Raw genomic sequence first — 72,089 nt, 5'->3', positions numbered from 1 at the left:
TGGGTCCTACTTGGTAGACGAAGAAAAAGCGGGCTGCAGTGTGTGCTCTTTGGCTTGTCGATAGATAGGCCAACCATGCGTAAGACCCCTAAGATTCCTAGTTTGATCCCAGTAGAAACTCATGAGGATGGGTATTTAAAACAAATTATCCCCTCATTGATGGACTGGCGGCCTTGAATTTAGTACCCTAAAGTAGCCTTGTGTACCCCGTGAACTCTAGAGAGTTACTGCGGCCAACCCTGTCTGTAAAACCCACCAAGTTCACTGCCCTGGTAGCTTGACTAGGCCCCTCTGATGGATTGCGTTTTGTAAACTCCTCGGCCGTGATAAGTCCAACGAACTCATAAGAGTTATAGAGACCATTCGCATAAGACCCGACTCCAACATGAGTCTAAAAAATTGTGCCTGCTCCACTACTCATGAGCTTAAACTATGTGTGAAAGTGTCCAGTCCAATTAAGTCAAGTTTAGTCATGTCCAGTCATGTCAAGTCCAGTTAAGTCAAGTTTAGTCATGTATAGTCATGTCAAGTTCGGTTAAGTCAAGTAAAGTCCAGTCAAAGTATGTTTAGTTAAAAGTATACTAGCTTCACTACACAAGAGCTTAAACTATGTGTAGCATCAAAATGCTACAGATATATATATGTTTGCTTATTTTACTTAAGATATGCTCAAATATGCAATTGCTTGATATGATAAAATAAATCATAAAAATCTCAAACACTGATTAAACAACATATAGAAATGCATATATTCACCTATCTATTAGAATCAGGTTCAAATTACATCGATAACAAGTTTGTTCAAAATACTTGCTACTTTCTATTCAAAAGTTAATTCTTCGAGATCAACTATACGAATTATAGATTTTCAATTATAATCTGCTTATCCTTCCTGAAGAGAACTACGATGTCTTCTTGTCTCTTGCTTTTCTGATGATGAAGGTTATCTTGTAAAATTCGCAAGGGCGGAGGAAGATGAAATCACAAAGAATCATCATTTTCTTCTGGAAGATTTGAAAATTCATATGTATCTTTCAAATTCTTTAAAGGGGGACCAAATGTTATCCATCCTTCAAGGCTATCAACAGGCTTCATTTCATAAAATTATCTTCTGAAGAAATCTTTATGCAAAGTTGGCATAGAGAGGGGGCATGTTCTATTTCGTCAAAGCAATCTATGCCTTGGTCTTTCTGATAATTTCTTATGCATGGTGGAGGAATCGATATGGCACAATCATCTAGGCAATAATCGCACACTAAGTAATATTGATGAGCCCACCAACGCATCCAACTATAAGAAGCATGAACTGGATAATTATAGCCGGAAATTATGAAGTGTGATACAGTATGAACGTTCAAAAGTTACTTCCATATTAAGATCTAATTGTATGGTCCGATGCCATAACTTCTCATTATTTTAGAAATGATATCACAAGTCTCTGAGTACTAGACCTAAAAGAGATAAGTAATGAATGTTTGCCAAAAGAGATAGAACCATCATCATTCACTTTTATGACCTTTGGAAAGCTAGTAAATGGAAATTGAAAGAAGTCTTCTCTATTTTTCTGAATCAGCAAAAGTCCAAGGGAAATACACTCCTAGCCAACCTATGAAGAAATTCCAAGGAGCACAAACTAGAAATGACTCAGTAGTTGAACCTCTAGAGCCGAAAATGACATTTCCAAAAGCAAGATATAATGAGCAAAGAATGCAATAAATGTAGCAAAGCATGCTGAAAAGCATAAAGATGAAATGACTAAGTCATTATTATATTGCAAATGTCACAATCATTTTAAAAGTTTTTAATATATTTTAAAATTATTAATACTTCATGAAACTAAATTGGAAAATTATGATATATTGAGATACTAATTCCGATTAATTTGGTAGGAAAGATTACCATTCGAACTCCTGGATTAAGAAGGCCATGAATTAAGGAGACAATCGAAGAGAAAGAATGATCGATCCTCCATTTGATTTCATAAAACAATCAAAGAAGGATCGAGGGGGCATTTGTTGGGGCACAAAAAAATACATTAGGTTTAAGATCATTTATAAGTTTAGGTGGGTTCAGTGGGACCAAAGGTTATTAAAATTGAGCAATTTTTCCAATAACATGGGACCTTTAAAGCCAATCTAAGGATAGTTAATTTAGGATCTGCGGCTTAAGGGATGATCAATAACAGGTTTACCTATTAGGTTTAAGATCATCTATAAGTTTAGGTTGTTTTGGCTCAAGGGTTAGGGTCACCAAAGCACCTCATATTCCTATTCTTTGCTCCTTGATGCTCCACCTTCACTTGTGTCTTTAGTCTTCAATTTATTTAGTCTTCAGTTTACAAGGGCTAAATCGACTACATGACACAAGGACTCACATAATTGAAAAATAAGGGGCATAAATCAATACACTAACATACTTGTTGTAAATGTAACTACCTAAAAACATAAGCTTTCGATGGGTTCTCGATCCCATCAAGCGATCCTTGGTCGATCGAAGGTGCATAAAAATGTCTGGTAACAAATGCCTATTTTCTAGAATTTCTTGATGTCATCGAACCAGTCTTTTCTCCCATCGAAGGGGAGTTCGATCAATCAAAAGCATCGCTCGATCGATCAAGAGAGCCATTTTTTGCACATTTTTTTACCATTGGAACTCGATTCCTTCACATACGGCTTTCAGTTCCTAGGCATTTAGATGGTTTCTTTTGTGCAAATAGAGGATAGGTGCTTTCCTACTCATACCACATATCCTACACCTCCATCCAAAGAATTTCATATCAATCTTCTTGTGATTCTTCACTCTAATGAGTATTTCATACTCATGTTTGAAGATGTGGATGAACTCTCACTATTCTAGAGGTTAGACACTATACCTATAGTCAAATCTTTATCTAACATCTCTAGAAGACCCATTTAGATGAATCTCTTGGGAATTACAACATTCACATATGTGTAGGAGATTCACCCAACCTCCCTTGCTTTGGTAACCTCCTTGGCACATTATATGCAATGTGTTTGATCTTGAAGCCAAAGCATTGGAAAACATCGGTATCAATGATCGGGGGAGTACAAGGGGAGATGATTGAAGCATGAAAGAGCATTGATTCAGCAACCTAAGAAGATACTATAAAAAGAGCTCAATTCAACAAGTCATCAATTATAAGAGTCCACACACTCCTTTATTGAATTGAGTTTAGAGTTTGTAACCCAAACTCGGGTTAGTTCTAGGACCATATCACCACTGACATGAGTGAGTATTATTTGTGTAGGCCACTTACATAGGTGTGTACGTGGTAATTCCTGGCGTAGGCCACCAACACGGGTGAGTACGTGGAAAGTCCTTATGTAGACCTACAACGGGAGTGTGCACTTGTATAGGTAAGAGGTGAACTTGATTTAAAATCTCAAATAGTGAATATTGGTACACTCAAAGAGAGTGCATCCTTCGAGAGTAGAGTGAGGAAATCAGATTACTATATATGCTTGTATTTGTGATTGATTGAATTTTGAACATTCTTATTAATGCTTATGTGTTTGATTAGTTAAATTATATGGATGCTTGAATTGAATTGTATGTTATTCACTTAACTTGCAATACACACATGCTCACCATCAAATGTAGACTAGTTACTTCATTAGCATATCTTGTGTAGTTTATGTGATTGGGCCCATTATTGGCTTGAAAGCCTTAGTATTATTTGCTTTACTTAGTTTCAATTGGTAAATTGTTTTAAGTAGGATATTAGTTTAATTGGCAAAATTGTAAGTGGTCCTAATCACTCCCCTCTAAGACATAATCATTCATTCTATAGCTCCACCAAGTTTCCGTGTGTCCTAGTAAACGGTCTATACAATTTCAATTGGTATCAAAGCAGGTTCCTCCTAAAAAGCTTAACTGCCCAGAGTGAGATCCAAAGGGACTTTGGAATAATGTCTACTTATGAGGAGATATGAGGGATTAAATGGTAAATTAGAGGATTAAGCCTCATTTGTTGAGCTAATTGTTAAATATGAGGATTTCAACCTCATCTTAAGCTTAGGGATAAATTCAAGCATTATAGCCTCATTTTGAGCTTATAGTTAAATATGATGATTTTAACCTCATGTGTGTGTTCTATAGTTAAATCTGAAGATTTTAGCCTCATGAATGAGCATTATAAGAAAATCTGAGGATTTTAGCCTCATCTTGTGCTTAATTGGTATGTTCGAAGATTAAGCCTTATTTTTCATAATTTATCTTTAAAGTTTCTTAATTTTAGGTATTATATGTTTATTGTTAGACTATTATTGGTCATTCTTGTTTTCAATTGATATATCTCTTAAATGACTATAATGCTCCATATATTTAATGTTTATATGAACCCCATTACCATTTTAGTATGAGCTTATAGTAACATGTATGACTTACAGAGTTATTCTATATTATATTTTTATTGGTATATTTATAAAACTGACTCTTTGTTAAATACTGACAAAAAGGAAGACAAAGATCAAGTCCCACCAAAACAAGTGAATTATGTTTTACTGATTTTATTTATTTTAGAGATTAATGAAGATAGGGGAGCAATTATGGGAGAGCAATGCAAGTTTACATGTCTTTTTTGTATTGAGTTGTAAATCATTTATATTTAACATACAATATTTATAGTTTTTTTTGGTATGTTAATGGTATGGACCATAACATTGTCTAGGTCAGATTTTTATTATGTAATTGATAAAGGGGGAGATTGTTAGTGCATTGATTTGTGCATCTTATTTTTCAAACACATGCATTTGTATATCAGAGAGTCGGTTGAGCCCTTGGAAGCTGAAGACCGAAGACACATGAAGGTTTGGAGCATTAATGAGTAAAGAACAAGTATATGAGGTGCCTTAGTGACCCTAACCATGGACCCAAAACAACCTATATCTCTAGATGATCCTAAACTTAATAAGTAAACCCTTAGTGATCATCCCTTAGCCTTAAAAACCCAATTGGAACATGATAAGTTAGGCTATAAGAGGTGCATAACTACTGTAAATGTAACTGTCTAAAAATAATAGCTTTTAAAGGGTTCTTGATCTCATCGAGCGATCCTCAATCGATCGGGCTCGATTCATTGATGGTGCCTAGAAGTCTAACAACAAAATATATATTTTCTGAAATTTCAAAATGCCATTGAATCAGTCTTCGATCCCATTGAAGGGGAGTTCGATCGATCAAGAGACCCATTTTCTGTCCATTTTCTTTACCACTTTGTAAGTGTTGTTATGTTAAGCATACAGATTGTCAAATTTCGTAAGATAAAAGTACTTCAAGTTCAGATCACAAGTATGGAATCACAACTACTCTACTTGCGTGAAAATCAGCTCAAGATCAGCTTATGATTAACTTAAGATCGGCTTATGATCAACTCAAGATTGACACATCTTCTCAAGAAATTGATGGCCGAATTCAAGACAAGATCAAGTCAATGTTCAAGACTAGGTGTCTCATATATTTGTTAAAACACAGGTGGTATAACCTCAAAAAGACCTTAGGTTTATGTACTTTTAAAAATTCATTAACTTGGGTTTTAATAAGTGTTTTTGCTCTAGAATTCGCCCAATTTAAATTCTGGTTCGGCCAGCCTAACTTAAAGCCCAAGCAAAATAACAAATTATATTCAATATTCGGCTAGCTTAAGTTTTAGTTTGACTAGCCCAAGCTTGAAATTCGGCTAGCTTGAGAAAGTTCAGGTCAAATTCTAGTAATGCAAATCTTTGATTTTTACAAAAATTCGGCCAATTGAATTGTGATGTTCGGCTAGCCGAATTTGACCTTGGGCTAGCTGAATTTTGGATAAATCTTATCCCGTGCGATCCGATAGCCGTTGGAACAAATCTGGTGGAATCTGGCCAGTCGAAGCCAGTCTTAGGCTAGCTGAATTTTCAACCTCTTTGGCTATAAATAGAGGCTTTCTCTCATTCTAAATAATAACAAAAAATTATTATAATCCTTCGAAAAGAGAGAGAAGCTCAAGTCTTTGGCAAGCTATCTGTGTGGTATTTATAATTTTAATTTTTAGCTTATTCAATTCCCTTATCTCAAGATCTTTTTAATCTTATTCTAAGAGAGTAATCTATACTCTTCTTTGAGATCTGAGAAAATTGAATCAAGTAGCGTTTGAGTTTTCCATTTATAAAATCTATAGAACCTTAGACTCTTTCTGTCTGATTGAACAATGCACCATCTACATTCAAGAAAGAAGTTCTTTTGCTACAAGCTTCTGCCACATCTTCGAATCTCCATTTGAAGATAAGTGCATTTAATGTATTTCATTTTAGGTTTTTTTGAGATAGCTAGTGAAAATCTCAGTGGGGTTTTTATTTGTGATAGCCTGTGAAAATCACAAGGAACTGTACCAAGTTGTTAAGGTGAACCTGTGAAAACTTTATTATAGTGAAAGCTAAAATTATAAGGGTATTAATTTTGGGAGTGGAGTAGGTGTAGTTGTTTTAAGCATCGAACCACTATAACTCCTTGTGCCTTGTGGTGAATGCTTTAATCTTTTAGTGGTGGATGTTATTTACTATTTTATTCTTGTGCTAAATGTTATAATTCTTTTATCTTCTCTTGCTAGTTTGAAAGATTGATTTTAAAGATATTCGTGAAATAAGGTTGTCCTGCCTAATATTTTAGGTGAAGGTTGTCTAACGAATCACTTAAAATCAAGGTTTCAATACTCAGGTAATTGAGATTTTTGTATTATTTACATATTTCGCATTTATTTTGATTATTTGGCATTGTCCTATTCACCCCCCTCTGAGATATCGCTAGCTCTCCTTTTCACATTCGAACTCTATTCCTTTATATAGGGCTTTTGGTTTTTGGGATTTGGATAGATTTTAGTGTAAATAGAGGCTATGTGTTTTTTCACTCATACAACATATCGTAAACCTCCATCCAAATAAGGTTGTTCTTTGCCATTTTTCTTATGAAATTACAAAGAATCATCATTTTCTTCTAGAAGATTTGAAAATTCAGATGCATCCTTCAAATTCTTTAAAGGGGGACCAAATGCTATCCATCCTTCAAGGGTATCAGCAGGCTTCATTTCATAAATATTATCTTCTGAAGAAATCTTTATGCAAAGTTGGCCTAGAGAGGGGGCATGATATATTTCTTCAAAATAATCTATGCCTTGTCTTTCTGATAATTTCTTATGCGTGGCGGAGGAATCGATATGACACAATTAAATGCTTGTGCCTATAGTCAAATCCTTGTCTAACCTCTCTAAAAAAACCCATCTAGGTGAATCTCATAGGAATTACAATATTCACATGTGTTATAAGAGATTCACCCAATCTCCCTTACATTGGTCACCTTATTGGTACATCATATGCAATGTGTTTGATCTTGAAACTGAACCATTCGAAAGTATCAACATCAACGATCGGGGGAGCACAACGTGAGTTGATTGAAGTATGGGAAAGCATCGATTAAGCGACTTAAAAAAGCACTACAAAATGGGCTCAATCTGACAAATTGTCAATTGTAAGATATACAGACTTCTTCCTCGTGTAGGATTGAGTGTAAAGTTTGTAACCCAAACTCGCGTAGGTTCTTGTGTAAGACCGTATCACCACGACATGAGGCCGTCGACATAGATGTGTACGTGGCTAAGTCCTTGAGTAGGCCATCAACATGAGTGCATATGTGGTAAGTCCTTGCGTAGGCCACCGACATGGGTGAATACGTGGTAAGTCCTTGTAAAGGCCTCCGACAAGAGTGTATGCTTGTATAGGTTAGAGGTGAACCTTATGTAAAACCTCTAATAGTGAATATCGGTACACTCAAGAGTGTGTCCGATGGGAGTGACATAGGGAAACTGAACCACTATATATACTTATGTTTATGATTGATTGAATTGTATACATTCTTATTCATGTTTGTGTTTAATTAGTTAAATCATATGGATGCTTGAATTGAATTGTATGATAGGCACTTAACTTCCAATGCACACACAAGCTCACTACCAAATATAGACTAGTTGCTTCATTGGTATATCTTACATAGGCAATGTGATTAGACCCACTATTGGATCATAAGCCTTAGTGTTATTTGCTTAGTTTCAATTGGTAATTTGTTTAAGTAGACAATTGGTTTAATTAGTAAAATTTTAAGTAGTCCTAATCACCTCCTCTATGACAACCATTTGTTCTATAGCTCTGCCAAGCTTTTGCGTGATGTGGTAGACAATCCACACAATTTCAAAGTAAAGATAGATAGCCCCGAAGCAAGAGGGTTAAACCCAATGCCAAAAGGATTTGAATTCAAACTAAAGAGGGCTAGACCCAAACCATTTTTTCAATTACAAGTCATGATATGGATATAAGTTTACGGATGATCCCTTACATAAGATCTTAAAGTATATATTTAAAACTGAACTGGAAACAAAGGGATAAACCGAAGAAGTAAAGAAAAGTGGAGATTGAATTGAATTGAAGAAGCAAATCCAAACAAGTGGAGGATCACTCACTTGTAAATGACCTTGAATTAAATCCAAATTGGGCTCGACTTGGCCTAACTCTATATGATCAGTCACGACTTAGTTGCAACTCATTTACAACTCAAGGCGTAATTGGGTGAATTGGCTGGAATCCAACATGCCGATTCTTTCTCCAAGGCTCTATACACTGATGGACCAAACTTGACCCCAACTAAGCCATGACTCGGTAGTGACTCAACGAGTTAACTTAATTTCTTTCTTCTCTCTTCTTCTTCTTCTTCTTCTTTTCTTCTTTTCATTTTCTTTACCTCTCTTTCCTTCTTCTTTCTCTCTACCAATTCACATCCCGAACTCGATCAAACTTGACTCAACTTAGTGAATTGGTGTGTCGACTCGATTGTGCTTTCTCTTTTATATTTTTCTTTCTTTCTTGCTGTAAATCTTGCTCTCTGTCCTAACTGGGGTATTTATAGACTTTCCTTCTCTGGAGAGTTTCAAAAAATCAGAGTCACTAAGGGACTCTATGTTGAATGCATTAGCGGGGTAGTTGAGGATGTGTTAGTCCAAGTTGATAAGTTCTACTACCCGGTAGATTTTATCTTCTTTGATATACAATCAATTATAAATGCTAACACTCAAATTCTAGTAATCCTAGGATGCCCATTCATGGCCACTCCAAATGTAATAATCAATAAGTTTTACTACCTGGTAGATTTTATTGTCTTTGATACATAATTAATTATAAATGCTAGCACTTAAATTCTGGTCATCCTAGGACACCTATTCATGGCCACTCCAAATGTAATAATCAATTCCCAAAATAGAGTGATGAAGTTGTCCTTTGGGAACATGAGATTGGAGGTGAATATGTTTAATCTTTGTAAATAACTAGGGATTGTATATGAGATCCATGACGTAAATATGATCGGCAAACTTGTGGAGGAGCTTATATTGACTACAATCTCCAACCCCTTAGAAGCCTATTTTGCTCACTTTATGGATTCTAACAATCATATGATATTGGATATAGTGAGTGCTTTGTTAGATTCCGAGCCGCTACTTGAAACTAAACGATGGAGGTCATGTTTGAAAAAATATCCCTCATGGATTTAAAGCCTTAACCATCTAGCATAAAGGCATCGAAGCTTGACCTAAAACCATTGCCACGTGAGCTAAAATACATTTATTTAGGTCAAGGAGATGCAAATCCAATGATGATTTCTTCCCACTTAGATGATGAGTAAGAGAGCAAGTTGATTGCTACTCTTAAGAGCCATAAGAGTGCCATAGGATGGATTATTATGGATCTTACAGGAATTAACCTCCTGATTTGCACGCACCAAATACACCTAGAGGAGAATACCAAAACATCGAGGAAACCACAATGTCAATTAAATGCAAATATGAAGGATGTGAATAAAATGATTGTGTTGAAACTATTGGATGTGAGTTCATCTACTCTATATTCGATAGTCAGTGGGTGAGTCCAACTCAGGTGGTGCTCAAGAAGTTCGGAATTACCATCGTAGCCAATGGTAATAATGAACTCGTACCAACTAGAGTTATCACTGGTTGGAGAATGTGCATTCACTACAGAAAGTTGAACACCGTCACAAGGAAATACTACTTTTTCTTATCTTTTGTTGATCAAATTTTGAAAAGATTGGTAGGTTGTTTTTACTATTGCTTGCTAGACAGGTACTCGGGCTATAATCAAATTGAGATAACCCCCAAAGATCAGGAGAAGACCATATTTACATGCCCATTTGGCACCTTCACTGTCACGCCCCAAACTCAGAAATCGGGCTCACAAAATTCCTGATCGCCAAATCCGTTGTTGACAGCCTCCGTAGCACCCCATTCTCGGCTCTTAGTGCATATACGCCAGTTTCTGATCTTGGGATCTTACAAGGAGGATTTTCAATATGAATTTGTCTCGTAAGAAGCATAACCACAAGTATACCCAAATCACAAGAACAACATCACCACATATCTACTAATATAATCATTTGAGTACACTACTGAAAAGGAAAAAAATACACGCATATAATAAAATCTTCACAAGGCTCGGCGCATGCTCCTGCTCTTGCTCAGCTACGACTACGTCCCAGCGTCACTTGCATACATCTATCATGCATAAGCTTATAGAAAACTTAGAGGGTGGTGTAAGTGTGTGAGCAGTATATGTGTGCTCAGAATGTAATATTAGAGTAAACAAAAATACTGGTGAGTTCATAAATCATACAACATTAAAGTAAGCAGAAATACTAGCAAGTCCATAAAATATCATCAATTTCATCCAGCATATGCGATGAAAAGACATAGCAAGACAATGTTATATACTGAAAAAGTAATGTAGGTTGACTATGCAATGGGGAGACGTAATGAGTCAAATATCAGATACCGAGGATGCAATACAATATGCAATTCAGAAGAGCTATGAATATCGCCAGCCTCATATAGGTCATGTAAATGCAGAAACATAGCAACCCAAAATGTCATATGCCGCGGATGTAATGCAATATGTGGTACCAATAAAATGATCAAGCTAGAGCGTGAAGTCGGGATGATAGTACGTAGTATCGCAGGCTATGGAGTCCATCACAAGGGAATTCTATTCAAACTAGTCCCATACCTAAATTTGGATAGTCAAACTCAATGTGGTAGACCTCCTGATCTCAGGTTAGTCGCGCGCCCCAACCAAAATCCTAACCATTGCGAAAGTACACATAACAATAGTTGCGCACCACCGGCTCGAGTGGATAGTGAGTAAATGAATGAATGAATATAATGTCGAGTATGCAACTCCTGCTCTACAAATCAGTACTGTACATCTCTGGGATTATCACTGGGGTCTAGTACACTCCAAATTGGCTACCGCCCCTACAGGCCGCACAGCCCAGCGAGTGAAAAAGACCTCACTACCTACCTGTATAACAATGCCTACCCGGCTCGTCGATAGCGGACCCATTTAGGAGCTGGTTAAACTCAGCCTAGCTATGCCTACTCCCTTAGGCGGGTAAGGCCACACCCCCTCCCAACTAACCACGACATAGTGAGAGACATGGCCTACTGGTATACGGCTCTCATTCGCTCATATATATATATACTCGGTCTCAACATTGGGACGTCCTCTGGTACTAAGAGGGTTTAGGGATTTTCACCTAGGATCATCTATGGCTGCCCGATGCTAGTAACAGATTTTCAATGTCCCATCTGGCCATCCACGACATGTTTGTAGAGGCTACGACCCTGATGTCGCTAGGGCATATAGTAATCACAACACACAATGCAAGATGCATGAGTCATACAATCCAGTCATGCATCAATCCCGTGCATACCATGTGCTCATGTGAGATAACTTTCGCCTATTAGGGTGTCTCATAACAACCTACCTAATAACATATGCAATGGTCAACCACACCTCATAAAAACATGTAGATGATGCATATGTGCATGTATCATGATGTTATGCTCGCGCATACTCATAATCAGTATCAATAACCGGCATCAATAATTAGCCTCGACAATGTGGACATTTAACCAGCATTGCTCCCAAGGAATGACCCACATAGAGCATAACATATAGTGGACCCATGACCTCACATAAGGGCCTAATATACAACACTATAGGCCTCGTTCAAGAGCTTAATACACATCACGATGGGCCTCTCACAAGGGCCTAATACACATCACAATGGGCTCCATCGCCTGGTCCTCAAATGCATCACAATGGGCCTCATCACATAGACCTCATATAACATTATAATGGGCCTTCAACGCGGGTTGAATACACATCACAATGAGCCTCAAATATGGGTCGTATATACATCACATTGGGTCTCGTCAATCGGCCTCGGCAAACAGAATCGGCCTCGGTGGTCGGCCTCAACAATTAGAATCGACCTCGAGAATCGAAATCGGCCTCAATAATCGAAATCGGCTCGACAATCAGAATCGGCCTTAACAATCGGCCTCGACAAATCAGAATCGGCCTCGGCAATCGGAATCGGCCTCGACAATCGGCCTATACAATTGGCCTCGACAATCAGCCTTAATAATTGGCCTCGATAATCAGAATCGGCCTCAACAATCGGAATCGGCCTTAACAATCGGCCTCGACGATCGGAATCGGCCTTAATAATCGGCCTCGATAAATCAGAATCGGCCTTAGCAATCAGAATCGGCCTCAATAATCGGCCTCGACAATCAGCTTTAATAATCGGCCTTGACAATCGACCTCGACAATCGAAATCGGACTCAACAATCAGAATTGGCCTCAACAATCAGAATTGGCCTCAACAATCGACCTCGATAATTGGTACCAATGATCAGCATCGACAATCGGTACTGACAATTAGCATATGAACAAGGTGGGGTCCATAAATGAAGAGCCGATCAACCATAATATAAAGATTGGTCCTCGACCATGGTTATATCAAATCCAATAGCGTGAAACTATCTGTCTATGACGAATGGAGCCCACTTATTTGGGTTAACTCATAGGAGAATGATGAGAATGGGCCTAACAAGGCCTAAGGGAAGGTCACAATGTAGACATCCAACCATCATTGCTTATCAATGTGGACATCTAACCAACATTGCTCCCAAGGAGTGGCCTACATAGGGGCAAACATATAGTGGGCCATGGCCTCACACAAGGGCCTCATACACAACATAGTGGGCCTCACACAAAGGGCCGTATATACAACAAGTGAGCCACACTACTTGGGCCTCATATACAACAAACGGGCCACGTCCCATGGGCCTGAATACATTACAAAGGATCACAACCATGGGCCTTCAACACATCACAATGGGCCTCACGTACATCAAGTTGGCTATATCACATGGGCCACACCAGTGGGCTATACAACAAATGGGCCGCATCAATGGGTCGTGCCAATGGGCCTCATATATATCAAGTGGGCTACATCAATGGGCCACACTAATGTGCCTCATACACATCAATGGACCATATCACATGGGCCACACCAGAGTGCCTCATATATAACAAGTGGACCATATCACATGAGCCGCACCAGAGGGCCTTATATATAACAAGTGGAACATATCACATGGGCCGCACCAGAGAGCCTCAATATACATCATAATGGGCCTCAAATACAAAATAGGTGGGCCCCATCACATGGGCCAAGTATACATCTCATTGGGCCGCATGATGTGGGCCTCAAATGCCTGATGGGACAGCTCATACGGTCCAGAATAAATGGATAGCATGAATATGGAACATATACAACATGGTGGGTCTGCAAGATGGGCCCCACCAAATGGATAGTGTGTATGCAATACACACATCACGGCGGGCCTCATACATACACAATAGGCCTCAATCAATCAACAATTGGGCCTGATAAAACACATGCTTCTGGTGGGCCTGAAAATTGATGGACGGCAAGGATAAAACATATATCATGGTGGACCGTAGCCCAAGAATGGCGTGCACATAAAACATACCTCAGGTGGGTCCCATCCCAACTGGATGGTGCCGATAAAATACATACACCATGGTAGGGCCCACCGTCCTTTAGATGGTATAGATAAAACACATACATCATATTGTGGCCCAGCAGATGGGTGGCATGGACATACAATGTATACATCAACGTGGGCCCCACACCACCCTGGACAGATGGGTAGAGTGGATATAGAATAAACACATCAAGGTGGGGCCCGCGTCCCCAAAGGATGGACGTTGAGGATACGACACACCTCATATGTGGGGCCCTCAAAACTTGGGACGTCAATACAACAGCTATATAGCTGGTGTATTCATACACCAGCCAATCCTCTTGCAGGTGGGTCCCACGTGGGGCCCACCATAATGTTTATCTCCCATCCCATCTGTTGATAAGGTCACACAGACCTAAATAAAGAGGAAAAACAAATTTCATATTTATCCAAAACTTCTGGGACCCAAAAAAAAAAGGTTTTAATGGTAGACATTCAACCTCGTGCTGTTAGGTGGTGTGGACCACCTGAGTGCTGTGAACGGTTGATTTTTGGGGGCACCCCATATATAAAGGGGACCCATCAAATGCACGGTGTTGATGTTCAACACGCATTAGGGTGGGGCCTGTAGTGGGGCCCACGTTCCTTGCCCGTTTTACAAGCAGCAGGAGCTGCAGCGTCCTGAACGCTGGACGTTAGCAGCCAGGGGCGTCAGCCCCTTAGCTATATAAATTTTATTTTTTTTATTTTTTTATTTTCTTGTAGTTTTTCATAGGTGGGGCCCATATCATGACAAACCACTTCATGTACTAGATTCTATGGCTCATGGTACACCCAACCAGCCTAACATTGGATATTTTTCGACGCACAGAAATATCACAGCAGGTTCTAATAAGTTTTAACTATTAAAATAATGTTCTAGATGGTGTGGCCTACCAGAGTTTTGGATCAGCTTCATTCTTCGGCTTAATGCCTAAAATGAACTGGAAAATAGGGTGGACGGTGTGGATTAAATACGTGCATCATGAGTGGGGCCTGCATGAGCGGTCCACCCAAAGCTTGTTGAATCAAGCTATATATATGTTGGAAGTACACCACACCGTCAGTTCACACTTCACTATGTAGCCACGTCCAGCGTCCCTGGACACTGGACGGTTTGGGTAACACATATATAAGGTGGGCCCCACCTATAGATGGCTTGGATAAAACACATGCTTCATGGTGGGGTCCATCCGAGTGGGCCACATAGCCACATCATCACACAAAAAATGAAAAAGAGAAGGAGAGAGAGAGAGAGAGGAAGGGACACGTGTGATGGAGGGACCCCGACACTATAGACCCTCCCTTTCATGCATTCAATCATACATCAAGTGGGTCCCAATACATGTGGGCCCACCAAATCAAAAATCAACGGTGGAGATTCCTTCTCCACCAAAATGGAAGGTCTAGATGACCTCTTTCAAACTTAGAAAAGTAAACATCATGATGGGGTCAATGGAGAATGGCCCCATCATGGAATGATCATGAGAATCATAGTAGGTCATCGGCCACATCTAGGGTCCAAAGTGAGATCCATACCATCAATCAGTAGGCCCCACTTGGCCCATCATCAAAACATGGAATCTAAACCTATAGAACACCCACCGTTAGATCTCCTCTTCCTTCTTCCGCCAATGCATGCTAGAGCTCCAAGGGAACAATTTCAACGGTTGAGATGATGATCTAAGGGTTGGATTGAGTGGTAAGAAGGTGGGCCATACTAGCTTCTCTCCCCTCCTTTGGAAGGCCATGGATGATTGCTCTCTTGGAAGCTTGAGAGTGAAGAGAGATATGAGAGAGAGAGAGAAGTGATGAATGAAAAGAGATGGGATGGGTGTAAGGAAGGGATGGGTTGGGTTGAATTTTGGGTGAGAGAGGGATGGGTGGAGAGCGAGAGTTGACTTTAGGTAAGGGTGATGTAAGAGGGCGATGATTGCTTGTACTTGACTTGATGGGATGGAGTACTTGACTTTTGATATGATTGATGGGACATTCTCTTGAGATTGCAATGCGTGACATTTTTCCTCGAACTGAACATGGGCCCACATCTCCTGGCCTGGGTATCGCCTCGGCGTGCGAGATGCTGCATCGGAACCGCGGCGACGGCGCGGTCGCACTGGTACAAGTATTGAGTCGAGCTGACTTGATATATGGAACACGACTGAGGATCGCGCGTAAATGCTGATTACAGATCGTGAATTGCCGGAATTCGACTGGGAGGATCGCGAAAGTCTATGGAATAGTACGGACTAGGATACGGACCTTACATTCACCTACCCAAGGATGCCATTTAGGCTATGTAATGCTCCTATGACATTCCAGATATGCATGCCTAGTATTTTTTCAGATATGGTTGAGCATTTTCTAGAAATGTTCATCGATGATTTCTCTATTTGGGGTAGTACATTTGATGAGTGCCTCAAGCACTTGAATTTGGTTTTGACAAGGTGTGAAGAGAAGAATTTTGTTTTGAAATGGAAAAAGTGTCACTTCATGGTTTAAAAGGAAATTGTCCTTGGACATGTGATCTCAACTAATAGAATTGAAGAAATTGAAGTCAGAATAGACTTGAAACTTACCCATTGACTACCATATAATCGGTTTAACATACTGTGCGAGTGGCTGAATAGGTGACCGATCTTATTCGATCTCAGCATCTGCCTATCTTGACGCTTGAGGTCATAATTGTTCGGTTTGAATTGAGCCGCATATTCAATTTTGGCACGCCCGCATTTATCACATGGTAGAAACTATGAATCAAACCACAACAAGAAGTAATGATATATGACACACCTATTACAAAAGGAAAAAATAGTAAGAGATATGTTGAAGAGAGTCCTGTAGAGGGAGTGAGACTAGAGTAGTTCCCGAGAAATTCTTAACAGTTGGGGTCACCCACCAAACCGCGTCAGAAGCAATGGGGGTGGAAATGTCCATGCCAATCTTGCTGGCAAAGTCCACGAAAAATATCTATCAATGGTCATTTTACTCGCGACCTTTTCCTCTGCCACGACTAGAGCTGGGCATTGAGTTGAGTCGGATTGAGTTAGGGTTGACCCGACTCGATCCAGTTTTGAAATAAGCTTGACCCGAACTTGACTCGACTCGGTACCGAGTCTAGCATGCTTAAACCGATTCGAATCCGGGTCTGGCCTGGATTAATATGGATAGAGTCCGACCTGGTAAAAGGTACCAAGTCGGATCGAGTTGGCACCAATTCAGATTGAGAGAGAGAGAGAGAGAGAGAGAGAGAGAGAGAGAGAGAGAGAGAGAGAGAGGTGGTTGTCGGGATTGGAAGAGGAGGAGGAGGATGAGGGAGGAAGTGAGATTTTGGGATCGGGTTGGGGTTTTTTATTATATATATACCCAAAATCGAGTCGAGTCAGTTTTGGATCGAGTCGAGTCAGACCGGATTGAGTTTCGGGTGGAGTTGGGTCGAGTTACCGGGTAACTCAAACTTGACTCGGTTTGAGTTCGGATTGAGAGAAACCTACTCGGTTTGGACTGACTTATCCATTCAGATCGGGTCGAGTTGGGTCCGAATGAGTCAGGCCAGTCGAGTTAGGCGAGTCTTGTAGTCCCCTGCCCAGCTCGAGCCGCGACTCAGAACAAGCGCCTATTCCCCACCTAGCGGGGCTCACATGCCTTACGGTCGGGTAATTTAAGCCGTCCTTGTTATCTTTACTGATGTAGATCAGTTATTACCCAGTGATTACGCTTTGTGGATAGTCATAACCTTTTGATTCTCTGAGCCGAATACATGTCTAATAGCCCAAAGATAGTGAAGGTTAGAATCAACCGTTCAGCAAAATTTTCTTAGGTTATATCTTATATTCTGAAATCCAAAAAATGGACGGTCCTGATCATTGGAACTCTCGGCATGTGGGCTAGATATAAGTATTCCCCCAAAACAAAGGGGTGTAAGGGCATCTTGTGTAATATCCTCCAAAGTCAAGGGCCGTTTCCTTGGTTCCTGTCTTCCAGTGGTACAGCCAAGAGAGAGAGACAGCGAGAGCGCTGCAGCAACACCAACAACAGAGCAGCCAAAAAAAACACCACACCGATTGAGAGAGAGAGAGAGACCTCAAAACCTCCAAAACTCTCTCACTCACTCCAGGACCAAAACTTGCTTCCAGAAATCCACACCCAGCTTTTCACGCAAAGCAATGCCTGAAATTCACAGAAATCAAAGCCAAACCTCTCTTTTGTACCGACTATCTCTCTCTTATAAGAGATAATGGAAATGCTTCTTCTCCACAGAAAATAAGAACCTCACATGAAATAAAAAGGAAAAAAGAATACCAGAAACAGAGAAATCAAATCCACTCCCTTTTCCCTCCTATCAGCGGATTCTCCGTCCCTTTTCCAGCCAATCGTTTTGTTTTCAGTTGTTTCTTTTTCCTTATAAATGCAAATGCCAGGAAGAGATACGGAAGTTTCTAGAGCTTTTTAGCAACCGGAGATGAGAATGCTGAAATGATTTTATCCGGCGAAAAAATTTGATTCTGTAAAAGATCTGAGAATGAGAGCTCTGGATCTTGCTGCGATTTGGAGATCACCGCAAATGGACGCTCGATCTCTCTGTAAATTGCGTTTTTAATTTGCATGGCGGCTTCCACTTGTTCCGCGGGAGATATCGGCAAAAAATCTGGTTTTGGAAATTGAGGTCTTCGTTGAGAGAGAGAGAGAGAGAGAGAGAGAGAGAGAGAGAGAGAGATGGCGGCATCTTGGGACCAGCTAGGGGAGATTGCGAACATCGCACAGCTCACAGGATTTGATGCGGTCCGTTTGATTGGGATGATCGTGAAGGCAGCGAGCACGGCCCGCTTGCACAAGAAGAACTGCAGGCAGTTCGCACAGCATCTGAAGCTGATAGGGAACTTGCTGGAGCAGCTCAAGATCTCGGAGCTGAAGAAGTATCCGGAGACGCGGGAGCCGCTGGAGCAGCTTGAGGATGCACTGCGGCGGTCCTACATCCTGGTGAACAGTTGCCAGGATAGGAGCTATCTTTATCTGCTGGCGATGGGGTGGAACATTGTGTACCAGTTCCGCAAGGCCCAGGGTGAGATCGATCGGTATCTAAGGATTGTGCCGCTCATCACTCTTGTCGATAATGCCAGGGTCAAGGTAATTTTAGTCTCTCTCTCTCTCTCTCTCTCTCTCTCTCTCTCTCTATATATATATATATATATTGTATTGTTTGGTAAGCTTTTTCTATTATCATTTTGATCTGTATACAGGGCATTTGAGGGAATTTCCGCATCTTGATAATGGGCTGCTATTTAAAAAAATTTAGTTTTGTCACGTTAATATCTTATAAATCGGCTATTTTCTAATAAGTTTGGTTCCTAATATGTATGAGACATTTTTGCTCCAATTCGTCAATAGGATTGAGAATCCTCATTTCAGTCCACATGCTACCGTGGTACATGTCTATGAGATCCACCCTGCTTATCAGACAGGTGATACTGTTGCATTCCCTGGCCCAGTAACCAGGCAGATCCAATGATCAGGTTGGCTATGCATGTAAAGTCGAACTAGTTGCTGGCTAGTTTAATTTTTAGCCGTTTATTTCGGATCTGTGTGATTAGTGGACCAGCCTGATTTTGGGCCCTAGATATGTTCATGGTGTGGTCTGTGTGATGAGCAGCCATGGCTTGTCATGAACATGAAGCAGATTTTCAATCCTCTTCCCATTATTAATCTTCATATTTCTTCTTTTTTGTTGTTGTTGCTGCTGATTAGAGATCTGTTAGGTGATCTTGTCTTGTTGCTGTCGTTTTAATTCCAATAGGAGGCTTTGGGTTGATTTGGATGGGCCTATGTTGTTTCATTGAGATTCAGCTCTATGCATTTGGCTCTACGGTCTTGAATCTGGACTATCCATCTGTGTGGCCAAAGCTACAAAACTAGCCAGTTGTTGGGTGATTTCACTTGGGTATGCTTGGTCGTTATCAGGGAATTTTGACCCCTTTGTGTTAGGTCTAGGGTATGATTATTTCTTTTAGAATTTGTCAAATATATCTTCAGTCTATTACTGTTGCTGTTGTTGTTTTAGAAATTAGGTAGGCCACTATGTTTTCTTTTGTCTATTTTTTTTCCAAGTGGAGGTTTTGTGTTGAGGAGAGTGAACCCATGTGGGTAGGTCACTGTGTTTTCCTTTGAATCTGGACCATCCATTTGGAAGGCTCATGGTACTAAAATCTCATTGACTGGGATATCCTAACCATCCAGTTAATGGACTTGATCTGTTTCAAATGTGGAGTCATGGGCAATCGACTCTTTTCTACTTTCACCCTCCTGAATGCCAGAGACTGGAGAGGTAGGATTTTCTTAATCAGTATGGTTTCCTACCACGTGCTGTCCACTGATCATTCAGGTATTTTTACAATGGTGAGTTGCAGTATCAATAAAAAGAAATGGTTTAATATCTTGATCTACTGTCCATACACCCATGTTTATGACAGTAATTCACAATATCAATCAAAAGTGATGGTGCTGAGTAGCAGTGACCCAACTTGAATTCATCTTGATGAATGAGAGTTGTCCTGTAGACCAATTCTCTCATTTGCTTTTATGTTTGTTAAGATGGATTGAACCTGGAACAACTTTTATCCTTAAAAAAAAAAAAAAAACGCACAGATTAATTGCACACACACACACACACACGCACACACACACGCACACACGCGCACACACACACACACGCCCACACACTCACTCCGTAGTGGAATTTCACCGCCTATGGGTACTCGAACCCTTGACCAGGTGTTGAAACTCCTAAGAGTCTACCACCAGAGCAAGAGTAAGGAACAACTTTTATCCTTAATTGCTAATTGCTGCACTACAAAGCTTGATTTAGTACTGGCTCAAATCTTTGCAGCTATAGCACTGTTGGGATAAAAGGTAGTGACATGGGTCTGGAACATAGCTACCGAACTCAGAAATATGATGCGAGAAATGGTTGTGGGAAATATTCATAAAAAAGGTTGCAGGAAACGTCTTGTTTAACAACAGGTGCATGCTGCATAGCATTCAACAAGAAGCATGAAATAAATGCAGGAAACGAGAAGTGCGAAATGTTGGTATTTGCAGGTTGAAGTGAGTCCCCCATTGATTGTGGTCTGAAACTTGAGTATCAGTCTGCTCTGCTTACCTGCCAAACGAGAAGTGCGAAATGTTGGCTTGAGTATCAGCCTGCTCTGCTTACCCGCCAAAACAGAGAAGTGACAGAAACTGTATGATACCCCTAGGCTTCTTCTTAGCCTACCAGCATGGACATGATGTGTATGTTATTGATCCTAGTAAGGCCGTTGGATACTTGTAGGTCATAACATTGTATTTAGTTCATTATTTATGACCTTGTAACTGTTTTCTCATGGTACCTGTGTCATTGGATATTGTCTCTGTATTGTGCCCTAGATCTGTGTCCTAGATTTTGCGCAATCCACGGTGACATCTCCACTCCCCATATTGGTTTGTCTATGTTTGAGCATCATAGAGTAAGAGTGTCTTAGATTACTTGGTGGCTCTATCCTACATGAACACCTGACCTTGTAATTTCATTTGGAACATGAACATGACATGGGGCACCAAAACACCAAACTGATACATGTTATCCAATAAGTAAATCTTCTGGGAAATGATTATGTATTACATAAACATGGTGGAATGGAGGTCTGTCATTTGTCTTCTGCAATGGATTGAGAAAGTAGTTATCGCTAACTATCATGCTAATTTTTTTCTATTATAAAATTATGGTCTCTATTAAGTCTTACTAAAAGCACACATGGTCTGCGTAGTGTATTCTCATGCAGTATGTTATGTTTTTCAGGCAGTGGTGCTTTTGTACATGATAATGCTATGGTTATGGCACCTGAATTTCATCCTTGGTTCTACACAAGTATACATTACAGGGAAATGGAATGGTGTACAACAAATATTTGACATTGGATACAGTTTCAATTCTTTGGGATTGAGAATGGATGATCCACTGCGCGGCTTTTGCTAACAAGGAGAACACACCAGCACTAGTCCAGAGTTATGATGGTGATCGGCTATGATACCTGGACCTTTAGAGTCGGGGTACCGGCAGGACACGGCAGAAAGGTTAAGAAAAATGTCACGACACCCATTATAATGTGGAAAGTCAGCCGGCAGTGTTATGTGATGAAAATGGCCTGTAAAATAATGGCTATTATTTTCTCAATATGTAACAGATCACAGCCGTTTTCTGTACTCCATACATGATGAAAATATAATGGCATTACGTTATGGTATGTAACTGCCTTATTTTTTGGGGGGTAAAAACAGCTGTTTTTTTCTTGTGGTCTTTTCGAATTTCCAATTTCGTGTTTTTCTGCTTCTTAACAACTTTTACTGTAACATAATGATAACACCAGTGGGCTTTTATGATGTCACTGTGATTTAAACCTTGAATGGGTACTGATTACTGAACCTTTGTTGGATATGGCTTGGCAATACCCATGTATTTTATATTTAATATAATTTTGATGAAACCTATAAAAAACTGAAAAATTAATATAAATGTGTTCAAATTATTATAATAATTAAAAGTGAATATATAAACAACCCCCCCCCCCCCCCCCTGCCTGTATTTGAAAAACATAGGTGATTGGATTTCGAAGATCACCCCTTGTGATTGGGCCATTTAAATGAGTTAATATTTAATGATGAATGCGATCCCAAATAGCTGGGACAAGGCTTTGTTGATGATGTGAATGTTTAATGTTGGATTTATATATATATATATATATATATATATATATATATATATATATATATATATATATATATATATTGTCACAATTTGTTTTCAACTTATTTGGTTCATAGGCTGTCAATAATCCTCTGCCCATGGCTGACAAGGAGCAACACAACTAAAAATAGAAAGCACTGTGTCAGGTCTCTGCTTTTTCTGATGCAATTGCTTCTTTTGATTCAATTTTAGCTGCGATCAGTGCCAAAGCAGGGGGGATAATTGTGGTTTGCTTGAATTTAATTCGAAGGTTATGTTTAATCAGAGGATTGTTTTTACACCTCAGTGTTTGGTTGTCTTCTTCCTTGTCAGAATTCCAGACTGGTACCTAGCCTTGGTCATGGGTCAACTGGTACTAAGCTGGATGCCCGGGCAGATTAAGAACATATTTTTAACTAATTTTCATTTTATAATTGCATAAAAAATAAAAATGTAGATGTCCTTTTACTTCTTCTCCTACTTCTTGTTTGGGAGAGTCAAGTGGTGTTCCTTTCTCTTCTTCTTCATTTATGCATAAAGGGTGATGGAGAAAGGGAGTGAGAGTAAGAGAGAGTAAAATGTAGTAAGACTTATGGGTTTAAAGTTTTAAAGTTTAATTTCTTTTTGTTTTCTTTCCTTCTGCTTTAGTTCTTTTTGTTTTATTCCCTTCTGCTTTAGTTTTTAATGTGGTACTCATGATGCCCTTACACGTCAGTTCTAAAATCATGTCTAGATAAGCAAGACTCGCTCGAATTGTTCTGACCATGAAAATTGAGCGAGTTCTTGGTTGATTAGGAAAATGAGGCTTGATTTTGTCCAAAACCTGGATGGACTAGGTTTCACTTGACATGGTGTGCAGATGACTTATCAGGTCGTGTAGACTTGTTGAGTCCCATGTTGACTAGCCATGTTTTGTACTATGGTCAGTGATAAATCTGCAACATGTTACTCTCATTTTGATTTGTCTCTTTCATCAACTTGTCAGGAACGACTACAAGATATTGAAAGGGATCAGCGTGAGTACACTTTGGATGAGGAGGACAGAAAAGTGCAAGATGCAATTTTAAAGCCCGATCCCTCAAAAAATGACGCAATGATGCTGAAAAAGACTCTATCTTGTTCTTACCCAAACTTGGCATTTGATGAAGCCCTCCAGAAAGAAAATGAGAAGCTCCAGGTAGAACTACAAATGTCTCAAGCTAATATGGACGTCGGTCAATGTCAAGTGATTCAACATTTGATTGACGTCACAGAAAATGCAGCAAGTTCTCTACCAGAGAAGACTTCACACAAAAATTCACAGAAATTAGAGCCCAATTATTCTTATGCCAATAGTGATAATGGGCATTCTGCCGATGAAAGCTATGTTAGGCAACACTCTGATACTCGTACAGCTTCAAGGTCAGTTTCCATTTGTTTGCATATAAAGTAAAAGGAATGAAACTGAATGCTTTCTCTATTTGTTTAGAAATGTTTTGTTGTAGCTGCAACTTGTGGATCTTGTGATTTCTGGTTTCCTCCTAAGTTGGAGGAATACTAGAAAGGATGATAGGAGTTACATGGTTCTTGTGTCAAAAATGATCAGGGCAATGACCCTAGGTCTGTGCAATATAACAGAAGAAACTCTTGCAAGATTACAACACCATTCATGAAGAAAGAGTGATGCAGAAAGGTCTTAAAACCAGCAGCAGATGTCGACAAAACAGTTTGAATATTCAAGAGAAACAGGCTAGGCCGAAGATAGATAGGTTGGAACTTATCTCTCAAGTTCTACACCCTGTTAGTGGCATCTTACTGCCCTATTTTTCTTTTTGAAAGGTAACTGTAATTTTATTAACAAAGCGCCATGAAGGCGACAAAGAATACAAAGAAAAAACAGCAACTGCAACTCCCCTCCAAAACACACGGATAAAAGGCCTTTTTACCCATCTTTACACAATTCCCATTCCAAAACAAAATCCCCCGCCCTTCCTATTACCCATGTGGTTAACATTACAAAAACATCTCCCATTTCTCTCTACCTAAATCGCCCAAATATCCGCCAGCAAACATAACCTCCACATAGCTTTCTTCTCCTTTCCTACCTTCACACCATGCCAAGCCATCAACAAATCACCAACAAAGCACGACGTGACCCAAGAGACATTGAAAGTTGAGAAGAAACCACTCCATAGCTTGCTAGTGAACGGGCAATGAAGAAATAGATGATTAACTGATTCTAAATAAGCACTGCAAAGAAAAAAAAAACATTGGGTAAAATCATCCTCCTTTTTTGAAGATAGTCCACGGTCAAGACGCTTTCCCTACCAACGGGCTAACAAAATGCTGCAATCTTTGGGTGGGGCATGCCATAGGACCACACATACTTTGTGTTCTTGAACGCACAATCCACCCCTCCTTTGTGAAGCATGGAGTAGAAGGACGTAACTGAAAAATTTGCCAGATTTCTTTTTCCTCCAAATCGCCAACGGAGCACGGCATGACCCAAGAGACATTGAAAGTTGAGAAGAAACCACTCCATAGCTTGCTAGTGAACGGGCAATGAAGAAATAGATGATTAACTGATTCTGAATTAGCACTGCAAAGTAAAAAAAAATGTTGGGTAAAATCATCCCCCATTTTTGAAGATTGTCCACGGTTAAGACCCTTCCCCTAGCAATGAGTTAACAAAATCTTGCAATCTTTGGGTGGGGCGCACCATAGGAATGTTGTCGAATTGTGCATATGAGACCTTTTTTTTTTTTTTTGAAAAATTTAAAAAAATCGAAAAAATAGGGAAAGTAAGAAAAAAAATGTAAAAAATTTAAGAAATTAGGGGGAACTTTCCTAAGCTAATAGATACTTAATTTTATGTATTTAAAATACATTTGAGTGAAATTAAGTCAATTAAACATCAAGTCATCAATATTCAACAATATAGTTAACAAATAACACTTAACATTTAACAAGTCGGAAGTAAAGTAACAACAAAATGAAGAAGCTATTTGTTTATTATTGATTGTAGAAAATGGAAATATAATTTACAAATTACAAGTTGTACAAACTAATAAAATAATAATAAATGCTATATACATTGATCTATTTGCCATTAAGACATTTAATCACCACCACCACCATCATCAGAGTCATCTCCTTCTTCCACATATACTTCTTATTTTGTTTTATCATCATCTGTATGTACTAATACTTCATTAACATCCAACAATGGATGTGGATCTTCAGCTTGATTATCATATCCTCCTATCTCCTCAATCTCTTCCACAGGTTGACTGCTACTACTCGCCCCACCTCTCATTCACCTTCGAGCGGAAGTAGAAGTACCTTCTTTATGTGTTGATCCGTATGCGACATATGAAATTGCGTGGATTGTCTACCACGACATGCGAAAGCTTGGCGGAGCTTAGAATTATGGCCAAGTCCTTTTCTTTGGGGGGGGGGGGAATAAGACCACTTAAAAAAATTCGCCAATTAAAAACAATAAACACTTAGGCTTTTAAGCCAAGTGGGTCCAATTGCAGATTACAAATGATACAACAAGTTGAGCCACTAGTCTATTTTCAAGCATTCATATAATTCAACCAATTAGACGCATACGCATGAATAGAAAATGTGCACAAATCACAATTGCAAATACCATGATATATGGTGGTTCGACGACTTGCCTATTCCAATTTCGACGGACACGGGGGGGGTGGGGGGTGGGGGGTGGGGTTGGGCAATAGGCTACAAATGATACAACAAGTTGAGCCACTAGTATTTGTGCGAGATAAATGTCTTGTGTGTGCGCGATCAATTAAATGGCTAGCATACAACCATTCAAGCATTCATATACTTCAACCAATTAGAGTCATAAGCATGAATAGAAAATGTGCACAAATCATAATCTACTCCACTCCCGGCGGACGCACTCTCCTTGGGTGTACCGGATTTCACTATCTTGGAGGTTTCCAATAGGTTTACCTCTAACCTCTACAATGGTTTTTAATAGGTTCACCGTTCACCACAAACCTTCGGTCCTACACAAGAATCTACTCGTATGCATTAGTGTTGGTGGAACACGTTCACACCTGTGTCGATAGACCACGTTTCCACCCATGTCGGTGGCTCTCGCAGAGACTTTGTTTTTTATTGTCTAACCATCAACCACTACATCCTAATCCAACCTACATATACTCTCGCCGGAGGCTCCCACAGAGACTAACACATGCACTCGTGCCTGGCGATGGTCCTACCCAAGAACCTACAGGTTTCCACCTGTGTTGGTGGCCTATATATGCACTCCACAAGGACCTACGCGAGTTTGGGTAACAAACTCTATACTCAAATCCTACACAAGGATGTTTAGACAAGGATTTACCTATGTATGTGGAGTCTAAATTCTAAAGAATGCAAGATACCATGTTTTTCATCAAATGGGGCTTGGAATGCTTATTAGAGTGATTAATCATAATGAAGATGTCATGGATCTCTTTGGGTAATAGCCTAGGAGTGTTGGTTAGTATTTGAACACACCGGGGCTTCTAATTCACTCAAAACCATCATCTACGCAAAGATCTGATTTCTAGTTTTATTGAAAAAAAAAGGCTCCAATGGATATATAATGACCATCTTTGATCGATCAAGCGACCCTTTCCATCGATCGAACTTAGTTTGATAAAAAGTCAGAAAGCTTGCTGGACACTTTTGCGCACTTTCGATCGATCAAACTTGATATGTCGATCTATCGATGTTTCTACAAAAACATGGTAGAAAGCTTGCTGGACTATTTTGGCCACCTTCGATCGATCAAGCGAAGGGTCTTTGATCGATCGAGATTGATCAAAGGTTTGCTCGATTGATCTACGATCAATCGAACTTGTGCATATTAGTTTTCTTTCTTTTGCACATGATATAGCCAGCACAAATTTGATGAATAAGGGTTTTTCTATATAGAACAAGTCATCTAGGATAGATTGTTTTGGACCTAAAGGGGTCTAGGGGTAGGATTTTCAAGGCACCTCATGTTTTACTTGTTATCTTCGTCCTTGATGCTTCAAGTCTTCGGGTCTTCAGTCTTCAATGTCTTTTTATGGAGGCTCAATTGACTTAAGACATCATAGCTCACGTCACTGATAAAACTGAGGCACTAACAATCTCCTCTTTTGTCAATCACGTGACAAAAAATAACCTAAACCTTGTCATGGTCCATATCAATGACAAACCAAAACAACTCAAAATATTATATGTCAATATTACAATGATTTACAACATAAATACAAGACATGTAGACTTTTGCTATGCTCTCCCTCAAATGCTCCTCATATCTTCGTCAATTCCCCCATAACAAATAGAACCTGCCAAATAATATTCAACTTGTTTTGGTGGGACTTGATCTTTCTCCCTTTTAGTTAGTAAATGACAAAGAGACAATTCCATGGATATATTATAAGAATAGAATATGGAAAGTTCTATAAATCACGATTTTTCCTATAAGCACATATTAACAAGGGAATATAGGGTGCATATAAACATGAAAAACATGGAGCATGCATATTTGGTCATACAACAGATATATCTATTAAGCAACATGACCAATGGTAGTTTAGCCAAAAACGTATGATACCAAAATGAAGCAATTTAAAAGCTAAACTACAAAATGAAAATGAGGCTAAAATCCTTAGATTTTCCTATCAAGCACACAAAAAAAAAGTGGCAAAAACCCTTAAATTTACCTATAAAGTCCACATAGATCTCTGCGGATCACCTATCATTTTTCACAAACCACATGGGTGTGAATTTTCTAGTCTAACACGTACGCACTCGTGCCCGGTGACGATCCTCCATAAGAACCTATACGTTTGCACCCGTGTCAGTGGCCTACGTATGCACCCGTATCCGGTTGTGATATAGTCCTCCACAAGGACCTATGCGAGTTTAGGTCATAAACTCTATAGTCAAATCCTACACAAGGAAAGAGTATGTGGACTCTAAAAATGACAACCTTGTCGGATTGAGCCCCGTTGTAGCGCCTTCTTGAGAGCGTCTTTTTTGCTTGAATCTACTTCTCTCGTGCTTCCTCAATCTTTGAAGCCAGTCATCTTCCGCTTCCTTCAATCGGCTACCTTGCACTTGATGCTCCCGATGAGAGCTACCAAGGTAATGAGAGAGGTTAAATAACCTACAACTATAGGATGGTTGGTTCCAATTGGGATTCACCTAGATGGGCATTCTAAATGATGTTTAGATAAGGATTTACGTATGGATGTGGAGTCTAAACTCTGGAGAATGCAAGATATAATGTGCTTCATCAAATGGAGCTTGGAATGCTCATTAGAGTGATTAATCACAATGAAGTGGGCATGGATCTCTTTAGGTGATAGCCTAAGAGTGTTGGTTAGTATTGGGACACACTAGGGCTTCTAATTCACTCAAAACCATCATCTACACGAAGATCCAATTTCTAGTTTTATTTAAAAAAAGGCTCCAATGGATCTATAACGACCAACTTCAATCGATTGAGCGACCCCTTCGATTGATTGAACTTAATTCGCTAAAAAGGTAGAAACTCACTGGACACTTGTGGACTTTCGATTGATTGAACTTGATATGTCGATCGATTGAGGTCTGTACGAAAACAAGGTAGAAAGCTCGCTAGACTATTTTGGCCATCTTTGATCGATCGAGCGAAGGGCCTTCGATCGATCAAGACTGATTGAAGGTTCGGTCATTTGATCGACGATCAATCAAATTTGTGCATATTGGTTTGCTTTCTTTTGCACATGTTTTGCCAGCACAAATCTGATGACTAAGGATTTTCCTATATAGAGCAAGTCATCTAGGGTAGGTTGTTTTGGACCTAAATGGGTCTAGGGCTAGGATTACCAAGGCACCTCATGTTTTACCTGTTATCTTCAGCCTTGATGCTTCAAGTCTTTGTGTCTTTAGTCTTCAATGTCTTCCTATGGAGGCTTAACCGACTCAAGACATCTTAGCTCTTGTCATTGACAAATCGAGGCACTAACAACATCTTCAAATTGAGCCTTCATCTCTACGAGCCACTCATTATCTGCATCCATCTCATCTAAGCAGAGAAGGTTATAGAAACCAGGCTTCTTTTTCCTAGTCTGGAATCGTTCTCGCAATTTCTGATTGTATTGGATGAAGATCAAGTCGTTGAGCTTCTTTTGTTCAAGGCAATTCCTTTTCTTGGTGTGAATCAGCATGAAAGACTGTGTGCATCAGGCATTAACTTTGCTTACACTTATAATTATCCCAACTCAATCCAAGAATCCTCATGGCCAACTTCCTTAGAGCCGGATCCTTTTATTCAGGTCCACTCCATAGGCAACTCACCAACTAGTTGAGATTTGAGAAAAATAGATTATGTAGAGTAGGTTAGATACTTAGACTTTGTAGCACAAACGGTAAAAAATTATTTGTAAGAGTTTTGGGACAATACTACTTACTGGGCAATTTCATTGTTTGGTGGCTGTCAACAATATCCCTTGAGAATATAACCCCATTCTTTGTATAGAAGTCCAATAGAGCTGAAATATTGTCTTGTTCTTTTCTATTTGGAACCATACTTTCTAACACATCAATAAAACCAACCATGAGTATAATCTTTGCTTCTCTTGGATCGGGGGACGCGAATAAACATGCTGGGTTAAGGATGTAGGCAACTGAATATAATGGAGATAACATTTGGCTACCCCATCTTTTATTTATAATATTTATAATGGGCTTGTAATCACGCTCCCTATAGTTAAAATGGTCCATGAGCTTATTTTTCGCCCTCTCCATTGCATCATATATATAACCCATTGCTAGCTTCTCATCCCTGTCCACCAATCATAATATAGTGACTAAGGGCTCAGATACTTTTAATGCCTTTACCACTTGTGTCAATTTTTTTTGCGAAAGGATTGTTTATTGGACCTGTTTCCCTCCAGTCTTCTTTGACCAAGGCCCATTTGTAAAATCGGCCGACACTAAAACTTAGAAGTTCTATTATTATCATTATTATTATTATTATTATTATTTTGCATTTAATTTTTGTAGTGTTAAGAAGGCTGTAGCGAAACGGATGACTGCTGGACGTAGCAAGTTATCCCCAATGTGTTTTCTCATTTGATTGAGAAGAATGACATGTTTGTACATAAAGACTGATTCTTCTTGTCATATAATCACTTTTAAAAATAACTTACCAATATCTTGTAACATAAGATCAATACAATGGGCCACACAGGGGGTTCAAAATAAATAGCGGCTCTTCTCCATAAGACAACAACCAACAACTACGTACGAGGCTACGTTGTTTGTAATTACCCGGACAATGTATTCCTCTCAGATTTCCTCAACTACACTTTCTAGTAAATGAAATAAGTAATCTGCAGTATGGGAATGAGCCGATGCGTTCACAGATTTCAAGAACAATCCCAAGTTGACAATTCATCAGAAAGTTTATGAGAGACCGACTAGATCTATCGGTCCATCCGTCGGCCATGAGTGAACAACCATATGTTTTTCACGATTCCCTATATTCGGCTATGAAGGATCGTGTATAATCAACCTTGACTTTGAGACACTTCTCCCTCATTTCATGATATGAATGAGGTTTAAATCCAGGTCCAAATTGACTTATTGCTTTAACGATAACTTCAAAGATTTTCGATTTAACTGCATTGAAAGCAATGTCGGTTTGGTAAAACTACTTAGCGATATATTAAATAGTAGTATTTGTCTTTTTGTTTATATTAGTTTTCTAAAGTTGTTTGAGCTGGCCCTTTGGCCGAACCCCACATTCTCGGGGTCTGGTCTACACCATCTATCCATGAGCCCATGCCCACAAGCTCTTTTCGAGGCCGGTGGTGGTCTAGACCGGCCTGTTGATGTAGGGGAGGTAGAGCTAGCTTCATTTACATCAACTACGTTTATATCTTCATATGCATCTTGTTCTATATATTCCTCTTGATGTGGGGAATTATTGCATATCTTTCTCTTTTGTTTATTCATATATCCTATGATGCCCCTCTCGGATTTTTGGAATAATTTTATCATATGCTTTTGCATTTGATTGCGGTAAATGTGTAAGGTGTTGTTTGTGCCTCACAATGCTATTGAAACCCACATACCCACATAACTCACATACTATGTAAGTCTTATCCGTAGCACTACGATAGTGCCTATACTTCCAACTCAGGTAATTCGACTTAGGTTTCAAAGAGGAAGATTGGGAAGAAGACATGGTGTATTGATTCTTGTTATAACTTGTACGTTGTAAAAACTAAAGACTAAAGACTAAACTAAAGTAAAGACTCAAGACTAAAGAGATGAGAGAGAGAGAGAGAGAGAGAGAGAGAGAGAGAGAGAGAGACCTGTTTATATCCAATCAAAGGGATTCAATGGACAACTTAGCTTTTGGGCCATGGCACATGCGCGGCAAGGGCCAAGCAAAGGACAGCGCCTCATGCATCTCTGTCATGTACTTGATGTTGGGTTGTCACTGGCTCTGGCTTGGGATGAAGTAATATCCAACCCCAACTTCCTTCCTAAATGGGCCAAGATCTCAACTACAATTATACAATCTAAAATTCGGAAACATATTCTGTTCTTGAATGTTGTACTTGTAGACTTGTAGTCTTGAACTCCTATTGCTCTTGTAGAATTTAGATTCATGCATCTCTGTCATGTACTTGATGTAGGGTTGTCACTGGCTCTGGCTTGGGATGAAGTAATATCCGACCCAACTTCCTTCCTAAATGGGCCAAGAGCTCAACTACAATTACACAATCTAAAATTTGGAAACATATTCTTGTCTTGAATGTTGTACTTGTAGACTTGTAGTCTTGTACTCCTGTTGCTCTTGTAGAATGTAGACTCGTGCCTTCTTTGAACTCTTGCTTGATTCTTGAAAAGTAAATCTTTTCTTCTTGTAAGTTGTAAGTTGTAACAAGCTAAAAGTAACAAATGTTTTGCGTCTCTTGACTCTTGAATGTAGAGAGAGAGAGAGAGAGAGAGAGAGAGAGAGAGAGAGAGAGAGAAATGTAGAAATGACAAATGAGTGAATTGCAACTTAGATGAAAGTAGATTGTACCTACTTTGTAGAAAATGACAAATGAGAATGACGAATGAATGCAGATTGTAGAATAGAAATGAGAATCTAGAGATTAAAGAGATATAGAAATGAGAACAAAGATTAATGAATGAGTAAAGAGAGAAATGAGAATGAATGAATGTAGTTATGTAGATTGTAGAAATGAGAATCTAGGGATTAAAGAGATATGGAAATGAAATGAGAATGAATGATTGTAGAATCATAGATTATAGAGAATCTAAATCTAGAGATTAAAAAATGTAGAATGTAGAGAGAGAATGTATGAATGAATGTTATGTAACTAGAGAATGAATATGATAAATAAGAGAATGTAGAAAATGAAATGAATGAGAATTATGAGATGTAGAAAATGAAATGAGAGACTTGACTTGGAATTCGATGATTCTTGCTTCTACTTTCTTGAATCTTGATTGAAACTTGAAAGAATTTGGAGCTTGGGCCTTGAAGACTTGGAACTCGAGAGTTGAAAGATGGAGAATGTAATTATGTAAGAGAGATTTGAGACTTTGAAAGTGTATGAGAGTAGAGAGAGAGTGAATGTAGAATGCCTTTTTATGGGCAAAAAGGTTGGATTTTGAAAAAAAAAAATAAAGAATAAAAAATAATGTCTGAATGGTCAGATTTCTGACTGTTGGGCCAATATGCGATCGCATACATCCCATATGCGATCTCATATTGTCGCATATTTGACATATGTGATCACATATGTGCAAGGATTGCATATGCCACAGTCGCATATGTGCAAGGACCACACATTGTGTTCTTGAACACACCATCCACCCCTACTTTGTGAAGCATGGAGTAGGACTTAACTCAAAAATTTGCCAGATTTCTCTTTCCTCCAAATCATTCAGTCCCTTTCCCCACTAGTCGGATGATACAGCTGGATAAGATTCAAGAGCAAAGCCAATTCAACTACCTCTTCATCCGAAAGATGTGGGCAGCATGGAGGAGACCACACCACCGAAGATTTACATATTGAGACACAATCGCAGCCTTATTGAACATTGCACTTGCAAGTTTTTTTTTTTTCCTTTATTCAATCATAAAAAACCAATCATAAGCATGGTTTTGGGGTCTTTTATAGACCCATGCACAAAGAAGAAATACAGGATCTGTGGTTTTACTATTTCAGACCTATGGCATATCTTAAACTATATACCCTGCGAATGGTCTGTTAACACAACCACATTGTATGGATTGGTGGCTGCTATAATCCATTCGATCTTCAATCAAGGCCATCTGATTGGATTTATGGTCCCACAAGCCAATCAAACTACTAAACTTGCTCCAGATAAATAATCTGGCCTCTATATGTTCAGGTCAACATTCAAGTCAACCTAGGTACTTGATCTGGCTTTTATCTATACTCTAGATGGCCCATTTTGTGAGATCTCTAATCAAGACCGTTGGATGGGTCAGATCTGGTCCCAATATAACATCTAATCTCTTGGTCTTTCATTGACTAGCTTATCTGGTTTGGATTTATACTTTGATTGATCGTGTGTGTTCTCAGATGCATAGAAACAATAATCAACAGGACATGGATGTCCCGAAAAGGATAATTAACAGGACATGGATGTCCCAAAAAGGATTGGAGAGGTAAAACAAAGTAACTCATTTACTAATCTTGACATCCCCAAAAAATTCTTGAGGTATCGAGAATTGTTCAGATGAAACTGGTGCTGAGCAATGGCATGTATTGTTTGGGTGAATAAACTGGCAAGTGGCATGGAAGTGGAAATATTGACAAGGATGTCAAGTAATTGCTAGGATGTGACAATTGGCTTTTTTTTTTTTTACTCATAGAAGATGAGGTTTGATGCAATCTGGATACTGCTTTTATTATCATAAAGGTTATATAAATCTTCAAATGGATGTCAAGATTAGCTAGTAGGCAATGGATCCAAACTATGTTAGGCTTTCTCAGGATTTTGATGAGTCTAGGATGCATGAAAGGGATTATACTTTAGTGTGAGAATGGGGAAGTGACATGCTAAAAAAGTTTCAACATGCAAGGCTACATAGGAAGTGTCTACATAAAATAGTATTAGGATTTGAAAGTCTATATTGTAAATAAAGTGAGTAGCGGCGGACAATTTTAACCTTGCAATTAGTTTCCCTAGGTGGAGAACTTTGAATATTCAAAGGACATGGGAAGGCATTTTAACAAAGTTTGGGGTATTTTGGGAATTGAAAAATGTGGTTGGTGTCTAATGTATGGTTCATATTTCACTTGCAAAAAGCCACCAAATGGCTTAGATTTTACCCGCTAGTATTGTGATCAAATTTAGCCCTGCAATACTAATATAAAGAGATGTATGTAAGCTTTGGTTTTTTCTAAAGGTATTTTTGTCCTTTCAATGCCTACTTGTGAGTAGCCTGTACCCACCTCTTCTCTTTGTGTGTAGCCTACTTTAAGCACATTGTTAGGGAGCATGTGTGCTAAAGGCTTCTTAGGGTCCACCATGATGACTATGCGACATTCACTTCATGCATTTGTTGTGTTAGCTCATGCTAGGACATCAGTCCAGAAACAAGGCAGATTGGATTCTTATATGGGCTATGACACTAAAAATAGTAAGGATGAGTTGCACACTGTTGAAACCATTTTGCGCCCTTCTCACTTTCTATCTCTGCATGTAGCATGCATTTACCTATAACCCACATATTTACCCTCCGCCTTTCGCCGCGTGCATGGCATGTGCCCTACCACCTAGAATGTATTAAGAAAATATAGAATTAATTTATTTGGGTTTGGTTTAAAGAAAGAAGATACAAAAAATGATTGAGTTGAAGATGTTCTTGTTGGAATCATGATGTCAATTGCTGGTGGTACGAGTACTAGGAGGTGCAAAACCACGAGCAGGAGCAGGAGTGGTTTTTAAGAAAGGGAACAACGTCTTGGGTAGAAGGTTCTTGCAACTAAGGCAAGAACCATGGCATGAAACTTATCCTCATGTTGCCGCAGCAGGCATCAGCCTAACAATTGTTGGCTTGGTTCCATATACACTTCATTCAAATGCCCATGTAGGAAGGTATTTTTAACATCCATTGATAAAGTGGACTTTGTTGGCAATTGTAAGAATAAGTTTGACAAATTCAAGCTAACTAAATGTTTCATCATTGTTGGTCATATCCCTTCGCAACAAGCCTTGCTTTGTAGCATTCAATACTCCCATCTGCATCACGTTTTACCTTGTAGGTCCCCTGGATAACCTATGACATTTTATCTGATAGTCGGGGAATGGTGTAACATGTATCATTTTGTATAGTGTAGCCATTTCTTTGATCATAGTATTGATCCAATTACAATTGTTTCGGGCTTCTGTGTATGGGGAGGTTTTAACAGTTTTGTCTTTGATGATTGAGGCGAATCTCAATAGGAGCAAACAATGTTAAGAGTTTGTTCCTTTCCTGAATGCAATGGGCAAGCATCAGTAGCTGGAGAAGATTATGCTGCTTTTAGTGTTGACAGAGACTAGGAGAGGGGCTGGGTGGAATGTAATGGGGGTGGGGGGTGGCGGGGACAAAGATCTTTAAAGGGATTAGAGGTTTACTCAGTTTCTAGGTATGAGTTGGAAAATATTTAGAAACAATGGCACACAACTTTGCAACACTGACAAATGATCAAATTCAAAATTGAGAAAAGGATCTCTTTTTACATCATTCTGATTTGTGGAGTTATCAGTATAGATAATCTAATCTCATCCGTACTCTGATAATAGAAGGTGAAATTGTGCTAGGACTACATGTCCTCTTGATGGAGTAGCATCCACAAATTGTCGAAGGTGGGCAAAAGAGGATGCATTGTGAGATTGCTTGGTTTTAAACATATTTGAAGTCCTCCCCCAGTTTAAGGACATATAGGACCTTGTCCTTATCATCAATTATGGGGATGGCATGTGCAACACACATGGAGAGAGGAAGGTAGAGAGATCAGGGAGACATGGAGAGTAAAAGGGGGAGAGAGATGGATGGAAAGGGTGGGCCGCACACAGGTGTGTGCTACACGTAGAGTGGGAAAGAAAAAAGGGTGTCAAAATAGTTTCAATGGTGGGTGACCCATCCTCACTCTTTTCAATGATGTGGCACACTTGAGTTAAGTTGCCTCATTTTTGGGTTGACGTCCTAACATGACATGATGCAACAGATGTATGGAGTAGATGTCACATGGTCATCATGGTGGGCCCCATAGAACCTCTGTCGCACAAGCTCTCTAATAATATACCTCTTGCCGGCTATATGCAAAGAGGAGAGGTAGGTACGGGCTATTTGTAGAAAGAAATGATAAAAATGCTTTTGAAAAACCAAAGTTGATGTCTCTTCATAATTTTAATTACAAGGTAAAATTGGCTAAATGTTGTTTGTGGGTAAAATCTAAGTCATTTGCTTATGAAATTTGAATCGTATATCGGACACCAGTTACATTTTTCAGTTCCCAAAATACCCCTAACTTCATTTGAAGTGTGTTCTCATATCCTTAAAATATTCAAAGTTCTCTGCCCTAGGGAAACTAATTGCAAGGGTAAAATTGGCCAAATGCTACTTGCATTATATATAATATAGATAGGATAATTAATGGTGGTCAATTGATCAAAATACCCTTTCATTTTAGATAAGATAATCCTGTATCGGATGTCCCTTGGATACCGCTTTCTGCAGTATTGTAATTTCATGCATGAATGCTTCAGATGTGCTTCTAATTGTTGAGAGAAGGATGCCTCGAGTGCTTGCCACAATGCGTTAACAGTTGGCATGTCGAGAACTGGATCAAGGATTTCTGGTGATAATCGCGAAAGTGATCCAAGCAACAATCATCTGTTAAAGATACAGGATTGGGTTCTAGACTTCTAGCAGTAATCTTTTCATCTCCATCAGGAGATGATTTACTTCCTATTTTTATTTTTATTTTGCATGAGTGTGTGTGTGGGGCAGGAGGTGATGAGATGGGTGTGGGAGCCATGGAGACAAAGGAAATAAGATAAGAGAGTAAGGAATTTATTTTTCCTTTTTGTTTGGATGAAGGAAAGGAGAGAAAAGGAAGAGAGTCCTTTTCCTTTGGAAAATTTCAAGACTAATGATCTTTTTGTGGGATTGTGCAAATGGAAGTACATATGGATTGGTTGGTCAAGACTAATGATCTTTTTGTCTTTTTGTGGGATTGTGCAAATGGAAGTACATACGGATTGGTTGGACTGCAATTTTTTGGAGCATTGACATTCTGAAATTGTATGGTCTCTATGATTGTATGAGCAAATGAGGTTTTTGGGGCAGGGTTTTGAAATGCAAGGATTTGTTATGCTGAAGATTAAGGATTCGATAATCTTTCAAATGTGATCAGCTTTATGTCATTCCCTGTTTTACCGTAGAACCATGGTCACGATCTTGGGTGAAGAAATTAGTGTCTTCTTGACATTCATGCATGCTTTCCAAGGCGCACATAGTAGGACTAGACAACCATGTCACCTTCATCTCACTTTCTTCCTCTCCAACACTTACTGTTTTATGCATATTTTATCAGATCCTAGGTCCTGATTGTGTCGCAAATTAATATGGGTTCTAGGACAATTCGTTAGTCAACGTTTTCTTGTAGCATTCACCGATTAATCATGTGGATTCTGATTATTTGTTTACTAGATATCTTTTTGACGGTTGCTAATCGTAGTTGTGCTCATAACTCGGCTGTCCATGTGCTGCTACATTGGGCTGTCTATGGGCCAGGACCATGTTGAACAAAATCAAAATTATGAATGGTGCTGGCCTGCCGGCTCGGCTGACCAGTTCATATCTGGGGTGAGCATCAACCAGGCTCAGCCCGTTGACAGCCCTGCCCTCACATTTACCAATGTGGCACTCAGGAGTGAGATCAAAGCTGCCCAGAGGCCAGAGCTGTGTCCCACTGTATAGATTCCTAGCCCAAAATCAGGCTGGTTCACTCACATTGGTCACAATGGTCGAAACAATTGACAGCTTAGAAAAAATTGGCGAAGCATTTTTAGCCGTCCATGGATATCAAAATTTTGACTAAGGCTGGTCTGAATCAGGCTGGTTCACTTATCGCGGTGGTGGCAATGGTAGAAACAATCGACAGCTTAGAAAAACTTGGTCAAGCTTTTCTTGCTGTCCATTTGCTTCATAAACTGTGGCCCACCTAATCCATGGATAGGCTGGACTGTGAAAATGGCATCCACAAAAAGGTGAGTAACCCAATGGGTGGCTTGGATGTTGCACCATGTTCCACCATTTGCCAAATTGGCACATATGATGCCATGTATATGGGCTGCCTTATACACGCGTTGTGCGGAAGCAAACCTCATGTTTATAATTTTTTTATTCTTACAGTAACCAATATTTATGCCAGAGGACATCACTCAAGAAGTGTAATAAAATTGTACACATCAGTCGGTATGTGGGATTTTGTGTGGATTACAGTGTCAAACACATTGTGTCCATGTTTGGCATTGATATTACATTTGTCGAATTATATAGATTCAAACTGCTTCTTTGCCAAAGATGTGAAACTTTGAGAAGCCAAGTTGAATTAAGGCTTATACTTGATTTTCATCTAAATTTTTTAACCCAACAGTCTTAAGATCTGGTCACTTCATCTTATTCTTCACTGAAGTCTTTTTTGTGCTGCAATTTTTTATATTCTTTCTTTCAATGTGTACCATCTCATCCTTTTCTTATTGCTCATGAGTTCTTTCCGAGTTATAGCATGTGGACGACATTAGTTGTCCATGTCGGATGTCCAGTGGATGTCTGAAATCATTTAAATTTTGTGCAGACATGATTCTTCAGTTTCATCAGGTCATGATCTGATATCCAGTAGAGGATCACACCGACATGAAGAGTGGCATTCAGATTTACTCAGTTGCTGTTCAGAACCTTATTTATGTATGTTATTATCCAGCATCCAACATTCAGTTCTGCTATGTTGCAGCTGTCATCAAGTAGAATAAGATCACAGTTGTTATTTCCTTGGCAGTCTATATTACTCATATCAGTTTCTTCTGCATATGGACCTTCCTCTGCATTTTGTATGTTGGGATCTAATTGTTTTATCTGGTTTTATTTGCCTATCATACTCGTGTTTTTTTGGGCTTGTTATGGACATCATATCTGCCAGAACTGATTTGAAGGTCCCCATGCGCCCACATCAGCAATATCTTGTTGGTATGGAGAGGAAACTGACTCAAATCAGGAAGAGGGAACATTCCACTTTTTCCTAGAAATTTCCCTATTCTCAAAATTTTCATGATTTTGCATGATTTCCTCTGAAAACCAATGAGGAAAAGCTAGTGTGTTGGAGTGAGGCCTCCAAAGTTGGGACAATATTGGGATCCTGATTTTAGGGGCATGTTTTCCAACTGAGGCAATATGGATTCCTCCCTGTGCGTGTTGCATTCATAGTTTGCTTTGTGGATGGAATAAATTAAAACATGCACTGTACCAATTTGGCCAGCAACACCTTTCCATGAGCATACTCTGCTTGCTCGCCTTTTGAAGCTAGTGTATAATAGGTGGGCTGGGGATCATTTCCACGGGAAGACTGTTGGCATGTGAGTGGTGTTACTGTGAGACTGATAGGTAGCGAATCACAGAACTTCTGCCAACGTACCATTTAAAAGCCAACTCCAATTGGATTTCAAGGGCACACACTACCAACACCATCTCATCTCTGTGATGGGGACATCTCGCGCACATACCCCCCCCCCCCCCCCCACACACACACACACACGCATGTACGCAATGAGGAGGAGGGCCCCACCATCGATCTGGATTGATGACGACGTCCAGGGAGGACCTCCTAGTTAGAGGACTGCATTTTGATTCGTTGGAGTGGACCCGATAGTTATGTGAATCTCACAATGGTTTCTCATGATTGTGACCCACTATTCTAATTAATCTAGCACTTTGGGTTTTACCTATTATTGTTATTAGGAATATCATGGACAGTTTAGATTGCTTTGATTAGTTGTTATTTTTTATTACTTTGTCTCCGAGTAATAGGTTGCACACATGGCGCGGGTTTCGGAGTATAGGGTTTTATTATAAATAGGCACCCCTTGTGGTCTTTTTTTCTCAATGAAGATTAATAAAATTGTTGTGTTTTTCTGTTCCTCTAAATTTCTGAGTTGTGGAGATTCAATTGGGTGCGAAACCATCCCTTCCTCAAAGGGCTGACTACCGTGGTGCGAAGCCACACCTATCCCGATTCGCCCCAAGCTTCTACCATCTATATTTCTCTTTTCTTACAAGCATTCCATCTGCAAATCCATCAATATTTGCAGGCTTTTTTCTCTCTACAGTAGATTTCCAGAATCTGGCCCTACAGGAGGGCTGAAACTTCGGCGGAGCACCACGCACAAACTGTGCGTCGGATCGAGCTGAGATTTGGGGGTTTTGGATTCCATCCCTGGCCGACTAGGGCCAAAGTAGCCTTTTTCTTAATAGTGGGCCCCACACACGTGTGGCCGGGATTACACGCATGTGCGTCTGGGCCATTGCTGCTGTCCACACATGTAGTATCTCTCTGGTTCGTTCTTTTCCTCTCTTTCACTCCTCTTTCACCCAAAATCCCTAAACCTAACCCTAAATTACTCAGATCCCCAATTTTATACCATTTCTTCAACCTTAGGGTTCTCCGAATTGAAATTTATGAATCCCTTGGATTGGGGGAATTATTTATGTGCATGTGTGGATGAATTTACTCTCCTTTGATTCTTGTTTGGTCTATAATTTTGATTGATCCGGCCTTAGCATGTGTAAGCCTGGATCCGCATAAGATTCCCCTTGATTGAGTGTTTGAACTTTTGTGTAGGATATGGAATTTCATGTAATTGTTCTGAAATAGTGTGATCTAAAGCCTGAAAATCTTGCACATCATACTTGAATTTCATGTCCTGCATCACTCTGCTATCACCAGATATGATGATATTATCGACGTAGATTGCCAATACAATCAAAGAGGAGCTAACTCTTTTCACAATTTCGGAGTGATCTCAAGAACTGAAATGGAGGCCGATGCAAGAGATGGAGTTACTGAACTGCTCATTCCATGCCAGCCATGTAAAGCTTTCTTCAACTTGCACACCTTGCCTTTGGAACTTGGAGGACGAAAACCTAGAGAGAGCGACGTGATATTTCCTTTTGAAGATCACCATCAAGATATCGTGCTTCATATCAAACTGGTGAAGAGGCTAAAGACTATGAGCAACTACAAACAGAATAACTCACACCAAGTTTTAACTTGATAACGATGGCAAATGTTTCATGGTATTAAACTCCAAACTGTTGAATGAACTGCTTTGCAACAAGCTGGGCTTTGTGTTGAGCAATAGAACTGTCAGGGTATACTTCAACGTGTAAACCCAATTGCACCCAACAATGTGCTTTCCTTCTTGTAACTCAACTAGCTCCCAATCCTCTGTTTATTGAGAGATGTCATCTCTTCCATCATAGCTATTTTCCAACAAGGGTCTACTAGAGCATTTGCATGTCAAATAGTGGAAATGAAAACTTCGAAAGAACGATAATTCACTTATAGGAAACATAATTGCTTATTGGATGAGAGGTACTTGATTTGTTACTCTAGGGATGCTCCGTTTAGCTTTGTGAAGTGCAACGGGAAGTTCGAGTAGAGTGGTTAAAGAAAATGGTTTTGGACTAGGAGATTGATGATTTGCAGGCTCTGGCATCGAACCAGTGGGGGAGGAGATGGCTGATTATCCCAGAAGGCTGATACTGTTCTTTTTATGACTATACACTTGTTATAAGCAGTGTTTTAAATATCAACGATATTGGCCAATATATCCCACCTGTGCAATACGAAACACACAGGTAGTGCCAATATATCCCACATGTTTGATCTGGTGAGGATTTTCAATTATAGATCCATTTTTCCTTGTTGAAATTATGTTAAATCAGTGTCAAATTGTTATTAATTCATTGGTTCTTCATGTTTTGCATGAAAAATCATGGAGTTAGAGATTTGATTTCAATATCCATTGGTTCTTCATGTTCTCTATGTTTTTTTTTTTTTCAAAATTTTTGTTCAACCAGTTGTCAATTAAGACTAATTTCAAAGTATTTAAGAGTATTTGATGAAATGATGATCACATACACTTTAATTTTGAGTGTAGGTGGTCTGATTTGGGGGAAATTGAGGAATATTTGAAATTTCCACAATTTCTCCCAAATTGCTTGCAATGTCGTACTCCAAACATGAAATCAAGTATGTATGAGGGCTGATCTACTGATTTGTTAAGTCCTTGTCGATTTTTGAAAAATAAAAATTATTTTTAATTAAAAATTAATATATATTTTTTTAAAATAATAATTTGTTTTCCGAAATTTCCATTCAATCAGTCGTTAATTGAGACTAATTTTGAAGTATGTAGGAGTGTTTGATGAAATGATCATCACATACACTCTAAATGTTATGCATTCAATTTGAATATAGTTGCATTAGTTTAGTCAAACAGTGCATAGCTTAAGACCCTATATAAAGGAAACCTATTATGTGCACTTCTTTTTTGAGATGCAATGATTTAAAAGTATGTATTAAGGTCTTTTTTAACAATCCCTAAAGTTTCATTGAAAAATTCAACCATTTCCCCAATGTTTTCCCATGTTCCCAAAAAGTGCGATAAATTACCCGATACAAATGATATATCTCGTGCGATAACCGATATGTATTTGTATCCTAAGGATGCTATACGTAATGCAATACCGATATTTTGAACACTGCTGTAGCTTGCGCTACATACCCTGTAGCTTATGCTACATAGCGTGCGCTACAGCGCTACTGAAAACACTGCTCTTAACACATCCCAAGCAAAAGAAAAGAAAAATGCTCGTTTTGTAACTGTCTATTTTCCTTCCTAATTTGAAAATTGAGAAAACCAACTTCCCTAAAAAATAATGAGCCTCTTCCCTGTTTCTGGACGATCTTGCATCACTCTCTGAAACCACCAAGACAGGCTGATCACTGTTTCAAGCTTATGTAAACTCGCAAATAATCTGGCACTTTCCTCTTGAAGATCCTGTATTTTTCGGCTTGTTCTCAATTTGCTAACTCCAGATGTTCTGTGTATTTATTTCATCTTTATGATCATGGCCTCGTCACATCTATTTGGGTCCTGCTATCCTCATGATTGCATGACAGAAGTTTGATGATCAGCTGCTCAGCTGTCCTCTATCCTCCTTTACCCAGACTTGGGAACAGATGACACATGGCCCAGGCTGGGTTTTATTACATATAGGCATTAAACGTACAGAAAGAAGTCCAAAACCTGCTCTGCCCATGAGAATAGAAGCCTTAACTGAAATCTGCTTTCACCTCCCTCTTTACATAACGGAAGAAACTTGGGGCAGAAAATTTGTTTCATCTACCTCAATTTCTTACTCAATGCCAACCAATTGCCAGGGAATTTGGGCAAGGTATCATATCAGATTTTAGATGTTGCCAGAAGGTGCATGTGGTGAGAACCCATAATTACATGACCCCCTAGGCAGAAGAGTTGTGCAATTCTGGGCTTATATACTAAAATTCCACAAAGATAATTTATTCAACTCTAGGGATTGGGCACAAAAAGAATGCGGTACAACTGCCTTTAATAGCCCATATGCACTCTCACAAACTAAATTTACTTCAACAATGTTAAGACAGATTGACTTGAAGGTGTTTGAAACCTGGTAATCTTTTTGAGACGGCGATGAACTAGAATGGTTACTGTTACATTAATGAAAAATTGGTTTATGCATAGAGGGATTATTGCATATGCACTTATTTATCCCTTCCATTTATTTTAGCACTGTGTACTGGAACTCAATATTGAAGTTAGCTTTGCAATACTATAGTTAATAATACAGTTTTTTGAAGGCCCCACACTCCATGCACATTTCTTCATGCAGCAACCTTGGTATGTTTAGGACATGTGAGCCATTTGTCAGGCAGGCCCTTCTATGTAGATGACCTGGTCTAAAATGCAGTCTAGTCCACTCGTCAAGAGGGCCATGTGTTCACATTGAACAGGTACCATTGACAATTAACAAAACAAATGTCCATTGGTTTTGTACATGTGGCTACATGATGAGTTGATTGGCCTGATATTTGTACAAGGTTGTCAGAATGCTTTGTGATTCATGTTAATGAAGTTAAAGTTTAGCATATTTGTGGAGCCTCATGGTTGTGGCTCTATGACTCCTATTGTTGTATGAACTTTGTATCGAAGGTTGGGTTTTGAATGAAGGGCCAAATATCTGAAAAACAAGAACCTTTTCTTGTAAGAAAGTTGGTCTTTGTTTATATTTTATCTGTGGGGTACAAGTCATGTTGCATTCTAAGCATTCGTATGGTGCAAACTTTCATATCCAGCTTTTTGTTGTTTGTTTGTTTTTTTTTTTTTTTTGCAGGTATGAAGACTTTCTTCTACCCTTGTGGGACATTTTCAAAGATAGCTACAGTGGCCACTAACAGGCATATTTGTGAGTAGTATAAATATCGGTTAATGCATTATGGATTACCAGTTTCAGCAGTAAGATCTTCCACACAATGCTTTCTGTTTATGACTTGATTGATTTTCTTAGAATTTTGATTACTCTGGTTGATGATGCACTCAAATTTGGGGAATTGATCTGTGCAACCATAATTAAAATCTGGATTGCACATTTCTTCCTTAGATACTGAGTCCTGCCCACAAGTACTGCTGCTACATCATAGCATTTGTCTGGTTTTTCTGTGCCAACTGATGTGTGAGCTTGAGTTGTGGAAGGTTTTAGTGAATTCAAGGCTTTTGAAGTGGATATGCATGCAAAAAACTATTGTTCGTGAAAAATCTCAGTTCTATATGTCGTTTTTTACTATTTGAGTTAATGGATTGAGAGGGAATAGTTACTTGAAAATGTTGAGAAGCATGAGTCTGCAGAAATTCGATCTGTGTGATTAAAAAAAAGAAGTCTGCTGATCAACTCTGTGTGTGTGTGTGTGTGTGTGTGTGTGTGTGTGTGTGTGTGTGTGTGTGTTAGAGGAAAGAAAGAAAGAACTTGGGAATAAAAGAAACTCAAAGAGACTTGGATGTCCAGCCCCCTCTCTTTATATATTTAGTGAATGAGAAAATTACATTAACTACCCTCAGGGCCTGTTTGATTTTTCATCTCTTTTAAATACGCTGTAAATAGGTAATTATTACTCTTTCAGCTTGTTTGAAAATTCAAGAGTATTTCCGTCACAAAAACCAGCCCAAAAGGACTGACTTAAATTTGTGGGCAACTGTGATATATGTGGCATATCCACGCCGTCCATCCGTTTTACTGAAACATTTTGGGGGCGTGAGCTAAAAAATGAGGCAGATCCAAAGCTCAAGTGGCCTACACCAAAGGAAACAATGGCCTCAAAACGTCCACGATTGAAAGCAATTTCCTTTACCAGGCCCATATTGATGTTTATTTGTCATCTAACCTGTTCATAAGGTCACACAGACATGGTCCACATAGATAAGGGGAAAACACAAATATCCAGTTGATCCAAAACTTCTTGGGGGGGCCCAAGAAATTTTTAATGATAGGCATTCAATTCCCACTGTTTCCTATGGTGTGGTCCACTTGAGCTTTGGATCTTCCTCATTTTTGGGCTCATGCCCTAAAATCAATTGGCATAATGGATGAACGGTGTGGATAAGCAACATAAATCACGGTGGGCTCCACATTTATTTCGCGCTTGTCCTCGATTTCAGCATTCAAAAAGCAGGTGTCAACGTTAACATCGGGAATGATGTGGTAATTACCTAGGTAAGTAATTATTACCTATTTACAAGGTATTTACAGGCCATATGAAAAATAAACAGCCTCTTAGAGGAAAGGGTAAAAAAGGAAAAAAAAAAATGAAAGAGAACTTACAAAAGGGAAAGAAGAGGCCCATGGTCCAAGCAAAGGGAACATCACTTGTTCTGTTTAAATATTATAATTGACACAAAAGAACAAAAAGAAAAACAAAGCGTGCAATTTTTATTTTTATTTATTTATTTATTTTTGTTACATTGGTCATGGTACCTATAATGGAAAATGAACTGGAATCTAGTGAGAGAGAGGGGGGAAGTCAAGAAGTAATCTTCAAGAACTAGAGGATGGAGAAGCTGAGGGCTAAGAGTGAGAGATCTTTGGCCTAACAATAGAAATTTACATAACAAAATAAATAAATAAATAAGTTGAAACGAAATCTTTGTGTGGAAAAAATGTTTGGAAACCTCACTTGAAAGTGTCCAACCCACCGCCCTTGATGATATCACTAAGACACTTTGTCCGTACAATTTTTGGTGTCATTTTATGTTTTGTCCAGGAGTGTTCAAGTGTCCCCAAGTGTCGGCATGGCGAAATCCTAGAAAGTAGAAGTTTCTACGTAACACTGGGTGCCAAATACTAGTGCAATACTCGTAGTTATGTTTTAACCTTCGGTTCAATAATTTTAAAATGCTAAAGAATTTCTTATATTATGATTACATGCACACGTGGAATGCTAAAAATGTCTTGTAATAAGAATAAGAACCCTGAATCATTAATAATTTAGTTAACATTAGTATGCTGGAAAGATTAGAAAGCAATACCTTGTCTAATAAGATTAATACAATGGTAAAATGTTTCACATATGAACTGTAAAGCTACAAAAGAATTGCATGTTACAAATGGGATTCCTTTACTTGTATCTTTTATTGAGCGATAGAGAGTTGCATTCAAGTTCCTGTTTCCTTAATCAGACTAGTATCTATATCTAGGTATCATTTGTTGGTCTGATGGGCGCCACTGTGGTGGGGATGCCCCAAAAATCTTCAAAATTGGAAGATTCGAGCCACCAATCTTTGTCCTTCTTTCCTCTCCTGGACCTCTTGCTTTATGTTTTCTTAACCGTATATTGATAGGTTGCTGATCGGAGGGTTAGTCTCAACATTTCAAGTTGAACAGTAGATGATACTTTTATTGTCCCTTGGAATTCATGAGGACTTGTATCTGCCTTTTTGTTTTTCTGAGTTCCATTGTAATGCATGCAAATCGACAATGATTGCTATTTCCTAATGTTTGTTTAAATTAGAATTACGGCACATTAAACGATGGTCAAATGCATTTGTCATAAATTTTTCAATGTAAATTCTCTATCCGTAAATGATACATGGGAAAAACAAACAATGAAAGTATGTCATCATTATGGTCAAATGCATCTAACATCACTTGTCATCATTGCCCATTTGCATGCATTTACTGAGAAATTCTGAAAAACCAAACAGGCCCTCGTGACTAGAGAATTTCTTAGATGTCATATGCATCTAAGAAATTTCTTAGAATTTCTTAAATTCATAAGCGTGCCTGTCATATGCATCTTAGATGTGTTAGTTTTTGCAACTATCCTAATTGAATGACAGTGGGCATCATTGGTCATCAGCTTCAGGAGACGCATGCAATGAACTGATGGCATATTCGCTGATATTGTCATGCTGTTGCTATACTTGCTGTGTCAGAAGAAAGCTCCGAAAGATTCTGAACATCACGGTTCGCCATTCTCTCTCCCTTTTGGACTGCCATGCTGTATATGGGTGAATAATTCTGATCTATTTACTGATTGTAGCTATTCCGTACTGTATTTTCTTTTCTTAGGGAGGTTTTTGTGATGATTTCCTCTCGCATCTGTTGTGCTGCTGCTGTGCGCTTGTCCAGGAGTGGCGGGAAGTGGAGATTCGTGGAGTTTACGGTATGGAATACTTGCTGAATTAGGCATTAGTAATAGCGTTTTCAGCATCGGTATTGATGCTTGTATCTCATGTTTGGGATGCGGAGACATATTAAGGTATCACATGAAAAATATCGCGTGCACTGCATAATGTATCACTGTTGTTGAGAAACAATGGCAATTGGTCGAATTTTTTAATGAAACTTCAGTTGATATTAAAAGAGACATTTATATAACACTTAGAACTCAAAAGATCACAAAAAACAATTACATGTGATAAGTTCTGTTGGGGGAAAAATCGACAAGTCCATAAGTCGGCTTATGGAATGGACCAACTCTACTAAACTAGCATGGGTCGGCTTACGGAATAGACCAACTCTACTAAACCAGCACGGGTCGGCTTATGGAATGGACCAACTCTACTAAACCAGCACGGGCCCAGTGAAACCCAAGCCTGATAAGGCGTCTACGTCTAGAAACAGGCCGACCTTCAAAGAGGTTGAAGCAACTATAAGAACACTCAAAGGACACGGTAATGAGCCCATTTGGATAAATCGTGTTTTGACCTAATGGGTCAATTGCAAATCAACCACAGATCGACCATTGGTCGGTTATAGGTCGGATCTAGGTCGACCATAGATCTACCCCAGATCAGTTATTATTCGACCATAGATTGGTCATATATCGTCCATTAGACAGCCATAGATCGGACAACGTCCGTTTACAGGTCAAGTGACGTCTCATGACGAGGTTAAGGACGATCATTAGCGCCTAGCTAAAGGAAACACGGATCCTCCGACCCACTTATTGGTCGAAAATGGTGAATGCTGATCTATTGAGAAAGATCGGTATGGTTCATTCCTGAGCCATCACCCGCCTATGGGAGCCGACCTAAGTCGAAGCTATAGACTCGAGCAATCTCCTGTGATCTTGAAGATTTCTCCCCAAATCTTCAGGGGATAAGATCAGATCCCGATAACATCGGAATCCAGTAATCTTGTGAGGATCCCGAATCCGAATGGATCTCCAAGATATCGGGATGAATCCTCGTACGATTGGACTTTGTTCCCTATATATATATAGAGGTATCCTCAAAGGTACGCATATTCTAATCCTAGCATTCGATTGGTGTCTCTTTTCTAGAGACCCTACCCTATAAAAAAGACCTCGTTCTTGACTTAGGCATCGGAGAGTCCCTTGCGCTAGCCAGGGTCTCCTTTGTTTCTCCTTTACACTTGTGCAAGTACAAGAGGGTCAACCATAGAGGGTTTGCCGAAAAACTATATCAACAATTTGGCGCCATCTGTGGGAACGACATTCTAAGTCATTCTCAGCTCTACTAGCAACATCTACAATGGCCAGGGGAAAGAAGAAAGCTCAATCCCCTTTAGTGGCGATTCCGATCGCAACCTTACATACGACTAGTCACGCCTCGGAGCCGCTAGAGCAGCCGAGGTAGCCTGAGCCACAAGCGAGCCATCAAGGTTCCTCCTCTGGATCAGGCAATAGCGGTCTGCAAACTCGTGCTAAGAATGGTCGAATAAACAACCTCGAAAGAGAAGTCGGCGATATCAGATCGGATTTGGGCCGCATGATTCGGTTATTGGAACAAATTCAACCTCAACATGCATCGAGGGTTGACGGTCCATCCTGGCCTTCCTGCATGCATGCCAAACAACAGCCGGATTATTATCCCTCCCAGCTTACTGGCGTGCCGGTCGCCCCTCAGCCAAGACAGCAGTATACTCCGGCCCAACCTGTCCATTCTCACGTGTCTGAGACCGTGTCTTTTCCTGCCTCCGACCTACGTCATGAGATAGATCGGAGAAGACGTAGTAGAGTCCCGGTCGAGGCCATTGCCGAGAGTGGGGAACCATGGAGAGCGGAGTTAAAAAGCTTGAGGGATCAGATCGTCAACATGCAGCAAACATACCGATCTAACACAGCGATAATCACAATGGAGGAAACCGAGTCCCCATTCACTGTCGAGATTCTGCAAGCATGACTGCCGGACAGGTTTCGACTGCCTCAGATCATGCCCTTCATAGGGAATACCGACCCGTCAGAACACATGGAATCCTTTCGGATCTATATGGAACTCCATGATGCGTTTGATGTGGTCACGTGCCGAGCCTTCTCCTTAACTCTGGCCAACGTTGCTCGACTATGGTTTAAGCAGCTAAAGCCGAAGTTCATCAGCTCATTCTCGGAGCTCAACCAAGCTTTTGTCACAAATTTCATCGGAGGAAAGAAGAGACTTAAAGCCCCTACTCATCTTCTTCACATAATCCAAAAGGAAGGCGAACTCCTGAAGGACTACATCAAGCGCTTCAACCTAGAAGCACTACAAGTTCGGAAACATTTGGACGAGACCGCCCTGAACCCCATCATGAGCAGGCTAAGAGATAAACCTTGCCTCTTCTCTCTGGATAAGAACCCTCCTGCTACTGGTTGAGTTTCTGAATAGATCGTAGAAGTATGCTAACGTTGAGGAATCTCGGATATTATGGGATGCCACCCAAAAGCAAAAATCTGCTAGCTAAAGAGTAGATGAAGGTCGAGCCCAGTTTGACCAACAAGAAGAGAAAGGACGATTGATCTCGAGACAACCGGAAATCGAACAAACGGCCTGATCGTAAGTTCACGACTTACACCCCTTTAACCAAGACGCCAGAAGAAGTCCTGATGGAGATCAAGGACAAGCATCCTCTTCGGTGGCCAAATAAGATGAAATCTAACCCCGACAAAAGAAGCAAAAATAGATACTGCCTTTTCCACCGAGATCATGGGCATAACACGAGCGTCTGCTTTGACCTCAAGTAAGAAATCGAGGCACTCATTCGCAATGGTCATCTCAGGGACTACATCGACAATAGATGAGATCGAATTAAGGCCGCTGAAGAACAACCGATCGATAACCAGCTAGTTGGAGAAATCCGCACCATCTTTGGAGGCTGCGGAGGGGGAGGTGACTTGAACAATGCTCGGAAAGCGCACGCTAGAAGCATTAGTTGTCCTGAGGAAGAAGTTCTGCTCCTCGGTAGACCTTTGAAAGAACATAAGATGGAAAAGTACAGCATAGCCTTCACTGAAGAAGACGCATGAGGTATCCACTTCCCTCATGACGATGCACTGGTGATCACTTTAACCATTGCCAACCGAAAAGTGTTTCAGATCCTTGTCGACATAGGATCATCAATGGATGTGCTCTTCGTTCAAGCCTTCGATAAAATGGGAGTTGGTCGGTCTCTACTCCGACATGTTAAAACTCCATTAGTTAGTTTTTCGGGCGGACAAGTCGTGCCTGAAGGAGCCATCCAGCTCCCTCTTTCCGCTGAGGGACAGAATCAAACCACCGTGATGGTCGATTTCCTCGTGGTCGACCAACCATTTGTCTACAACGCCATCCTTGGCCGACCATCGTTGTACCTCCTGCGAGCTGTGGTATCAACCTGCCACTTGGCGATGAAATTCCCGACCGGGCAAGGAGTTGGGATCGTTAAAGGCGATCAACATGACGCCCGACAATGCTATGCGATGGCACTGAGAGCCCCACGTGAAGCAATGACCATCGAATCTCTGGATTCGAGTGAAGAATCTCAAGAGAGGCAAACCCATGGAAGACCTTATTCCGATCCCGTTGGATGAGTCCGATCCATCTAAGACTGTCCAAATAGGGTTGTCCTTGACATCACCACTGCGTGATAAGATGGTCACTCTCCTCCGACGCTATGCCGACGTTTTCGCCTAGTCCCATGAAGATATGCCTGGAATCGACCCTGCCGTCATCACACATCGACTGAACATCGATCCGTCCTCCCGACCAATTCGACAGAAGCGGCGTGCCCTAGGCCCTGAAAGGTATGCTGTGATTGAAGAAGAGGTTAGCAAGCTCCTCAAAGCCAGTTTCATTGAAGAAGTCTACTACCCAGACTGGGTAGCCAACATCGTACTAGTCAAGAAAGCTAACGGAAAGTGGCGGGTCTGTGTAGACTACACAGATCTGAACAAAGCCTGCCTTAAGGATAGCTTCCCTCTTCCCAAAATCGATCAGTTGATCGACAGTACATCAGGTCATGAATTGCTTAGCTTTATGGATGCATATTCAGGATACAATCAGATTGTAATGTATTCTAACGATAAATCTAAGACTACCTTTGTCACTGACAAAGGTCTTTATTGTTATCGTATGATGCCCTTCAGTTTGAAAAACACAGGAGCAACCTATCAGCGGTTGGTCAACAAGATGTTCACTCGCCAGATAGGGCGGACTATGGAAGTCTATATCGATGACATGCTCGTCAAGAGCATAATAGCTACAGACCATGTAGCCGACTTAGAGGAGATGTTCTTCATCCTTCGAAAATACCGAATGAAATTAAATCCGAGCAAGTGCGCTTTTGGCGTCGGTTCCGGAAAATTCCTAGGTTTTTTGGTCAACCAGCGAGGAATTGAGGCAAATCCAGAGAAAATTAAGGCCCTACTCGACATGCAGTCACCAAAGATGATCAAAGAAATATAGAGGCTCACCGGAAGAGTAGTGGCCCTCAACCGCTTCGTGTCTCGAGCTACGGACAAGTGTCTCCCCTTCTTCAAACAGTTAAAGGGGAAACAGATAGTAGACTGAACTGAAGAATGCGAGATGGCCTTCCAGCAGCTCAAGCAATACTTAGGATCGCCGCTCTTGCTATCTAAACTCGAACTAGGAGAGACTCTGTTGCTATACATGGTCGTATCCGATGTAGCAGTTAGCTCGGCGTTGATTAGGGAGTATGAGGGGAGACAGTTCCCAGTCTACTATGTCAGCAATGCCCTAGTCCCTTCAGAGACGAGATACCCCACATTGGAAAAGCTGGCTTTGGCGTTGGTAATCTCTTCCCGACGCCTACGGCCGTATTTCCAAGCTCACACAATCGTCGTTGTAACCGACCAACCACTACGACAAGTCCTCCAAAAACCAGAACCTTTGGGTCGGTTGACTAAGTGGGTGATTGAATTAAGCGAGTTCAACATAAAATACCAACCACGGGTCACGATCAAGGGTCAGGCAATGGCCGACTTCATTGTTGAGTTAACTTGTTCTCCCGAGCGAGATCTGATCGCTGACCGAGTTACAACTAACCTACCTAGACCGAAGCTCGCTCCAAACATCATTGAACCGCCCGACTCGCAAGCAATACCCGACCCACCCAAGTGGATGCTCTACGTTGATGGCTCATCCAACTATAAGGCAAGTGGGGTCGGGATAGTCTTGGAGACTCCTGACCATACATGCATACAGTATGCCTTGAGATTTGGATTTCAAGCCTCTAACAATACTGCGGAATATGAGGCCTTGCTCGTTGGACTCAAATTGGCAGCAAACATGGGGGCTCAACATCTTGAAGTTTTCAGCAACTCACAATTGGTCGTCAACCAAATAGCCGACGCGTATCAAGTTAAGAAAGAACGCAGGAAAGCCTACTTCCAAAGAGCAAAAGAATTGATCGGCAAGTTTCGGAAATGTAGTGTCACCCTGATTTCACAGGCCGATAACTCAAAAGCTAACATGTTGGCAAAGCTCGCTACAGCAGATGAAGATCAAATCTCGAGGTCCATCTCGATCGAATACCTTGCCAAACTAAGCATCAATGAAGCCAACCTTGCGGCTATGCTTCCAGTCAGCTCGGAGTCAACCTGATGGATCCAATCATCAAATACCTTGAGAACAGCGAGCTGCCTGAAGATTGAATGAAAGCACGGTGAATGAAGATTAAAGTCGCCCGATATACCATACTCAACGATATCCTCTATAAGAAAAGATTCTACCTTCCTTACCTAAGATACATCCGACCAGAAGAAGCAGAATACATCCTAAGGGAAATCTATGAAGGAATCTGCGGGAACCACTCTGGGGGACGAGCGTTAGTGCACAAGGTCATTCGACAGGGTTATTACTGGCCGACCATCCAGCATGACGCCCGGAAGCTCATCCAGAAATGCGACAAATGTCTAAGATTTGCTAGTATACCTCGGCAAGCCCCGGAAGAGCTCACCCCAATGGTCAGGCCATGGCCATTTGCTCAGTGGGGAATTGATATTATCGGTCCACTCCCCATGGGTAAAGGTAGACCAAGTTTGTCGTTGTGGCCGTCGACTATTTCACCAAATGGGCAAAGAAGCAGAACCATTAGCGAAGATAACCGAGCAGAAGATTACGGACTTCGTTTGGAAGAATATCATATGCAGGTTCGGGATTCCTCGGACTATCGTCTCCGACAAGGGGAAACAGTTCGATAACAAACAGTACCAGGTGACGTGAAAGAACCTCGGAATTCGCAATGTTTACTCCTCACCACGACATCCACAAGCGAATAGACATGTCGAAGCAGTCAATCATCAAACATCATCTCCGTACCAAACTCGAAGATGTTAAAGGAGTGTGGGCCGAAGAACTCTCGAAAGTTCATTGGGCATCCTGAACTATTGCCCGAACAGCTACCGGAGAGACCTCTTTCGCCTTAGCATATGGAGCAAAGGCAGTCACTCCCGTAGAGATCGGACTGCATATTGCCCGAACAGATTCATTTGATGAACAAACCAATACCAAGCTTATGGCCCTTAACCTCGACCTCTTAGAAGAGCAAAGAGAACTAGCTCAGACTCGGACTGTCGTTTGCCAACGGCAGGTATCATGCTTCTATAATGCATGGGTGAAAGTCAGAAGATTTTTAGTCGGAGATTTAGTCCTTAGAAGAACATTCCAGAATACCAAGGAGATAGGGTCAGGAACTTTAGGTTTGAACTGGGAAGGACCCTATGTGGTTTCAAGCACAAGCCGACCTGGTTCATATCGACTAGAGGACTTAGCTGGACAACTGCTCCCGCATCCTTGGAATGCCAAACATTTGAAGATCTATTACCTATAGAATTGGGTCGGTATGACGTTCATTATGTATTGTTATGAGTTACATAAATAAAACGTTAGCACGTTATCCGATCAATTCCCAACTAAGATCTGATGACTGGGCGATCTCGATCCTATCAATTGCCGACCAAGGTTTAACGAACTAGCGACCTAGATCCGACAAGTTTCAGCAATTCTCCGAACAATATCCGACACATTCATGCGAAGTAAAAAATGGCCTACTTAGCTCAGAAATCTGGAATTCAAGACAAGTATTTTCATTGATAACGGTCCAAAGGGCGTGATTACATCAGTAATGTCCCAGAAAAGTACATGTACCCCGATCTACAAAGGGCTAAGTATTGAAAACCAAAAAGGCACGGGCTAGGTGCGCTCGAAGTTGAAAAAGGGAAAGGTAGAGCAAGACGAAGGAAATACTGTTTTGCAAAAGCCAAACATTGGGCCTTAGAAGGTTGCTCGGGAGTCACCTCAAGAGCCGCCTCAGGAGCCACTTCGTCACTCGACCCATCAGAACTCAACTCCGCCTCATCAAAAGCAGAGAGATCGAGCTCTGGGAAGGTTCGCCTCATCGCCCTTGCACACTCAGCATAAGTTTGGTGGAAGAGGTTATCCCTCTCGTCCAGGAACACCTGGACAGCCTCCTTCCGAGCCCTGGCGATTGCAGCCTTAGTCTCATTCCTCAGCTTCTCTAGCTACGCCTCGCTCTCGACGAGCCGAGCATGACACTCGTCATGCAAGCCCTTGGCTTCCTTCAGGCGTGCGACTACCTCAGCCTTCTCAGCGAGAGACACCTTAAGAGCGGTTTTCGCCTCCTGCAGCCCGGCTTCAGAGTGAGCCACACCTGTTGCTTGGCCACCTCTGCCCAAGTCTGCATCCGAGCAAACTCGACACACGCCCTCAACATGCACGGGGCGAACTACAGAGAAAAAGAAAAAGAGTAAGGACGAGCAACCCCAAAAAAAAAAAAAGGAATTCAAATCCGCTTCGAACGAGGTGCTTACTCCAAGGAGGGTCGTTGACACGTGCCCGAGAAGCGTGTCCATAGGAGAGCCGAACAAACTAGCATCTCCTCTTCGACCGTATGACGGTCTACCCATGGGAGGATCTCCTCCACGGTCTGGCGAAGGGTCCTTCGCCTCTCTTCCTCCTCCTCCCTCCCCGAAGGTCGGGCCTCGGTAGGAAGGTCGGAAGCTCCCTGGATCTCAGTGGGGGCTACGACCTCAGGAACGACTGTTCTCGTCGCTCTAGAAGGGGCCTCCACCTCTGTGCCCTCTCCCTCAACCTCATAGATGACCGGGCAAGAGGGGTCGACCTTCCCCTTAGCCTTGGAAGAAGTCTTTTGCTTCTTCTTCTTCGGCGCCCCCGCTTCATCTCGAGGGGGCGCACGAATTTTAGAAAGAGGACGGATGAAGGGTTGAGCTTCAAGCATCTCTGTAACAACACACGAGCAACATGTCAAAAAAAATTTCGAAAATTCCCAAGTTATGAGGCTCGACTGAAGCTCTTACCGGTAAGAGCGGAATCCAGGCCCGTTTTGAGGAGTAGCTCGGGCTGAAGAAGCACTCTCCAAGACCTCTTCCTTTCTTCGATCACCCACAAATCATGAATCCGAGCTAACGATCCGCTACTAAGCAGAGGAGGATGCTTGGGTATGACTACAACAAAAACACAGGCAACAAAGGTCAGATGTCATTAAAAATCGATCAACTAAGGGACAACTACTACAACAGAAATACTAACCTGGGTCAGAGAAAGCTCGGGGGACAACGGGAGTCGATTCTGGCTCGACTGTCTCCCAGCACCCAGAGGCCCATAACTATGTCTCTCCAATTTTTGTTGGAGGACGGAGAGTCGGTTATAAGAGCCCCTCTAGTGTTCCGCTAGGCGGAGAAGTAGAACCAGCCAGGCTGAAGATTGTTCGGCTTCAACTGGTACAGGTGGATGAATTCGTCCATAGATAGCTCGGGGTGGTCTAGCTCGGCCCACAGGACCGCACAGCCGAACAAAGCCCTCCACCCATTCGGGATCATTTGTCCCGGAGCTAAGCCAAGGTAAGCTAGTAGACGCCTAGCTATTCCCTGTAGAGGAAGCCACAGGCCGCACTGAAGCACGACGTAGAAGATCGCGACGGCCCCCTCTAGAGGTCGGTCCGGAAGCTCGTCCGGCAAAGGAAGTCGAAGGACCACAGACTCGGGAACATGGTATCCGAGCCTGATCCGGGCCAACTCTTCCTCAATCACCAGGCCCTTAGCTGGAGATGTGCTTGACACCCTAGGTGCAGGCGTTGTCCTCTGCAATGAGGACAAATTCAGCGCCCTAGCCATGGGCGCCGGCCTCTGGGCTGGCGACTGCTCCAGCACCTGCGACGCCAGCGACCAAAAGTCGGCCTCCACCATCATCCCCAGTGGTGACGGTGGGTTTGACATTACCCTAAGGCGAGAACTCGCCCCATTGTCGCCACTAGAGACCTCCTCCCACGAGCTCAATGAGCTGGGCATGGTTTTTTGCTAGTAAGGATACTCGAAAAAAAAAAAAAAAAAAACTACAGGGGGAGGGAGAGATGGAGCTCACTGGAGAGGAAATGGGCGAGTCGCTGGCTTGATTACAGAAGAAATGGACGCCGGAAATCGCCTAGAGAGAAACGAGGAGATGAAGAGGGAAAGACACGACGAAAATAAAGGAAAGACCCTAAGGGTTAGTGCTTCCCTTATATAGTGATGCCATGTGGCAAGCATTGAAGACACCCATCAATGCGCGTTCTTACGATGCCCCCTCGGCTACCCGACTCGACATGTGGCGCGACCCCATGCGCTGCTCGACCTCAATATCGAGTACAACGCCACGCGTCACAAACTCATTGGTCTGTCATCGAAAAGACAGCTTGACGCCCCACGTGACCTTGAGTCACGAGGCGGCACGTCATGATTACGGACTAACAACGCTTCAGCTATTGTGCTGGCCGCCATACCTGACATTAATGACTACGTGACTCGACCTAGTCCACGCATAACCCGACCTAGCTACAGCCAAACTTACTTTCCGAACCTCCGTAGATCGGCTCAAAAAGTAAGGGGGGCTTACTGTTGGGGGAAAATTTGACAAGTCCATAAGTCGGCTTATGGAATGGACCAACTCTACTAAACCAGAACGAGCCTAGTGAAACCCAAGCCTGATAAGGCGTCTACGTCCAAAAACAGGCCGACCTTCAAGGAAGTCGAAGCAATTATAAGGGCACTCAAAGGACACGGTAACGAGCTCATTCGGATAAACCGTGTTCTGACCTAATGGGTCAATTGCAGATCGACCACAAATCGACCATTGGGCGGATCTAGGTCGACCATAGATCTACCCCAGATCAGTTATTATTCGACCATAGATCGGTCATAGATCATCCATTAGACGGCCTTAGATCAGACAACATCCGGTTACAGGTCAAGCGACGTCTCATGACGAGGTCAAGGACCAATAGCGCCCAGCTAAAGGAAACAAGGATCCTCTGACCCACTTATTGGTAAAAAATGGTGAATGCTGATCTATTGAGAAAGATCGGTATGGTTCATTCCCGAGCCATCACCCGCCTATGGGAGCTGACCTAAGTCCAAGCTATAGACTCGAGCAATCTCCTGTGATCCCGAAGATTTCTCCCCAAATCTTCGGGGGATAAGATTGGATCCTTGATAACATCGGAATCTGGTAATCTCGTGAGGATCCCGAATCCAAATGGATCTCCAAGATATCGGGACGAATCCTCGTACGATTGGACTCTCTTCCCTATATATATATATATAAAGAGAGAGAGAGAGAGAGAGAGAGAGAGAGAGAGAGAGAGAGAGGTATCCTCAACCATCAAAGGTACGCATATTCTAATCCCAACACTCGACTGGTGTCTCTTTTCTGGAGACCCTACCCTACAAAAACAACCCCGTTCGTGACTTAGGCATCGGAGAGTCCCCTACGCTAGCCAAGGTCTCCTTTGTTTCCCCTTTACACTTGTGCAGGTACAAGAGGGTCAACCACGGAGGGTCTACTGCAAAACTGCATCAACAAGTCTACTGCAAAACTGCATCAACAAGTTCCTTTGCATAGGGTCCTAAACTATGTGCTGTTTGATAGAAGTGATGCAAATATTTTTAAATCTCAGTTCATATAATTTAAATCATGGAAGACAATTATGAAAACACAACTAATACATTAAAAAAGGCCAAACCTTTCGTATAATGTACAATGCATTTTTTTTAAAAATTAAATTTATTTTTGAGAATAAATAAATGAGCGTGGCTGATGTTGAGATCAGCATGTACTCGTAAATAAATATAATATAAGGCATAAATAACATCTGGTCATTGTTTTTTTTTGAAAAAATTATGTTTTATTTATTTTTTGATATTTTAAATTAAAAATATTTTTGTTTGTCAAAAATTCCAAAATGTTATGTCAATCTATAGATTAGCCTCCAAGCACTTTCATATGATTTTTCCACACTCTAATTGCAAGTTAAATGAGTGGAATGGGGAAAATTTTGAATTTTCCCCAAAAATTTCAATTTTTTCCAAATTTGAAAATCGGAGGTCAAAATCCATGATTGAGTATGCAAAACATGCAAAACCATGGATTGAGTTTCTAGTACCACAAATTCCAAGCTATTTAAACGAGAGAACAATTTAAATTAGACCAATTGAGTTTCTAGTACCACGCTCTCTGATCTCGATTTTCACACAAAAAACTCCTTTTCTCCCAAACAAATGAAAATGATTGGTTGAAATCCCCTCAACGATATAATTCTAGCAAAACAATTTAGAGAATATAAATTTTTTTGTGAAATTTTCAAAATTTTCAGAAGGGACTGACGCAAGTGAGATATCATCAATATGTGCGATATGTATCGACAATATTAGGGAACTTATAATTGCGAAATTTTTAGAATATCATAATGTATCAATATATTGTCAATACATTATGATATATGACGATATATTGACTGATACTGGTAAGTTTCCCAACTAAGGCCTAGTTTTGTATCGGCATTGTGTGATGTCGATAGTATTGGCTGATACTACAATCTTTGATTAGTAACAAGGCAGCGTTTAGACATAAAAGCAAATTAAGTTGTGACCATTCGATTTAATGTTGAGATGACAACTACGAATGTGTTTCCTAGTATTCATCAAGAGCAAGCAACCCTCAAATTGCAGTTATGTAATCCTTTCAAGCCCAGCTTGCGGAGTACTGTAATTGCAATTGGGAGCCCATTACCCCCCTGATATGAACATAAAGGAAAGGAAATAACAATTTGGTTATATTTACAATTTATTAGAAGAATTATTGCAATTCAATTCGATAGTGCATCCAATGGAATTATTAGGGTCAAGGCAGGTGGCCTGTGCTTAGTACACTTGCCTGGATGTCAAAGTCATCTAGTCATGAGTCTCAGATGGACCCAGCAAAACCCAACCATGAAAGGACATTGATGAAGTTATTTGTTGGAATTGCAGGCCCAGGCCCTGAGAAGACAAAGACAAGCCCACCACCATCACAGTACATGGAATCTTAAATGGCAATGGCAAGCACAAGAATAGTTTCAACTGGTGTTCCGTTCCATGAAGACTGGTAGAAATTGAATGAGGACCTACCAGCAAGCAGAAGGTAACAGTTAGTTGCTCCAGTTAATGTGAACATGTACTTGGATTTCATCTTCTGATCTATTTTACAAAGTACAGTTATTGTATACCTGAGGTTGTCATGTCATGTAACATAGACTGATTCATGAATGGAATCCAATTTGTTTGATCAGATTGGAGTAGCGTAGTGCACAGGACTTTGTGGCATGTTAGCTTCCTTGCTGCCTGTGGATGCTAACTATTCAATGTGGACAGGCCATGCCCCACATACAATTGCAGATATCTGAATGATAGCAAATGGACCTTTGAGAGAGATGCTCAGGAGTGTACATTTGATGGGAAGTAGTTCCACCTATCTTATGGCTAGGATGGCTTAGATCAAAGAGGTTTTTGAGGTGTGCATATTCATGTTGCTTCTCACTAGACGGTCCCAATAGGGATGTCATTTGGGGGCCAGATCTGTTAATACCGGAGCTATCTAACCCAATCAAGATCTTTGATCCAGATTTCAGCACCAATTTAATCAGGTTAGGTTTGGGTCAGTGGACTTGGATCGGATTAGGAATCAGGTCGGGTACCAGACCCAGGTGCTCAAATGTATCGTTTTTTTGGTTTTATCCTTTATCTAACTGTATTTGTCATTTAGGGCCTGTTTGGATAAGTTACCTTTTCTACTCACAGCAGTAGATAAGTAACTTATTTCAGATAAGTAAGTTTGGTTTATGATTAGAGTTATAAGTAACCTTTCTACTTAAGTTAATCGTTTCAGCTTTTTTTTTTTTTATATATTTTTTTTAAAAGTTTTTCTACTTTTCATAAGTTGTTGAAGAGAGAATCAAGAGAGACAAAAGAGAGAGGAAGCTGATAAGTATGTTGTTTGCCAAACATACTCTGCTTAATAAGTAGAAACTATGATAAGCTACTTGAGGCATAAATAGCTAATCTTAAGTAACTTACGATCCAAACGTCCCCTTAGGGCCCGTTTGGATACCACCGAATAAGTTACTTTTTCTACTTACAGCAGTAGACAAGTAACTTATTTGAGAGAAGTTTGGTTTATGATCAATTCTAAGTAACTTTTTTCTTTAAAGTTAATCACTTCAGTTTAAGAAGTAGAAATCAAGATAAGCTACTTAAGGCATTAGTAGTTTATCTTAAGTAACTTAACAATCCAGATGGCTCCTTAGAGACCATAACAAAGTATATTTATGGGATGGACCTGAATCTGGACCCAGTTCAAACCCGATTTCAAACCCCATTCTGAGCCCTAATTTGGGGTTGAAATTGGACCTGATGGGGTCCCCAAATCTGATTGGATTCGGATACAGTACCTCATATGAAATTTAAAAAAAACCAAAACTTTCCCCAATATCCAGTTGGATTAAAAAAAAAAAAAAAAACCCCCAAAAACTCAACAACATGATCCAGACGGATAGGTTTGGTTTGAAGACAGGATCTTAGATTGAATTCCCATGTTATATAATTCCTGAATGCTTAAAAGTGGTTTGAATGTTTAAAATTTGTACAAATATATAAGATAGGCGATAAGAAAAAAGCATCTCTAGCTTGTGATTTGCTGCAAGGTCGTGGTTTTTTTTATTTTTATACATGTTCATGTTGTATCATGTCGGCTGTGTTGTCAAGTAACTGTTCTTGTTGATTCCTAACTGAATCACCATCGTGACTGAATTTCTCACTCGAAATCTGGTCCATTAGAGTGAGTTTAAAGATGGGACTCAAATTGAACTGCTGACAGCCCTAATAAGTCGAGTATATGATGGGCGTCTTCTAATTTAAAATTATTGCGAGTCCTAAGAATATACTGTCCCATGATAATATTCCAAATGCAAACATTAATTGCAAATGTGAGGTATAAAAAATAGGGTTTTCATTCTCAAACAATACCAGTCCAATAATAGGTTCGATGTGTTGTAATAACAATTTGTCTATTTATGTATGAAAATTGATCCAGTGGGGCTAAAGTGTATGGATGGATACCTTTCCATGCACCTAGTTGCATTTTCAGTCATTGGTTTCCACATGACCTATCTGGACACCAACTCTTCACATTGATTGGATGATCCAAATCATAGTCAATGGCAACTAAAAATGGATGGACAAGATAAGTTCACAGGATATGAAGTTAGGACCATCTCACCGCACTGATTTTTGCACACTATGGAAGAGTGGGAGGAACCTAACGGACAGTTGAGATAGATGGTGAAGACATGAACGAGCCCATATGCAACCGCACGCCAAGCTTTTCCTGCTCTGAGCCCACGGTATCATTAATTCGTGGGTATTTGCATATTGAACTGTTTTTAAAATAACCATTGAAGAGTCTGTCCATCCGACAAGACCTGGTAGAGAAATCTTATTCTACAAGGACCGCATGTGGGGCCCACTGTGGTGTTGTGGGGACGCGGATTAGATACTGACAGGTTGAGTAGCGAGTTGGCTACTTAAGTGACGTCACCAAGTTCTGTGGGGCCCACTATAATGTATTTGTTGTATCCACACCGTCCATCCATTTTGAGATATCATTTAAGGGCATGAGCCAAAGAATAAGGCAGATAAAAATCTGTAGTGGACCCCACCACAGAAAACAATGGGAAGAGTAATTCCCTCCGTTGAAACTATCCTAAGGCCCATCATAATGTTTATTTGAAATCCAACCTGTTCAAAAGTCAAAAAAGATATGAAATAAGGGAAAACACAAATATCTGCTTTATCTAAAACTTTTGTGGCCTTTAGAAGTTTTTAACGGCGGGCGTTACTGTCCCCACTGTTTTAGGTCCACTAGAGCTTTGGATTTAACTCATTCTTTGGATATTTCCGATCTCTCAAAATGTATGAAACGTGTGGATAAGAAACATACATCATGGTGGGCCCACGAAATTTGGTGACGTCACTTCAATAGCGCTACTCAATCTGTCAGTAGCTAATCCGCGCCCGTGTTGTGGTGTGTATGTCATCTAACCTGCCTGCAAGGGTCTCCTGAACATAAAAAGTCGGACACTTCAAAGATCTAGGTGTCCCACCATGTGAATTTCGAGGTTATTGGACAGTTATGAACTGTTTTCTATTGTGCGGCGGGAAGTGGACTGCGTACCGAGTAAACTCTGTGGGGCCACTGTCATTCATGCATCTTATCCACTCCGTCTATCCATTTTACCAGATAATTTTAGGGCTTTAACTGAAGAAGGAAGCATATCCAAACCTCAAGTAGACCACACCACTGGAAACAGTGTGAATTGAACATCTACCATTGAAAAGATCTTTGTGTTTTCCGTTCATCCATGTCCGTGTTTATGAACAGGTTGGATGACAAATAAACATCACTGGGGCCTAAGAAAGCTTCAACGGTGGAGATCAATATTTTCACTGTTTCCTGTGGCATGGTCCACGATCTTTGGATATGCTTCAATTTTGGGCTCAACCCCTAAAATGATATGGAAAAAGGAGTGGACGGCATAGATAAACCACATGCATTCAAGGTGAGTGCAACAGAGGACGGCATAGATAAACCACATGCATTCAAGGACGGCATAGATAAACGCAAGCCTTTTTTTTTTTTTTTTGTTAGCTTGTTAGTATACCCACTTTCAGTTCACACTTCACTGTTAGCCAACCCCACTAGGGAATCCATACCAAGACCTCACCGTTGAAACGAGGTATCTTTCACTCAGTCTACCACTTGAGCTATGGATCTGGGTGTGTGGCGTGGCAAAGCCTGAACTTTGGACATCCTATCATCATCGTGGTCTAACCTGAATGCATGGTTTTCAATAGTATGCCACCTTATGGTATACCACCTCCTTAGCAAAACTTTGTTTTAAAGTTTGTATTAGAGAGAGAGAGAGAGAGAGAGAGAGAGAGAACTAGTACAATTGACTAAATGTTTAAAACTTCATATAGTTTGAAAAAGAGGCTAATAAAATTTTTTTTTTTTTTTGGTGCAAATTAAATTAGCTGGGAGCAATGTAAAAATAGATATTAGCCACCGTCACCATTGAAACAATTGAATAAATGATGGAAGCTTTTAGCAGGGAAACCAAATTATATAAAATATAATTGAAAACAAAGGATAAAAGAGGCTCAAGGAATCATATTTAACCTACTATTTGATTGCCTATAGTTATAATTGCTACCACTGCCTATTTAATTTTTGGTCATACAAGGGACTCTCAAGTCCAACCTATTGGACTATACCTCTTGTCCCGCAACTTAGTAATTGAATATTAATTAATGATTAATCAAATATTAATTAATGCTAATAAATGCAAGGGGGAGAAGGAAAAAGGGTTGCCCATGAGGGCAGGCCACATTGTAGTGTTTATGTGAAATTCACCCCAACGATCAGGTGAGTCACCCCATGTTAGAGTTGTTTACACCTATTTTGGCACATTCATGTAGACCAATGAAATGCTGCCACGTGTCGATACTACATACTAAATGGTAGATGAAATCCTACTCGCATATTGAGGATATCTTTTGTGCATATCCTTTGGAGGTACATCACTTGCCAAAAGCAGAATGACACAAGGTCGGACACATGTCTGTAGAAAAGATACTATGGCGAATGACACGTAGTCCTAACATGAGTGGCAGGTGTGATCGAAGCAACATCTTCGACAAGGTTATAAAGATCCACCAAGATAAGAATCTTATCGCAAATCTAGATATGCTCAGTAGGGCCGTTTCACACAATCCTGCAAAAATGAGAGATCGTCCCAGAGATTATTGATACTCCCATGATGATTACAAAGGTTCGAGAAGCAGATTCCTCTTAGAGTGTGTTGAGACTTAAATATTTATTCTCGTTTATGTATTACTTTTCCTTGCATTCAAGTGCAAATTAATCTAATTGTATATATATTTTCAACATGAAAGATGATTTTAAAGTCTGGAGTGAATCTGTGCTTTAAACGTGGAAAATTCTGAAAGAAAACACTTGAAGAATTGAAGGCTCAAAGATTCAAGGAAACCAAGTACCGGAGAGAGGAATTGGATATTAAATGGATCGAAGAAGAATGGAAGAAAATCAACACTTGTCGATTCCATCGATAGGACTTAATACGATCGAGCTTCATATTGAGAAAATCTAGAATTTTAAGACTGCTTGCTGGACTGTTTTTTTGATCCCATCGAGAAAATCAAGAAATTTGAAAGTTAGTTGCTAAACAATTTTTATGCATTCTTCAATCATATCGTTAGGTCCTCGATAAGGTTCAAGTCGATCAAAGATTCCTATCAAAGGTGTGCAAAAGTCCATAAGTTCGTGAATTTTCTAAGGTTGTGTAAAATTAGGTCTTTCAATTCTATAAATAAAGGCCTTTAGGACGTTTGTAATGAATCAATCTAAGGTTTTTAGGGTGATAGGAAGAGAAGGCGAAGCTCTTCCGGTGTCATTCTTCTTCAATCAATCCTTCCTATTTTGTGTTTCTTTTTGTTTCTTCTCGTTTTGTTTGAGATGTTAGCCATGTTAGGCTAATCTCTTAGATACGGCTAAGGGTGAACCTCTTGATGAATTTTGTTATTTAATTGATTTTAATTTAAGTTATTAGTTTTCTAATGTTGAATTATAATTATTTTGATTGTTTAGATTTGAGAAGGAATTGATTTGTAAAATTAATTGATCTATTGTTAACTTCGAGTACAATAAATGCTTTTGATTCTTGACGATTAATTGTGTAGATCTTCATGAGAGATTTATCTATTTAGATTCATATATCTATTTTGGATGTTTATGACTAGATTTATAGCTTAATCTTTCGATTAGAATGGATTGGAATCCAGTTCTAGTTAAGTTATTAACTTGAAGAAGACGAATTGAGTTTTAGAATTTGTTAAGTGAGGATTTTTAGATCCTTAGTGTTTTTTAATTATTGTTTAAATCCCCTTTTTCTACTGTTGGATTAAAAATCCAAACCTCTTGATTAGTTCTTATTGTGTTCTTAACCATAAATCCTTGTGGAACGATATCGTTCTCACCGAGTTATTACTACAACACAATCCTGCACTTGGAATTGTTATAATACGTTTTTGGCGCCACTGTCGAAGATTGTGGTACTAAGAATACATTAGATTTAGATTAGGGTTTAGTTTTTGAATTTTTGTTCTAACTTAGGATTTGCTTTTATGGTTTTAAATTTCAGAATTTCTAACAGGATTTCTCTAGAAATTTTAATTTAGATCAGTAACATTAGTTTCCTATTTTATATTTTATGGGATCTTCTAACCTAGTTCATCATATTGGGTACTATCTATCTAACTCTCCCTCTTCATATTGTTGTAGAATTTTGTTCTAGTTCTTATTTTCTTTTAGAAGTATAAGTAGAACTAGTTAGGGTTTCGTCGTGTTCATGCCCAAGTGGACACGGGATAATTCGAATAGGCTTCTGAGAGACAAAATATTGGTTAAAGGATTGACTAATCATCCAATTCGAAAAGGGCCAAATAATTCCGAATTGTCTGGAAATATGGATGAAAATCAACCAAACCAACCTAATTAGCAGTGCAAGATGGGAATGAGGTTAACAATGTTCCACCAGTTAGGACACTACGTGATTACTTGCAACCTACAAGGGCTAGCATGCTCTCTTATATAGTTTTCCAGGAAACGCTAGAAACATAGATTTCAAGCTAGGCGTAATTCAATTAATACCCAAGTTTCATGGGTTACATTCTGAGAGCCCATATATGCACCACAAGGAATTTGATGAGATTGTGGCGACTCTGCAATAATGTCTCTGAAGACATTATTAGACTTAAGTTATTCCATTTTTCTCTGAAGGAAAGAGCCTAAGTCATGGTTTTACTCCTTAAGACCAATATCTATTGCTACATGGGTTGAGATGACTTGGGAGTTCCTTAAAAATTTCTTCTGGTTCATAAAACTGGCACCCTCATAAGGAATGTCATGAACTTCTCACAAAAATAGGGTGAAACATTTTTCCAATGTTGGGTGCGGTTTAAAGAGCTCTTATTCACTTGCCCACACCATTGCTACGAAACATGACACATAATTTATGCCAATTCGTAGAGATGATGTGTAATAGTGAATTCATGAGCAAGGATCCCGAAGAGGCATGGGATTATTTTGAAATGTTATCGGAGAATGCTTAGTCATGGGACACTGCAAACAAATCAAACAATACCAAGTCACCTCATGCCAAAGAGAAGGGAGGAATTTATGTTATAAATGAGGAAGATGATGTGAATGCGAGGATAGTTGATCTCACACGTGAGGTCTTACGTGGGCATGAAACTTAAGAAGGTGGAAGCAGTGAAGGCTAGTGAGACTGTTGAAAGCGTATGTTGTATTTGTGCGAGTAATATGCACTCAAAGCAATATTGTCTCACAATTCTTGCGTTCCAAGAGGTGTTAAATGATCAAGCTAATGTCATGAATGCTTATCAATGGTTGTTCAGCATGCCCATGTTAAACACATACACTCCCAATTAGAGGAACCATCCAAACTTCAGTTGGAGGAATGGACTCAATGCGAATGCTAACAATGTACCTCATGGGCCCTCTACTAGTACACCCAATGTGCCATCACCGAAGATGTCCTATTGAGGACACATTGCAAGCAATTATGCAAGTCCAAATGGAAGTCAATTAGAATATCATGTAGGCTATTAATGATTTGAAAATAATTGTTACAAGCATTGAATCACACTTAAGTGTTAGGGAGAAAGGGACCTTTCTTGCCCAACCTCAGCCTAACCCAATGGCACAATTTGAAGTAAGTGATTCCAATCCTCCCAAGTGTAGTATTGCGTTGTAATAGTAAACTTGGTAAGACCGAGGTCAATCCATAAAGAATTGGTGAGAACTAATTTGGGTGGTATGAGTTTTTAATCCAATGATACAGAAGGGGTTTAAAACAATTGATAATAAAATGTTAAGGATTCAGGAAACCACTTATAGCGATCACAATATCTAATTCATAGATTCAACTCTTATAACTTAATTGGAATCGAAGTTCTATCCTATCTAATTGAAAAATAATTTTATTAAACCAATTCCAATCATAAACACTAACAAAATATGAATTCAATTGAATGCTCCTCTCATGAAACACTCAGATCTCATTGTAGGGAATTTAGTCATCTATTGTGCCCAAGGTCTACAATAGTCTAAAGAATTATATAGATTGATTCCTTCTCTAATTAAGCTAAGAAATTGCTCAATCAAAACATCTGATATAACTAGAGTTCACAACAAATCAAAGAAATAAACAACTCAAAGAATTTTATAAAATAAATTCAAACCAATTCAATCTGATATCATCATCTAAACCATTGTCATTTAATCAAATAAACTAAATACTATACTTAACTACAAGCTTCATCATGTATATAAAGCATAGGTTATTAGATCAACTCACCACTTGAATGCATCCAAAACTAGTACAATTAAAGGGATAAATATGCAATATTTGAGTCTCATCACACCCCCAACCATCATTTTGCTAGTCCCAAGCAAAACATGCGAAAGTGTTTTTAAATTACAAGAGTAAAATTTCCTTCAAGAAGAATTCATTATTTACATTCACATAATCTCCAAAACAATTCAAATAAAAGACTTCTAAAGCACACCAATTCTAAAAAACCAATAACGTCCTAGATCTAGTACTTAGTTCATTATCAAATTGAGTTAAAATCCTTAATCATTCAATTGAAAATTTCCAGACATTGAGTTTCATGGTGCACACCGAGATCTAACTTATCATTACTAAAGTTCAATTATCCACTATAATGTAATACTCATAATCACTAAGAGTGGTCAGATCAACCAAAGCACTAAACTAAAACTTGCCTTACTATCCAATGTAGTTTTCCAAATTTCAATTTTTTCCATCAATGACTTTTACCTCTATTACTTTTTCTTCTTCTTTTCTTTTAAATTCACTTTTTCTTTTTCAAATTTTATACTTGTCTTACTTTTAAGTAGGTAGCCCTTTTAGATCCTTATTGTTTTCTATCTGGATTTTTTTTCACTTGAACATGATGGACAAGTTCCACAGGATTGGTTCCTAACACTCTCAACAATCATCAAATCACATTACGATATCAAACTTCCAACTTAGTAATGTTGTACGCTACATGTAAATTGTGAAAATTCACCACTCAATTAATGTTTACAACTTTTGACTGAAAATTAATAAAATGAACTCAAATTTTAAAATCTACAAAATAACTAGATCCTAGGTTTTAAAAGTTTTCAAAACCATGTGTCATATATATTTAAACTATTTAAAAATTCATTTGAATTCATAAAAAAATCATCTAAAAAGATTTTTCATAAAAATTGGCCCAATTTTTCAAAAACTCAGCATAATTGAAAATTTTTCCAAGGGAAACCCTACCCACTAACCTAAATGATATATTGTTCCAAATGAAAAAATGTCATGCAATAAGAGGAATATGAGAAAAATCAAATTTAAGCAAGTAGAGGGTATAAAGTACATGAGAGACGACAAACATATAAGTGCTAGTGCAAACTTCTTCTCAGTCAGTATTTCATCAACTAAAACTAAACTGATAAAGCAATTTAATCCTAGAAAAGCAATTAACTAACTCTAAGAAAGCAATAAACTCCTAAATTTAAATTGATTAATCCTGAATAAACAGGATCATCCCAAAGTATGGGTTTCTCATCTTGTAAGTATTTCGGCGAATTTCTCAATAAAATTTTCAACAAGATCATCCATAAACCTATTTTATAGTAAGTGTGGATGTCCTAGAACATCAAATTCTAAAGATATATGCGAATCTCATTGAAAATTTTCTTTTTGTTGTTGTGAGGTGTTTAAAGAGTATAAAATTCACCTTTGGCAGAAAAGAAAATTTGTGTCAGTACACCATGATGAATAAGAGACTACAATTAATTGAAATTCAGTAAAATTATCTTTATCCAGCATAGTCTTAATGAAATCCAAAGTTTCAGTATTCGGGTCAAATTCCAACTCCTCCACCTTTGATGATAAAAATTCAGAATTAGTAGAAGGGGGCTTTTTAGAACAATTTTCTTCCCGGTCAGTGTCAGGCACTAGAGTACAATCCCGTAAGGCATTCACTACGTCTCTAATCATAAGATCATCTGAATCTGCAAAATGTGCCAAGCATACTTTTAGAGTTTTAGAAAATTCAATCTTGAGAGGCTCCTCTTCCACAAATGTATTAATCAAATTAACCTCATGGATCTCATCTTCATCCTCTTATGGCTTTTGTAAATTAAACATCTTAAGCTTTAAGGTCATATTCTCAAAGAATATTTTCATAATTCCATTCCAACAATTGATTATAGCATTAGCGATAGCTAGGAATGGTCAACTTAGAAAATAGGGATTTGAGTGCTCACATTTATAACTAGGTGTGTATCTAAGACGATATAGTTTGCCGGGTAGTAGAACTTGTCCACTTAAACCAACACATCTTCAACCACCCCTGTTAGTATTCTAGTTGAGTAGTCAACCAATTGTAACATTATCTTGGTGGTTTTAACTCTCCAAGACCCAACTTCTCATATACCGAGTATAGTATCAGATTAACACTCGCCCAAATCTAGAAATGCCTTTTCAACCCAGAAGTTTCCTATTATACATGAGAACTTAGGACTTCTAGGACCCTTGTATTTTAGGGCAGTGTTTTCATTAAAAATTGCACTAACTTGTTCTATTAAGAAGGCTTTCTTATGTACGTTCAGCTTACACTTTATTGCACATATATCCTTTAGGGCCTGTTTGGATGCCTGTAAGTTATTTTAAGTTGTAAGTGACTTACCTGTAAGTGACTTACAGGTGAAAGTTACTTACAGGTAACCTGTTTGGATGTAAGTTGTAAGTCACTTACAGGTAAGTTACTTTTTCTGTTTGGATAACCTGTAAGTTACTTACAGGTAGAAAGATGTATATTCACATCGAGCATAGCTTAGATTGGGGAATCGTTCTAAAATGTTATAATCATATAAAAAACATGGGATCAAATATGTTAT

At 39.8% G+C, this 72,089-nt stretch overlaps 1 protein-coding gene across 3 annotated transcripts; it reads left to right on the top strand.

Annotated features, from left to right (window-relative positions):
* The first annotated feature begins 18,013 nt into the window (after window positions 1-18,013).
* Window positions 18,014-61,397, top strand: LOC131237134 (protein MID1-COMPLEMENTING ACTIVITY 1). 3 transcript variants are annotated; one of them, XM_058234796.1, is made up of 7 exons: window positions 18,018-19,108; window positions 23,725-24,140; window positions 39,626-39,735; window positions 45,259-45,330; window positions 48,275-48,381; window positions 48,487-48,580; window positions 60,959-61,397. In XM_058234796.1, exons 1-7 carry the CDS (start codon window positions 18,698-18,700, stop codon window positions 61,015-61,017), a joined length of 1,269 nt encoding a protein of 422 aa, XP_058090779.1. In that variant the 5' UTR covers window positions 18,018-18,697; the 3' UTR covers window positions 61,018-61,397. The 3 variants fall into 3 exon arrangements, 2 of the variants coding, with proteins under 2 accessions (XP_058090780.1, XP_058090779.1); XR_009167060.1 differs by lacking the exon at window positions 48,487-48,580 and having other exon boundaries at window positions 18,014-19,108; window positions 48,255-48,425; XM_058234797.1 differs by lacking the exon at window positions 48,487-48,580 and having other exon boundaries at window positions 18,014-19,108; window positions 48,275-48,425.
* The last annotated feature ends 10,692 nt before the right edge of the window (window positions 61,398-72,089 follow it).

This window comes from Magnolia sinica, chromosome 2 (assembly GCF_029962835.1).
Source record: "Magnolia sinica isolate HGM2019 chromosome 2, MsV1, whole genome shotgun sequence".
In the NCBI taxonomy this organism is placed as follows: Eukaryota; Viridiplantae; Streptophyta; class Magnoliopsida; order Magnoliales; family Magnoliaceae; genus Magnolia; species Magnolia sinica.
Note: the sequence above shows the minus strand (reverse complement) of the source record. Positions and strands in the feature narration are given on the sequence as shown.

Coding starts and splice junctions, on each gene's coding strand:
- LOC131237134 (XM_058234796.1), top strand. CDS start 18,698: ATGGCGGCATCTTGGGACCAGCTAGGGGAGATTGCGAACATCGCACAG. Junction 24,141..39,625: donor GATACTCGTACAGCTTCAAG/GTCAGTTTCCAT, acceptor AATTTTGTGCAG/ACATGATTCTTCAGTTTCAT. Junction 45,331..48,274: donor GGCCACTAACAGGCATATTT/GTGAGTAGTATA, acceptor ATTGGTCATCAG/CTTCAGGAGACGCATGCAAT.